General features: G+C 25.6%; 2 protein-coding genes across 5 annotated transcripts; one reads left to right on the forward strand and one right to left on the reverse strand.

Annotated features, from left to right (window-relative positions):
- Positions 1–412: 412 nt before the first annotated feature.
- LOC105359794 (transmembrane protein 230) lies at positions 413–7,653 on the reverse strand. 3 transcript variants are annotated; one of them, XM_011496485.1, is made up of 4 exons: positions 7,575–7,653; positions 1,461–1,573; positions 1,258–1,380; positions 413–685 (listed from the first exon to the last, which is right to left on the reverse strand). In XM_011496485.1, the coding sequence occupies exons 1-4, from the start codon at positions 7,579–7,581 to the stop codon at positions 548–550; spliced, it is 381 nt and encodes a 126-aa protein (XP_011494787.1). In that variant the 5' UTR covers positions 7,582–7,653; the 3' UTR covers positions 413–547. The 3 variants fall into 3 exon arrangements, with proteins under 3 accessions (XP_011494787.1, XP_011494786.1, XP_011494788.1); XM_011496484.1 differs by lacking the exon at positions 7,575–7,653 and adding an exon at positions 4,497–4,674; XM_011496486.1 differs by lacking the exon at positions 7,575–7,653 and adding an exon at positions 4,412–4,579.
- Positions 7,654–18,328: 10,675 nt separating this feature from the next.
- Positions 18,329–60,637, forward strand: LOC105359795 (uncharacterized). Of its 2 annotated transcripts, XM_011496488.1 has the most exons (6): positions 18,329–18,517; positions 33,298–33,409; positions 45,839–45,955; positions 57,670–57,939; positions 59,012–59,241; positions 59,871–60,637. In XM_011496488.1, the coding sequence occupies exons 2-6, from the start codon at positions 33,299–33,301 to the stop codon at positions 60,313–60,315; spliced, it is 1,173 nt and encodes a 390-aa protein (XP_011494790.1). In that variant the 5' UTR covers positions 18,329–18,517; position 33,298; the 3' UTR covers positions 60,316–60,637. The 2 variants fall into 2 exon arrangements, with proteins under 2 accessions (XP_011494790.1, XP_011494789.1); XM_011496487.1 differs by lacking the exons at positions 18,329–18,517; positions 33,298–33,409 and adding an exon at positions 36,154–36,264 and having other exon boundaries at positions 59,871–60,636.
- The last annotated feature ends 3,724 nt before the right edge of the window (positions 60,638–64,361 follow it).

The following is a 64,361-nucleotide window of genomic DNA, read 5'->3' on the forward strand; positions in this document are numbered from 1 at the left end:
AAAAAAAAAAAAAAAAAAAAAAAAAAAAAAGATAAGTACCGTATGTTGTAAAGTAGTGCAATGATTGTATAAATAAATATAGTGAAATTGTTATGTCAAATTTTTTGCATTATTTTGAGTTAGGTAGCAAAATTTCAGAACGCATAATTCATATATTAACGTATGTATATTTTTATTCTTAATTTTATATCATTACGTTTCTATACTAATCTATATTAATATGTAAAAACTTTTAGTTGATGATTTTAAATCTAGAAAGTTACAAGCATTCTGATTTGTTTAACGATAAATTAATATAATAATTTTTCCTAGAATTATCACACGCTAGAGGTATATCCATTGCATTGAGAAAATAAGGAAAAATTATTTTTCTATCACAGTAAATGTAAATAAAGTATTATTCCACCAAAGTAATTAATTTGTCGATAGATGGTATAATTTATGACTGAGTAATTATAATTTTTCAATATGAAATTATAATGCGATGGAATATGACATATTGGTGAAAATATAGAGTATATACACAAATTGTAGCAAACGAATTTCTTCAATCAAATTCTGGAATGTCATCAAAGGAATAACCTGGGATCTTGCGATAGGCTTGCACGGCCACTCTCACATGGTAAGCACCCGGTATAAACATTAAAATTCCTAAGATTATTATTGGCCACATGCGATCAGAATACTGCAATAAATCAGAAAACATTGTTTTATAGAAAATATTGTTTAAAAACCATATTATATCAGCAATTATATAAAGTAATATTATATAAGGCGATGGTGTAGTTGATTTTTGTTTTGTTTTTACTACTTTTCATTCCGATCTTTAATCTTTTTGATAAATAATATACGTTATAATTAAATAAAATACCATTTAAGTACAATGAATAATAGAATTTTCCTGTGATTATAAATTATTGCAAACAGTGCAGTGATTTCGTATTAAAATAAGTATTAATAAAATTAAATAAATTTTATTTGTTGTTCTAATTGAAGCAACGTAGTCGACTATTATGTAATAGTATAATAGTTCTTAGAAAATATCTAGCAGTCTGTTGATATATCGTAATTGATAAATTATTGCAATAGATAAACAGCGTTCCTTCGAGCTTAATTATTCAGAAGCCATATTCAATTTTTATTACAGACTTAATTATCAAATATCCGCTTGTTTGTTTATTCGTTCGTTCGTTTGTTTGTTTGTTTGTTTGTTTGTTCGTTCGTTCGTTCGATCGTTTTTTAAACAGCACATCTTACCTTAGTATCAATTTGACCACTCACTATTAAACTACCTATTACGAGCATTACAGTACCTCCAACAAACAATAATGTAGCTAGAGAGATTGCCTTCCATGGTATTTTTATGGGAGGTGTTGTAAACTGAGAAGAACGGTGAAATTAATTATCGTGTAGCATGAATGAAATTAGCGATGGATTATATGAGTTTGATGATGACTTACTTGTGAATCGACGAAACCATTGTCGGTTTCGGTGAGTTGAGTGTAATCCACGTTGTCGTATTGTCTTTCCCTCGCTCCCTTTCTCCTCGACATACTCAATTTATGAATGTAATCTGAAATGAAAATAATAACTTTCGTGACGAAATATCCTATTGTTTTGATTCGTATTGTAAACAATATAATGTCCACTGCGGTGGATAATTTGAGAAGTATTTTATTAATGAATTACTTTATTAATCAGGAAAATAATTTTGAATTATTTTAATATTGAAAATTTATAGAATTGCCGTAATTATAAGTGATGATATGATAAAAAAAAATTTGAAAAGTAAATTGAATTGAAATTTCAAATAATTATCAGCATAAGTTTATGCTTATAAGTCTTATGGATATTGTAAAATTTTTATACATTAATTCTTGAAAATATATAAAGTCAACTATTTTATTTCCATCAATAATATGATTTCATATAAAATAATATAATATATCATTAACCATCAATAAGATAATACGACGTCGATAGTATCATACTCATGTTATATTTATTTCCATTCAAAAGAAAAAGAAAAAGAAAGAAAAAATAAACCAATTTTATTATAAATTATACATTAGAATTATAGGAGCTTTAATTATAAATTATGTCAATTCAATGAATAAAGCTTATATACTCGTTAGAAAATTCTGCTATCAATGAATTTTTTTTTAAATAAGTTTTTCAAATTATTTTATTCTCGCGTACGTATTATTAAATAATTATTTAGTTTTCCTTCTAATACAATGCAACAGATAAACGAACAAAGCCTACCACAACGTTAGCTTTCGTCAACTAATTTATTTTGAGAAGAAAATATAAATTATTAATGATCTTGATTCTGCTTATGAATTTTTAATGACTGGACGATGTATTAATTTATGGGAAAAGTCCAAATTATTAGATAAAATGGCACATAATTAAAAGATAATGTGCAAAAGAAAAAAAAGGAACGTTAATTTCACGAATTCTTTATATGCCAGTAAAACTTTCCGTAATTTTTTCTTACGTACTATAAAAAGTAAGTTAAATTATTAAAAAATATATTGTATTTGCGCAATATAATTAATATATAATTTAACATAATTTGAAATAAGCAAGATTATTTAAGAAATTTTATGTTAATTAATTTATCAAATGTTTGGTCGACAGGCAAACATAACACATACATAAAGTAGAAAATAAAATTTTCATTAATGAAATATTAACAAAATCTAATATCCAATCTAAAATCCACGTTATTTTACACATTTTTAAAATAAATTGTCGTTTAATATAAACTTCTTTTAATTACATACGTTTATATATATATATATATATATTATGTGTACAATTATTTTAGTATAAGTATGTGATATATATTTGCAATAAAAGATAATATCAATTTACAATGTCAAATGACAATTAATTAAATTGTAATTTTTTACGGAATAAATTAGGAAAAAAAAATAAAATACCCGTAATGGCATATTTATTGTATGCAGAGGTATTAAGCACATCTTAAATAAAAATCAATGTTTTTCAACAGTATAGTATATATAACACTTTATGAACGTTGAGTAGCTATTTTCAAAAGAAATTTACATTGTTTTTCCATAATTTTCTATTTATTAGAATCGTTCTCTTTTTCATTGTTTAATTTTGAAAAAAAAAAAAAAAAAAAAAAAAAAAAAAAAAAAAAAAGGAATAGAAAAGAAAAGTAATGATAGTTTGCAATTACGATTATAAATATAAAATAATGGCAATCATAATATAATAGTCTTATCGTGATGCTAAAGCTAGAATTTCAATCAAATCGATAAAAGTTTGTTGCATCTTAGTTTACTAGTCAGCATTTAAATCTTCCCTCCAATATGAAATTTCTAAGTAAAAAAACTTACTTTCCATTAATTCGGTTTTACACCATATACCCTAGAGATTTTTAAACATTTTCTAAATTAAGTATGTTCTTCTATTAATGAATGTTTCATGAATTCATTTAAACTGTTTCCGACTTTTCCACGAAAGCTATAATGATAAATATTCTGTTTATATAGATAATATTTTTTCAGTATATGGTTATGAAGGAAGATATGGCAATTGGAATCAGAGTACTCGTATCAACATTCGCGTATCTAATGATTTTATTCGAAAGCGGGAAATTACGAATATATTTAAATGAAAATTCCATCCACCCGCGCTCTATAAATGTCATTATCGGCATGATTTATCAAGTGCATAATAATTAAAGTTTATAAGCCAAGATAAGGACATGTTTTGATTTAGATAAGCATCATAATTTTCTCTAGGCACTTTCTTACAGGTAAATGATAATTAAATCGCTCGCAATAACAACAACGACAATAATGATAATGATAATGATAATGATAATCATAATGATAATGATAATGATAATGATAATGATAATGATAATGATAATGATAATGATAATGATAATGATAATGATAGTGGTAATGGTAATAATAATGATAATGATAATAATGAGGAAGAGGAGGATGAAGAGCGACAACGACAATAATCCAATGCATAATAGTGGAGTACGTGATTTTTTAGTTTTTTAGTGGAATTGCCGAGGAGAGTAAGGAATATGCATTTGCATGGAAATGTAATAATTGCTGATTGACGTTGTCGTTCATAAACAAGCCCGTAAAGACTTTTAAGCCAAAGCCGACGAGATAGTAAGGTAGTAAGTAAGGGCAGCATTCGAGCCGGATTAAGTTCATTCTGATGATAGGGACGATGGTCAAGCCTAGCGATAAACAGAGTCCAGGCGAACGAAAAGCGAGAGAAGCTAAATGGAAATCGGGCGAGTACCAATTGAGCAAATGGATCGAAGGGATCGGGGATGGCGATGGCGATGGCGGCGCCGTGCATTGGAATGGCGAGCACCGTCCCCGTGCAGCGGCGACTCGCCTTGTACCTTGAGCTTAGCTTCGGCCGGCATTCGGCGGTGCTGCGGAGGCTCGGTTATGGTCGGGACCGTATTCTCGCGACTCAGGACGTACCGAGCTCCTCGCAAGCGCTATTATCGAGGCCGTCGTCGGCGGTGAGGCTCCCCTCGAGGCCGATCAGCATGTCCATCGGCCCTGGCGCGGCCTCCCCGTTTTCCTCGATCGATCCTCGGACTCTTGCCGCGGACACGGCTCTACTGCTGCTGCCTCGCGACTCCTCCTCCACACGACTCCACACCACTCGACCGACCGACTCTCCTACTCGACCGTAGAGCGACTGCGCGACAGCTGACGACGGGTCGGGCGGCGTTGCCGGATCGCGTGTGACGAGCCCGTGGGGCACGCACGTGCGCGGCCACGTGGATGGGGATTTCGACGGGGCGGCAATTTCGACTTGGGCGCTGCGTCACCGATCGCCCCTTCGTCTTCGAACCTCGTCGACTCGTGTCTGTCCAACGGGTGTGACGATCGAGTGCAGGAGTCCCGACTCAATCCGACACTTTGCGGTTGCCACTTGGGCTTATTGTTTAGCCGGATTTTTAAGGGCGCGCAGCGCGGCCGACGAGGGCGACACATGAAATTTCAATGACAAAGTAACAGCAGTGGAGATGGGTGTCGAACGCTCGAACGCGCCTCTTCCACAATCGGTACAATACACATTGTACATTGTACATTGTCGGACATGTGCCAAGGAAAACAAAACGCACCCCGCACGCACAGACCTATACGTGTTGATCTCATTGTTTTTATATTGACATTTCATATAAACGATTCAGTTCTCTTCCGTATTTAATCTTTACCTCGATAAATATATTTTTGATAAATTAATTTGACGGTGCTTTGGTATAAAACCCATTAACAACGTACCGTCTAATGGCCATAATAATAATGCCATAATATAATACAGTACTGATATATATTATAAATCATTGATTTTTAATTGATAATTATCATTCTATATAACCATTCTCGTTCACCTTTACGAATTATCATACAAAGTCATAAATTTTATAAATCAAGAAAATAATTATGTTAATTGGCTGAAATTTCACGTATCCGCGAACTTATTAAGCTGTTAATTTACCATTTAACTGCCTGTATGTTTGTCAGAAATAAAAATAAATCAAAGTAACTCGAGCATTACGTTGAATGCCGTAGTAAATTATAATAAGTCATTTGTTCGATTAAACAAAATCCCATAAATATACGATATTTTCAGCTGATTATCCAAAATATAGATAACATGGAGATCCTATAAGAGAATAATAGCGAATGAGAATAACATGTATTGTTATATATATATATATATATATATATATATATAAATTCTAGCCAGTGATTCAATTTTAATTATACGAGGATATTTTGATAGACCAATAGCCAATTCGTCAGAGTGGCGTTACCTATACTTGATTATTGTTACTACTAATAAGATTACATTTTGATTTGTGCATCTAATTCCTGAATTTCGTAATTCTGATAATATACGGATTAAATGAAACGACATTAATGAAACGCAGTACATTTAGGTAAAAAAAAAAAAATTTGAAAATACTATTTCTGTGAAATAACCAAATTTATTGATTTCGCTTGATTATTTTTTAAGACGAGTAATTGGCATTCAAATCAATTATAAGAATGAGAAATATTTCGTTGTCATGATTGAGGGAAAAAAGTCGAGATTTTACATTCCAAAAATGAAGTAATAACTCTTTTAAAAATCTCAATGATATAATGTCGTTAGTTAATTATAATAATAGATTCATTCATTGTTTCAACAAATTGCATATAATGACATGAAAATATTGCAACACAGTACATTTTTTGTTACAATAAACAAATAAAAAATGTATTATTCAATTATTTTAATATTCTTTGAGGAAAATTTTTTATGAAAATTATTATAATTATCAAGCCCATCGAATGTGCCTATATAAGCTTATACCAGAGCACTAATTTACGAACAACGTTATATAATAGTTATATTTAAAAATAAATAATTGATTAGGATATAAAGAATTATAAAGGCATCGACTAACAAATGCAGAGAATTTAAATAAAAATACAAAGACAATTAGAGTATGGCTATGTTGCGTGGTGAGAATAACGAGTTTCCCCTCCCACGTATCCTGTCACATTAAAAGAGGATCTCTGTATAATTAGAGGGCCAGTTGTAAAATACAATTCCTGGAATTTTCCTAGTATATTTAGTTACTTGGCCAGTTACCCAGACGAATTAGACTAATAAATCACGATGTAACTCGATGACGCAACTCGAACGCTTCACCTATTTTAATTAATTTAATTAATCTTCTAATTAAACTTTAATATTAATTAATTCATGTTTTGGAAATCGCTCGTTTTGTCTTCGTAAAATAAATGGAACTTTTCACGAAAATACGTGTATTATATTTTCGATAATTCCATATTTCTTTAACAATATGTCTTGTTTTATTTTTAATATTTCTAAAGAATTGATCACAAAAAATTTAATAGAACCGTGCGTTTGAAGTGAATAATAAGACCATTAATTTTGACAATCTTAATAATTAATAAGGCAATAAATTTTAGAGATAAATGAACATTAACGATGGAATATTATTATGGAATTATGATAATTACGAAATGTCTGAGAATCATTACCTTTTGGTTGATACTTCACTATTGGTGCTTTGATTGATAAAAAATAATTATATATTATTTGGATTATTTTTTAACGCATATGTAGGCTTTAATGAGATAATGAGCGAAGCTATGCAGCTAATCTGAATGTAGAAAAATTAAAATATTTAAGTTTTTGAAACGATATTGCTTAGAAATTATTTTTATGACGTTAATTCTTATATTAAGAACATTGAATTAATTTAAAGTTTCATTAATAGAATTTATTGTACAGCTTTAACACTCGACTGCAAATCTTAAGTTAATTTTCTTCTTTATTATCTAATAACAAAAGTCATTATAACATGTTGGATAAAAATCCCTTATTATTAAGGCTATAATTATTATATTAGATTAATAATTTAATGAAGTGTCACACGATTTGTCTTCAATTTGCCTTCAAAACATAAGAGGATTTTCATACTGCTTATGCAGGAAATAATAATTTTTTTTTATTTGTTGCATACTCACTCCACATGTTGTCTCCCGTATCGGCTGCATCGGGACGTCTTCAGTTTAATCACTTTTAAACATCAGATTGCTGCATTATTATGTTACAAATATGTATAACTGCCCTCCTCGCAAACACTCTTAGATAGATTACTTTTCTGTTAATTTTAACAAAACAATATTATGAAAAGTATAATAATGATAAATAATCATAATAATAATAATGTTCTTTTCAAATACCGAAATATTTGTATTAAAAATTCTATCTTGAGCAATAATGAATTATTCGTTGATTCATAAGATATCAATAAATAACGAATCTACAGATACGTGATACACTTATATTAATGTTTATATCTTACATAAATACATAATTATATAAGACTAGTTGAGTTAAATAGTGATATTTAAATTAAATACTTTGCAGTGAAATATTCAAAAGAAAAGAAAATGAAAACAGATCAAATTAAATATTGATATGAATCTAATTTTTATAATAAATTAATTATCAGTATTAACAGAACTGTTGTAAGCTGAATAGTTATTTAAAGAACATCAATCGGTCACGGTCATTGATTCTAATATTATTTTGAAGGCCAAGAAGTGTGAAATTCAAAAGATTTAGAGTAAAGTGAAAATATGGGAAAGATAAAAATATGTAATCACAAATTACAAATATAAATATCATTCTTAATGTACTCATTTCCACTAATTTCAAATTATATATATATATATATATATATATATACACACATATACATAACTTTTTAAATTGTTTATTTATTATTAATTATTGTTTTTAAAAAATTTACATGTCGAAAACTGTCTATTTCAATTATTATTCTCAAACAAAAGAAAAGATAAAATTTTACTTTTTAAGAATTCTATTCAGAATTTATAATTATAAAAGATAATTTTATATATAATTATATATTTTTTTTCATTGTATTTATCGTTAACTATAAAATTTTTATTACCCAATTTTTTTTATTCTATAAGAATAAAATTTTCATCCTTTTCATTATTTTAGGTGATTGACAGTGTTAGCCGATACCATCAATCTTTTCATTCATATCATATAAATTATGTCTAAAAATAGAGACGAAAAATTGAATTTTTACCCGATTGTGTAAATTTAAAGGGTAACTTTTCTTATATTCAAACAATTTTATGATTACTTTAAATTATAATAAATGTATTTGATATTGATAAAACAATCAATATATGGATATATGACATTATTTTTATTTTTGTATTTTAAAGAGAACATATAGAAAATATAATTGTAAAAACCTTTAAATAAATTTTAACTTATTAAAATTTCAAAAAAAAAAAAAAAAAAAAAAATAAAAAAAAAAAATAAAAAAAATTCATTTGCAACAGATTTATATGTATATTTTCAGACGTAAAGATTTAGTGAAATTGTTTATTTGTATTGTATTTAAACATTCGCTAATATTCTGATATAAATCATACGTTGTCTGGTCTGCTTGTTCGTTCATTTTCATAAAATTTTCGTTATCGTTGCTCCACGATAATCTGGGTGCGAATGTGCAAATCTATCAACTTTATTTAAATCATATGAATTCTTTTTTTGTGTTGTTACTTTTAACCGAACGTATTATCTTGATTCCTTCGATCATTATTAATGACATGTACCAGGACAATTTAGCTTATTTATAAATTATTTAATTGCTCTTTTATTCTTTCACATATTCTTTATTGTGTATAATAATGAATTATTATGTAAATTAATATTTAATATTTAATTTTCAAATATAAATCTATTGTCAATGATTTTTATTATAGAAATATAATATATATATATATATATATATATATATATATATATATATATAAAATATATAGTTTAATTTGCATTATCTCTATATACGTACACAATTTGTCTTTTTTTTTTAATACAAATATTTGTGCTTTTTAAATCGAATTTCATTAAAAATGTAAAAAAAACCAATTATGAAAATACTTGAAATGCACCATCCCAATTACTCTCAATTGTTAATAATTTATAAATTACGATAGACATTACGATTTGTTTTCTTGCGAAATTTGTTTAATATAATTATCAATAATTGTTAAGATAATATATTAGTTCTTAACTCGAGTCAGAAAGTACTTATTATTTTTCTTTTCTCTATTTCAATGCTCAAAATATCAAAAGTAGTTGAAATATAATAACTGCAAAAGAGAATAAATATCGTCTGTTTTATTATAACATTGTTACGTTAATTAAAAGCTCTTTTGAATTGCCTTGTTATTACAATACTCAGACTATTATTTTTATAAAGTCGCAAAATAAATTATTCTTAATTTAATATTTTTCCACATAAATGCCTAAATATGTACAGTTGTATAAGTGATTACTGTCCAACATATACCTATCATATAATTAATTCTAAACAACTAATAGTTAATGGATAAATTCTCAATCTTATTACAATTTTTTATATTTGATGTGAATCGTTAACCATTGGCTTTTGCTTCACTGTAAATTTGTCAACGCAAAAAACTTCAATATACGATTACGTATATTATTGTCTCACACTGTAAATCATTGAACAACATCTGCTCGATCCATCTCGCTTCGTACTCCAGCCTTCTTTCTCTACTAATTTGTAACCTTTTTTTATGCTCCTCTCGTTGTGCTCTATCACACACGTGCATATGTACCATGCATTGTTCAATATTGCATATGTTCAGTATGCGTATTCCACGAATTTGAATCATCATTTCCCCAAACATTATCTAATGAACTTTTTGAAATTCTATGTATTTAGAATTTTTTACAAAATTTAAATTCTAAGTAATCGATTTACATTTTAAATGGATGGATGGACTTGGACATATACAAAATAAATATACCTATACGTGCATTAAATTACATAGATTAAGTAGTTTGTTAAAAATATCTGAATATTTTCTATATACTCAACAACTATTCAATAACTATACATAGAATATTCAAATTTCATTTTATATTTTCAGGTAAAGTTATCATTTTAAGCAAGTAAATGTAATATTTTTAATTATAATTAAGAGATGCTTGTTGCCTTACATTAAATAATTATTTTATTATTTCTTTTTGTTAGATCGAATAAGTCAGAGAATTAAAAATAGTATATTTTTAGAAACGATGCATTTATATAATCAATTGAGAATATTATAAAGGTGGTAAAGAGCGTTGAATTGCAAAGAATATATTAATATATAATATATTATAGAACATACGATATTTAAATGTATAAAGTTTAAACTTTACATAATATTTGAAAAGCATATTTGATCATAAATAAAAAAAAAATTTTGTCCATGAATATCTAATCAAATAAACTAAATATATACAAAAATTTTGTTCTAATTATATAAAAATATGCAATATTGAAGAAAATATTATCAAAAAACGACGTAACAACCGAATAATTTTATATAAAATACACGAATCAATTCTGTCATCCCAAATATGTATATATATATATATATATATATATATATATATATATATATACGTGTGTGTATGTATGTGTGTGTAAAATATGCAAGCAGCACATAAACCACAATACTCAAGAACTGTAATAGCAACGTAGCTTAGTAAATGTTTGAAATTAATGTATTACTAATGAACAAAAACAGAATATAGAGTAGGAACTTTTTGTAATTATGAATTATGTATCTTCATAACTTTAGCAAATGTTGAGTTGTTATATATTAACAAATTTATTAAGATTTATTAGAAAGATAAATTAGTGTACAGTGTAGTGTATTAGCGTAAAGAATGTACATTCTGTTACATAAAATACTCGAAAAAACGATTTTCGTTATTATAATAAATTGTACATGTACTGAAAAGTTTGTACTTTTCGTTATAGATATCTGTAAATCCTATTTATTTAAAGATTATTAAATACTAAAAATTCAAATTTATAGATTCATACGTAGTTAACGATATTTTGCCTTAATTAAAAATGCATAAATATATAATTTTAAATATATGTAAATAAATATAATTTCAATTGATATTAATCAAAATATTTAGAAAATATAAAACAGGCTGGTCGTATAGGGCAATGGTATTTTAATAGATGAAGATTTATCTAATGTTGATTTATAATCTTTAATATATTTAAATTTTATTGTAATATATTTAAAAAATATATTAATAATAATAACAGAAACACAATAATACATATAATACGCGGCAAGATTAATAATTTTAACATAAAAATTATTAAATAAGTAAAATAATTCATAATGAAGTTTTTATTTATAATTACGTTGGCCCGACATTTATTTATAATTTATTTATGGTATGTATTTTTATATCACTTGTAACGAAGATCGATGTTCTGTATGACAATACATTACAATATAAAACTTGATATTATAATATTAATTAAAGAGAAAAAAGAAAAGAAAACATTTTTAATTTATTCCTTTAATGTATTATAACCTCAAACTTCAAACATTTCGATAGCATTATAATAATAAGTATTATAATGTAATATATATATATATATATATATATATATATATATATATATATAATCTAATTGAAAATTTGTATCTATACTTATAAGAATGTTCCTAGTACCGTAAAAATACTTTATCCCCAATCTACTCGCTATTAACCACAATTCCAAAATTCAGTCTAACTAATCATTTCGTTCAGTAAAAGATAAATTCCTTAATTTCATTAAATTAAAAGAGGGAATAAACAAGTACCAATCAAACGACGACAGTTTCACATTCCAAAACAACCAGTAGGCAGTCATTTTCGAATCGTGATTGCCATTATTCCATTTAATGAAAAGAGGCATTTCACTTAACGCCACTATCCAATTACCGCGATATTCACAATTACTTAAACAACACGCACTCTCTTGCTCTAATGAATCAAATCTAATCTCCTTTTCAAACTGAAGTATATGACCGACGAATTACCGAGGAAATTTGCAAGTTAAAAATACACGGGAGAAGAATTACTCACCGAAAGCTGCACCCACGCGTGAGCTTCCTGCCGAATTTACACGCCTCGCAACTGCAACGCGATAACACAAACACGTTAACCGGGATGGTACGAAGGTGTGGAAGCTAGTGCTCGTTAAAAAGCGTACTCCTGGCCGGTGCTTGATACTCGGAATATTCCTGGGCAAGCGAAGGACGCGTGAGGATCCAACATTAGGTGCCGCCAGAGTCCAGACACACGCACTCGAGTCCGATCGATTCCGGGACGCGACGCCGACGCCGCCTAGGCGTTGCGGGGGCGGGAAAATTAGAGGCGCGAGCCTGTCCTTGAAAATTACACCCCATAGCCGTACCTCTTTTCTTAGTCGTCTTTTTGCCCTTACGAGATGGCGAATGGGCGCGAGCCCTACAGCTCTCTCGTTATGCGATATTTTATAACGCAGCTTTAATCGTCGAAACTTTAACTGTAATTATGATTATTCATCATAGTATGTTATGTATGATCTATTCTAGTAGTTGTGAGTATGATCTATTCTACTGGACTTACTATAATATAATTAATGTGTTTGGTATTTGGGCCCTTACTCGATTAACCTACCCAGGTTTTTCATTATAATAACGATTATGCGTAAATGCAAATCGGTTTTATTAGCGAGGATATTTATATAATTCCCATTCACTATTTCATAATTATTTATCTGTCAACTATTAATTATTATCTTTTAAAATATTTTGCTACCTTTTTTTTTTAATTGCACTAGCGGGCGCGAGCTCACGCACACGCGCACACCCCCGCGCACGTGCACACGGACATAGGCACGCACGCACCCATCCATGTAAATAATACGTACATAAACGGGATTTAAACGTGGATCGAGAAGCAATTAATAACGAAATATATAAAACTACAATAGATCAGCAAATGCATAAGTGTTAAAAAAAATATGAGAGAATATCATTGTACTTTGATGAATTCGACAATAATATACTTTTTTTCGTCTTAATTCAATTAATAATATAATAAAACTATCGATTATCGGTCAAAAATTTTCCACTTTTGCCATTTAAAAGATGATTCGACAGTTTATAAAGTAATGATTAAGCAATTAACTTCGTCCTTCCTTCACAATATCATTCCTATACCATTTATTAAAAACTTGATAAAATTAAATTATAATATACAAACTTAAGAGAATCTAGCTTGTTAAATAATAATTTTTGTATTTATACTTAATATAAATAAATATTCTTTATTTTTTTTTTTGTAGTAGCTTGATGCATATAAAACGTCGGAATATCGTAATTAAGGGTGATCATCAATATTTATATGCAAATAATATATTAATAGAATGTCAAATTAATATCGCGAGAAAAATTTACGAGCAAGGTCATTCGCTACAATCACTCTTGTAAGATTTCAGAAGCTTTAAACGACAGAATAGCAATTACGCTAACCCTTTCTTCGTTGATTGTAGTAAAAGTTATCCTTAATTACTTTAATCGATATTACTAATCTTTGTACAAAGGAGTAATATTCATTAATTTCTTGAAAACTCGTTTAATATAAAAGAAAAAAAGACTAAATATACGAACAATTAAATAAAGCGAAGATCATCGACAATAATGAACTTCCATATAACAATTTAATTTTTTAAACAAGATAATCGTGTAAACATTTCCGTTTTATTTATCAGCGACGAATTGGTTGTTGTTTTTTTTTTTTTTTTTTGCACAAAATCAATTGAAAAAAATAACAAAGAAAAATTTGTAAATTCAAATTAATATATAATGGCCTAATTTATGTTTTTATACGATTATTTATTAACACATACGACACATTCTATATAACCAAGAAAAACCAAACGATTAGATAAAAATGCAAAGAATAATGCTTTTAATCCACATCCTTCTTCTTATTATTATTTGCCCATCAAATATTCATCTAAATAAATAAATATCATTTAAAAACTGACATAAAAATCTTTGGGGCATATATTAATAAAATGATTTTTACGGTTTTTACGTTTTTTTTTTTTTTTTTTTTTTTTTTAAAAGAAAAATTAAAATTAAAATGTGTTAGGTATTTTATTAAAAATATTTGTTTAATATTTAAGTTGCCTTAAAACGAACAAATTTCTAGTTTTACTCTGATCATTTTGGTATTTATAGACTCACAATAATATTTCACTAAAGAAACTCGTACTAAATAAAATTTACTTTATTTGTTTATTTGTTTCTAATCCGCGACAAACCATTAATATACCATCAATACATATAAGTCCTAGATCAATTATTTTAACACTATAAATACTAATTTAATTATTTTCATTATTAATTTAAATAAAATTATTTTTGTTCCATAAGGAAATGAATAGTTACATATAAAAGTTTATTCGATATACGATTACATATTTCACGGGTTAACAATATTTACTGTGTAGATAAATAAGCACACACATTAATTATAAACATCGTGTTATATTTAATTCGAATTCGACACATTTATAATTATGACAAAAGATTAGTCAAACGATTAATTACTACAAAGCATCTTATTGTTACTTATAATTACTTATAATAACTACGAACATCATACAAAACATCCGAAGAATATGAAAATTTGCTTCTTTTCTGTTCGTGGCAACAGATTCTCAGATTTAAAATTATTTACTTGCATAATTGTTCAGTTGGTCATTCGATATGATAACATATATATCACGTAGTGCAATTTACAATTTAAAATTCACTTTGGATTACGTTTTTAAAGTTTTAATTGAAAAAATCACAATTAAGAATTATAAAAAAAAAATCTATCAAACTTACGTTAAATTACATGAAAATATACTAGTGTTTCAAAATTTCATACTTACAGTTCGAATAATTGTGAAAGTTCATATTTTTTTCTATTTTATGCATTGAGATATAAAATATACTTTATATGTGTTTTTAATTATTTACTTTATAAAAATTAATTATCAAAACATTCCTTTCATAATTATTCCTTAATTTATTAAGCTTACCTTAAATTTTATAATTGCGAAAGTCATATTAATTAATGCTCGATACTAAAAATATCGATAATGAGAAAGAAAAATACACTTTTACTATAAATTTCATTTATAGATCTCTAATAATTATATAACTTTTAATCATTGTAAAAGTACATTTAATATTAAATTTTTTAATTTTATGCTGTAAATAAAATTACTATTAACAAAAATTAATAAAAATCTTCTATTATTTGACATACTGTATAATGTGAGAAAACCAATTTTATTAATGGAAATAAAATTTTTAACTTTACGGGCTTTCGAATGAATTTAGCAATAGAATAATATAATGGAGTGTAGTCAGAAAGTAAGACTATTGAAAATAAAATAATTTAAAGTTTCAGAAATCTTTTTCAATACAAATCATGTTAAGTGATTTGTTTGTAGAGGGAAAATATAAAACGACTGTATTTATCACCATTTTACCATGTTAAAATGAAAAAGAATGATCAATAGTTATTATATAAAATGTACTGTTAAATTGAAAATATTGCTCTCTTATTATAATCATTTATTTATAATATTTTCTTTCAATATATATATATATATATATATATATATATATATATATACAATCACCATTTGAATAAATTTAAAATTATTGTATATAAATTGTAAAGTAAAATTTTATTACAATAACAATAATAATTAATAGTTATTTTTCTATTATTGTATTATTTTATTAATACATATAGACATAAATTTAAGTGCTATCTAAATTTATAATAAAAATTTTTAATACATAATACACATATAAAAGCATTCAAATGAGATTTCACGTTCACGTTTTATTTCAACTTATTTGAATAAATATTCATGAAATATTCATTTAACAGGACTATTCCAAAGACAGAAGTTCAATAAATAAATAAATCATAATTTAGCATTAATTATTCGTGAGAAGACATTTTTTTTATAATAAAGCAATAAATAGCGGACAGAAACATTATCATTCGATAGATGCAAACAAAATAAATAATTTTAACTCAACTCCATATACTTCTTCTCCTTAAATATGATCCTGCTAATGCGTAAATTTCTATCCGATGATTCACAATCTATAACATCGGTTCAGCTAATCATTTTACTTATTATTAATTTTATTTCGAAAAAATTCAAATGCATCTAAGACTGCGATTTGTTAAATAATTTCACATCCTCGACAAGAATTACAACATAGACTTTAACGCTACAATTTTACATCTTACATATAATAAGTATACTACTTAAGTAGAGCTTAAAATATACAAAATCATCACGTGGCGAGAATGATAACAATTACCTGAATTTACGAATAAAAGTTGCCGACAACGTATAAACCCTTCATTCCACGTCACTTCTCACCTGCGTTTCGAATCTTTCTGCACTTTGCAAATTCGCCAACTACACAGTCATTCCGCGAGTTTCAGTCCCGCGACACACAGATCCTTAGCTTCTCGATCTACCAATCCGCTATTACGATGGCTCACCTTCCATACCTCCACCCTCGTCTGTCCGTAGCACCCACTCCAAGGAGCCCTCCTTTGCTCCTCGTCACTCACCCATCGTCGCGTTTTTCTTGCCTCCTACACTCGACCCTCGTCATCTCAATACCTTCTAAACTACATTTGCAGCTGCATCTGTCCGTAATAACAACGCGACTCTACCTCTTTACTCAAACTACTCTCTCTCTCTCTCTCTCTCTCTCTCTCTCTCTCTCTCTCTCTCTCTAATTTCTGACAAAATCTAGAACGCTCGTGTGCAGTTAGTTACTTTATATTGCTCGCGTTTCTAAACATTAGCATCATTAAGCTCATGCTCTCTCAAAATAGAAACAATTAGGGCTCTCGTATTATTCAGGCACGCGTGCGCCAATTTCTCTGAGAGTCGAAAAAGTCGAAAATTTAACGGCTTTGATGGTTGTTGCATATCGACGCGAGTCTTTACTTTCCCTCAAGATCGGTAGGGACATCGCGCTTCCTTGGAAAACCTCGATCAGCGTATCCTGGATCTGGCTTTAGAGGCTGCCGCGTGGGAAACGAGCGGAACGCCGTCCGTGGCTTTGAATCGGACTGGGTGAGACGTGGGTGGCGGCCGATAATGCAGGTACCCCGAGGGTTCCAGGTGTCGCTGGTCCTCGCGCATCCCCTGTGCGCATGCACCACGGGTAGGAATAACGGTGGTGACGACGGTGGCGGCGCCCCGGTGGCCCCGAGCGACCGAGGAAGGAGCGCGCGAGGAAGCCGTGACCGCGAGCGCGGTGCAGTGCGCGTTTTGGGGGCGGCGAGGGCAGCTGGCTGTCTCTCTCTCGTCTCGTCCGTGTGCGCGCGGAAGGAAGCAGCCCCTTGGCGAGGGCCGCCGCCGCCACCGCCACCGCCACCGCCACCGCCACCGCCACCGCCACCGCCATCGCCGCCGCCGCCACCGCTACCGCCACCGCCACCACCACCTCCACCTCCATCGTCACCAACTTCGCCACTAGCATTTCGACAGGGACGACGACGACGACGACGACGACGACGACTACGACGACGACGACGACGACGACGGCGACAACAACGACACCGACGACGACGACGACGACGACGGCGACAACAACGACACCGACGACGACGACGACGACGACGGCGACAACAACGACACCGACGACGACGACGACGACGACGGCGACAACAACGACACCGACGACGACGACGACACCGACGACGAAGACGACGACGACGACGACGACGACGACAACGACAACGACGTCGACGACGACGACGACGACACCGACGATAACGACGACATCCACGACACCGACGACAACATCAACCACGAAAATAAAAGCCAAGACAGAGTGGACAACAACGACGGCCAAAACGACATCCAACACGATAACGACGACGAAGCGAGGGCGGCCCCGCGGATCGCCATCCCCGGGAGAAGACGCTGCTAAAGGCCTCGTGGCAGGTATGTTCTCATCGCTCGATCGATATCCTAATATAATCCTTAAATTCAGTATCGAGCGTCCAATGGGGCGAGTGACCCTCTTATACGAGAGGCGCATGCCGGCGATGCTCTTACGCTCCGGTCGCTCCCGGTCGGCTGGGGTCAGCTTCGAGCCAGTAGCAATGGCAGTTAATTTTATCGTGGACCGGTGCACGTACGTCCAAGTCCGCGCTACTCTCAAGTTCAATTTACACTCCTTTTAGCCCCCATCGCTTACGATAATTAGGGCGCTCTCGGGGATGTTTCGCTTCTGCTTCGTACGACTTGATCGCTTGAGTCCATTCGTAAAGAGCGCATACGGAAAAACATTCGAGCCCATTGCATCGACAATTTATTAGTCTAGTGTAACAATTTTGCTAATGAGTGTCAAGAGTGTCAACAGCATTGCGAAGTCACAAACAAATTAGCTCTTCGCTTAACTTAATCCTACCCCTAACCCTATTCCAAGCTCTTGGAATTTTAAAAAATACGAACGACATTTACCACGAGGTAATAACGCATTTATGCGAATACTTGGACTTGCACTGAAATACGAGACAGCCGCATAAAATAGCGAGATTACTCTGTTTATTACTTTCTTTTTTTTCTCTTTTTTTTCTTTCTTTTTCTTTCTTTTTCTTTCTTTTTCTTTCTTTTTTGCTCCTATAAAGTATGGCGTGTCGCTTTTGACAGAATCGAGCTTGCGCTTACAAAACTCCGAGACCCGTTGAGACTCGTGGAGAATATTATTTACGATGATCGACCATGTGAGAAGATCCAATTATTGACATACGCTAAAGTTGTAAAGTACAATCCTTCACATTATCTTACAACTATGGGCAAAATTAAAAGAATTCGAGGGACGCTGTATTTGTCAATATACTTTAAAAGTAAATCTATTACATATGCGTAATTTTATTATATATATATATATATATATTGAGATGTGACAAATAAAAAAGAGTTTCCATTCCTAGTTGATGAAAAAAAAAAAAAATATATATATATATATATATATATATATATATAAATTAGAATTAAAGGGAAAATAAAGAGAAACTAATACATGTTTTCTATTAATTTTTTTGTACTATAACAATAAAATATATATGGCAAAATTATAATTATCAAAATGATCAATACATTTTTTAAATAGATTTCTATTGCATAGTACTGCCTCAAACATATTAATAGCGACGATTCTAATTTAACCAATTATTTATATTAATAATACGCTACGAGGTAATTCAAAATAATAAGTAAGTTTTTTCACGATTTTCAAATGTAATCCAAAAATATTAGAAGCGTTGGCGAAACATTTACATATTTGTCAATAAACTAATCTAAGCCCCAATTACTTTACTCTACCAATTATTATGGTTCTCACAAAAATTAATAATGGATCAATAAGGAATAAAATTACTCTTTCTTAATCTTGAAACGCGCTATTTTTTTATAAGGTATCAAACAAGCAATTATTCTGAATTTCTGCATGCAATCAAAAATAATAATTTTTAAATTTCATTTCTATATACGTAGACGTAGACGTTAACTACATACTTAGACATTAAGTATTATACTATTATAAAGTGATTTTATTTTATAATGCATTCTGCCACTCATATATTGAAAATAATTTATCCAAATAATCGTGATTGCACTTTCACATATAAATTTAATAAAATTAGCAATTAAGTAAAACTAGCTACAATCTCAGATACGACAAACTTCTTTCAGTTAATATGATTGTTTTTAGCCGTAATAGTAATTACTAACTGCTAGAATGTTATATTTTATCTAACAAGTTTCTAATATAAATAAGCCTAATCACATTTTAATTCTTAACGTCAACAATTTTAACCCTGCATTGATTAAAAGACAAAATCAAATGCAAAAACAAATCTATTCGTCATAATTATGCATTAAACGTTAGTAAAATTTTACATTCGCGTGATACTGACAAACATATCAAAGAGTCAAAGAGGTAGTATAAAAATAAAATATTTACATTAATCATTATATTATAATAACCGGAGGATAATAACATTTAATTTAAATGTTTGATACATATTAAAAATAATGTATTAAAAAAGGAAGAAAAAAGCTCTTGCTTATTAAATATTAATTTAATAATAAATTATAAAATATTGATAATAGTGTCAGCTAAGTTATAAATAGTAAAAGAAAATATTGCGCACCCCGTCCGTTAATACAATTTCGAATTACTTTATTTTTAATCTTTACTCTTTGTCGTTTATTTATTTATTCAAAGCCGTTAAAAAAAATCTTATTAATCAACTTAATATTATGTGTCTTATGTATAACTTATGATTTTAGCAATGATGGTTATATTGAATTATAATAAAATAATTATGATAATAATTGTACAATAATAATTATGCTTGCGAGCAACTAGATTTTAATTGAGAGTTAAATTTACACTTCGTTAATATAATTTTACGTATATTGTACTATAAATATCATAATGTTCTTAATAATATATAAAATATATAAAACCTCACACGTTTCGTATCTCATCATAAGTTTTATTAATTTTTTAATATAGAGTTGATCCTAATTCTTACACTCGTACAATTTATAATTTATTTATTAATACATTATTCATACGATTCTACGTTTCCATTTATCTGCATAAATGAATTTTCTCTAATGCAATTGCTTTGTTGACGCAAATTCTTGCCATCATAAAGTAGAACATAAAGTATTTTTTAAACTCAATTAAGTTTATATAGCATATTATGTATATTATAGACATACAAATATTTTGTTCGGTGAAGTAGAAGGAATTGTTTGTTCAAGAGGAAACTACATATACATACATACATACACACATACGTACACACATACGTACACACACACACACACACACACACACACACACACATATATATATTTTTGTTTGTTAAATTATTGGTTAAATCATATGAAAATTATCATATATACATCAGTTATATTGGATAGATAAATATAAATTAATTTAATGCCAAACTATTCTAAAGATTTCCAACAAAATAACTTCACATAATTATTCTCAATTAGGAAAATATTTATATCTATATAAATGTAATAACAAATTAACTTGATATTAATGAGGAAGATTGCAAATTTAAAATCATTTCAATTTTATCATTCGATTCCTCTCCATTGAAATGGGGTTTGCAATTTTTTCTAGCAGAAATTTTGTATTGTTATACAGAGTTCAAATATAATTATCTTGTATTACATTTAATTGAAAGTAAATATTGCAATAAAATTAATTAAAAGTTTTCATAGAACAATTTACTATTAAATTATTATAAATAATAAATAGATTTGCATTATTTTTGTTAGCGACGAATATTCCAAATACGTTACTGCGCTGAAAAATATGAATTTTTTTTTTTTTTGTACTATTGCAATCAATAATTTAATAGCATATACGTATTTTTCTATAGTATGAAATAACTCCATTGAAAATCATAAAACACACTTTCAATTTAATCTCCATAAGATTTCAATGCGTTATGAGTGAATAAGGGGATATATGTTAGGGTCTGGAATATATTGGGGGAAAAAATAATAAAGATAATTGAAAGAAATGATAAAAAGAATGACAATACATTCACATATCTGGCCTAATGGAGATAAGTTATTTCTAATTATCCAAATAGTAAATAAATATTTCAAAGAAAGGTAAAGATAGATTGCCTTTAATAATTTAAATTCGATAAACCATAACTACTACTTCAATAACCATAAATGATGAAGAGTTTTGAGTAAAATAATTTGCTTCTACGATCATATAAATATTCAATTCTACCACATGAAAGAAAAAAAGAATGAAAAATCCAATTTCATGAAAAGCTTTGTAACATTCGATAGCATTTTTACCTTAATATATAATAATCTTATATGCAATAATTATAAATTACATTTCCACAAATATCACGATAAATGGGATATGCATTACCTACTGATTAATTTAATTTAAAAATATGCTCATTGGGTTGTAAATATTGTGGTAAAGTACGAAATATTTTTTCACCCCTATGTAAAATAATGATATATTGAAAATGTTTCATAAAATAATTATAATTATAATACATTTTGAAAATGCAGAATTGATTTACCTTATTTAACAAATATAGATTATTTAAACAATATGTTATAAACTATTAATTTTTAATATCGAATGTATTATTATGTATTTAAAATAAATATTATTTTAACTATATTTAAAAATGAATAAATTTCCATTCAATCTGCTCGATCAATTTAATAAATATCATTGGTACTCGAGGTAATTCTATTCACTTTGATCTAGATATTTAAAAATATCACACCTTCTTTTTAATTAATAATAATAATCAAAATGTCAGTTTGAGATTATAAGTATAAATCGCAGATAATAATTTCATTAATCTTAAATAATTCGTTCACATATATTGAATCAATTTTGTTACAATCTCATGAATGTAATTAACATATCTTTAGATGTCAGGGTGAATAAAAGTTTTCATAAAAATATAAGTTTAAATTTTACTTACTTAAATATCTATAACATGAGAATTAGCATTAATACCTTATTGAAAATATTTATTTACGCTCTATTAACAAGTATTTCTCTATATTATTAGTTATTATAGTAACTAATAATATAAGTAAGTATACTAATAATAAGTATAATATTACGTATTATAGTATTACTCTATATAACAAGTGAATAAACTAATAATCCGTCGCAGTAATAAAATTATTTAAATCTATTTCAAATAAATACCGAGAGAGAGAGAGAGAGAGAGAGAGAGAGAGAGTGAGAGAGTGAGAGGGGGGGGGGGGAGAGGAAGGAAGAAAAAAAGAAAGAGAGGGAGGGTGGTAGAATGGAAGGGACAGTGGGAGGGACTACAAATTTTATGTTAAATGTACTAATTTTGTTTTGCGAATTGAATTTTTAATTATCATGCTCCCAGTGTTCCTTAATTATTAGATAATATAAGCAATTGATGATATATTCTAATATATATTCAAACTTTTGTCTAATTGTATAAAAATTTGTTTATACTAATTTTGTTTGCTACCACTCCTTGCCTAATAAACTATAAATTATATTAATAAGCAGCTATTTAATAAGCAGACATAATTAGCAATTCCTAATATCTTTACGTTAGATGAACAAAAGATTTGAAAATTACATTTATAAAAACAACAAAGATTTTTTTGTTTATATTAAAATATATCATAACTTCTCAAATAAATCATAAATTCTATAGTTAATTCAAACAAGCATATTGACATTTAATCATCTAAAAAGTCATTAATAGCTCAAATTATAAAAATATATTAATACAAAAATCCATCTTTAATGTAGTAAATAATTTTTTTCGTTTCATGCATAATTTAAAAACTTCTAAAACTTTAAATATCCTAATGATTTAATATGCTTAAAGTTTAAAGAGAACGTCAATCGATGTTTCTCAAACTTCTACATTTAATACTTACACGAGAAATAAAATTATTACGAAGCTTCGATCAAAATCCATCATTATCTATAAAACTAATTTTAAAGGTACCGAGAAGAATAATGTAAGTCTTTAATATAATGATATAACTCTAGAAATACTTATTTTACGTAACATTTATAAAAGTGTTAAATTAGTTTTATGAAATTATACGTATAAAATTTAAAATTATAATTCTCGTCAATATCACTGAAAAATGTGTATGCTTATATAGATTAATTCAATGTATTTATAATTTATTAGTCACTTTATAAATTCAAATCGTGTTAAACATCATAATTCAACTGCACTTATTGCATGAATAAAGCGGCAACGATCTGGCCAATAAGTGCATATAAGCGTATTTTAAGAATGTGTCGCATAAAATGGGACCGACACCAGTTTTATTAATAAACAAGAATAGTATTATGTAATATTATTTATTAATTTTACAAACTTGTTAGGATTACATTAATTTTTCTTACAAAAATTATTAAAATTTTATGAATATTGATATTTAACTTTGATATATATACATATATATATATATATATATTTGAAATAGAAAAAGCTTTCAATGTAAAAATAAGTGTTGAAACTCAATTAACTATTAATTTAATACGTTTATGGATAATATGTTTTTCCTAATTTATAAAATATGTTATCACTTATTGTATTACAATAATCATTAAAAAAAAGTTTTATTATATAATCTCAAAAGAAAGATTTTATTGAAGTAAGAGATATTAATTAATTTCGAAAATTCTAATTTCAATAGGAATTTTCATCTTCAAATAAAATCAAATCAATTTTCTGCTGCAAATTTTTCAACCACGTACGAATGAAAATATTCAATTTTTCTTAGCATAAATGTATCATTAACTTTTGCTTTTCCATTTTCTTGTTGATTTCTTTATACGATTTTACGTTCTATTTAATAACTACACGAGTTTCTAAATATTGCAGTTTTATAAAATTCAATTTTTTTATTTAATACAATTCTCGTGATATTTACCATCGAGTTTTTACAGATTCATATATATATATATATAAATTTAATCAATTAAAGTGTAAATTATCTATTTTTGAGTTAAAACTTTGTTAAACAATGAATTGTATGGAACTATTTAAATATTAAATCAAAAGAGAAAATACCTCATACAAAATATTCAGTCTATCAATAGCTCAGTAATTACAATAACTATTTACCAACACTGATAAAATATATCGAGACAATACCTGTAAAATACTAGGATAATAATAACAAATTATCATTGTACTTTGATATTATGAAATTGAGAATAGATATTATATTAGTATTGGATTAAAATTTTTGTCAGTTAACGAATCCAACATAATGTTGGCAAATTCATCAAATAAATACAGTTTGTTTGTTGTCGTAATAATTACATTAATATCATGCAAAGGCGCGTTGCTATCGAAGCTGTAATCAGTTGTTGACAATATCGCTCTATTAAGATTAACATAAATATTGATAATTCATAACTTACATATATGAAGCATATATACGAACGAGTTATAATAATAATTATTACAAGTAGATTAAAATTCTTAAAAATAATTTCTAATATTGCAAAGATAGGCTAATGGAAGGGAGACTCTTTATCAAATTTTCAAAACTTTTATTACATAAAAAGTTGCATCGGCCTCCATACGAATGTTTCCTTAAATTTTTGTATTTCGCATTTCCAGATATTTTCCGAATATCATTTCATTTCATTCTTTTATATTAATTTCTTTTTAATTTGCCCCAATATCGTACAATTCATATTTGTAAGTGTAAAACTTATTTCGCCAATATCCCAAAAATATATTTACATCTTCTTACAGTTAATAATATAAATGATTAAATATCGATAATTACATTATATTTACCGTTACTTGACATATATTATCGTACCTTTTTATTTAATGACATTTTATGAAAATTGAATGAGCTGCGACTTTTTTTATGGATTTATAAAGCGTTTAAAAAATAATTAAATACGAAAATGAGGGTTAAATTTTATTTAAAAAAAATTATTTATTTTCAATCTGTATACATAGATTTTTTTTAACGCAATCAATTTAATCGTCTCTATTTTTTATTCGCTTAAAGTAATTTGCATATTAATTTCATAATTTAAAATATAGATCGAGACTGAATGGATTTTATAAATTCCAATAGAATTTACTTCGTAATAGATTATATTACAATTATTAAGGATAATTGATTAATTGAGAATTAGAAATAGTAATTGCGATGGAATGATAATCGACGAATAGTGTTTCAAAGTATAATTTATTAAACTCGGCATAGAGATAATAAACGCCAGTAGTAATTAGTAATCATTAGAACAATATTATTTATACAAATTTTATATCCATGCATTTTGATCATATTTATATATAATTGAATAATAATTCTCTCTAATAAATGAAAATGTATCATAACCTATGTAAATGGTAAAACCTTGTAAATGAGTTTTGAATTTTTAAAAGATAGAGTAAATAATAAGACTTACACTTTTATTCAGTAAGGATGAAATAATTTAAAGAATTTTTTCGGCTTCTTAAAATGTACAACAAGAATTTCAAAACATACACGTTGTTACATGTGCATTTCATTGTTAATTCTGGCTAATTCGACCATTTTCTGCACAATCTGTAAAATATTACATTTAAAAATGCACGTGAGTCGGCAATCGACGTGGGATGTCAAGCCTAGACAAGGACGGGAATACGATTTACAACTTTTGAACTCGCTGTAGTACGATACTAGTGTACTCAATGGTTCCCCCGCCCCCCACCGCCCGAGCCCGTCCCGTCGTAAACCCCAACCCCCTCCACTGCACCGCTTCGCCATTCCGATCTCTCGTACCCAGTCTACTCACCAACGGTAGGTAGGTACACGATCAATAATTGCTGCGTAATTGTGGTCGAAACGTTCGACCGTACTATCGCACGCACCCCGTTGTTTCGTCTCTTGCACGAATCTCAACATTTATTTGATTATCGAGGAAAGTAGGAAAGCCCTAGATAACATCGAATGACATTTGCTTTTTGTCAAGTTATTTATTTATTTCACATAAACTACAATACGAGCGATATATTTAGTTGCTACCTTACCAGCTTCACCAGCTTTGAATAAAACATATGTTCGGTTATTGTAAAATTTCTATAGCAAAATTAATTACAATCTATAATTGGCTTTTACTACCATATGCATATGAATATTGCGCAATCGACTCTCATTATTTTACATACGTTTTATTTCAGTTATTTAAAATATTACAATTATTACAGGTAAGGCATGACAAGATATATATATATATATGCGAAGGAAACAATATTTTTTTAATAAAATTATCAAATACGTGTAAAACTTGGAAAAATCAGTTTAAAATGTTTAATTGTTGAAAGTGATATTATAAGTAATAAAAAAACGTATGCACTCTTCCATATTGTTCTCTTCTAGGTGTTTAAATTCGAGAAGTATCTGACGTAATTCAGATACTCTGATCTGATACTATGACTGGTATTATATTGAAAAATTTACTAATAATCCAATATTGTTTAATAATCTTAAAACCACTAATTCAACGTGATAATTTTTAAAAGAAAAGGTTCGGATAAATATAAAAATATCAACATTAAATGAGAATAGCGAAGCATGCATACAATAGTGACATTAAAATATTTTTAATTAAATTGCAAATTTAAATTAAAACATTGCAAATGTATAAAACATATTTTTCTTCAAAAGAAAATTGATGTTCTAATGAAAATCAACAAAGAAGTATTTCAATTAAGTAAGCTTATACTTACTAAGTATATATAAATAAATAATATAGAATACCTAGCCAGATGAAAAATATAAATAGAACAAAAAGATAAGAAGAATTCTCAATGATATTATTCGTTAATAAAAATAATCATAATAGAAAATATTCTATTATGATGTAAATGAGAAACAATTTCATCGAATGCTGATTAAAAGGACAAGAAAATGACGTTGTCACGTACTAATAAGAAATAAACATTGTTATATAAGTTATATAAGACAAAATTAAAGATAAATAATGTCTAAAGTTACAAGAACAAAAAAAAAAAAAAAAAAAAAAAAAATTAAATAAGTAGCTTTGATTATCGATATTGTGCATTTGTTGAAACTGATGTTGATATAATGTTAATGCGATATTCAAGAATTAACCAGCGAATACGTACTGATAACAGACATACATTCATTATAAAAGTAAGCCTTCACTATTGATAATTTCATTACATAAATTTTCATTGATAATCATAACAAGCAAATATAAATTATTTTTTAATGTTAAATGTTACTTATTATTTCTATTATATTTATGTGGAATATGAAAAATATGGGCAAATATAATTTCAAATACCCTCGTTTCGTAAGAACAATTGGACTAAAATAGTAAATACACATTTACAGAAGAAATGGAAAACATTTGTAATAAAAAGTTTGCTTTTAAAAATTTCTCAATTATAGTATAATTAAATTTTTAAATTTTTTTTTTTTTTTTTTTTTTTTTTTTTTTTATCATTAATTTATGTATAATATTAATGTTTGAACTAAAAAAATTATTTATTTATTCATTCATCAAGAAATATATTTATTCATTGGAAAAAATAATATTCAGCAGATTTGATCGAAAGTGAAAAAAATTATTTATTATTAGAAGAATTATTTTAGAAGAGCAGCTATGTATTAGTTACAAAATTCAACTGGAAGAATTAAATTTACGGACAGTGTTATAAAATTATATGTAAGTTCAATAAATTTAATGTCATTTAGTAATGTAATAAAATGAAATTGAATTCATGAAATAATTTATGTAATATGTTGTAGCTGTAGTAAATTAAAATATGTAAATAATTTTTAACATAATTACGATATAATGTTTGAGGCATAAGTATTAAAAAAAAAAATAAATAAAAATAAGTCAACAAATTTTGTCTGCCATGTTAAAATTATGATACGAAAAGATGTTAAAAATATTATTGATGATAAATATTAATAGAATATGTTTATAGAATATTAAATCAGTAAAATACGAGCAGTAAAATAAGAAAGTCGACCTACTTAATCGTATGTCTATTCGATTAAGTTATATCAATTTTTTTAATTGAAGCGATATCTTTGTGTTAATCGTTATATTGATGAATATAAATAATAACGAATGATTTTCTCTAATTCTATCGAAAATGAAAATGTCACTATTTCAAAATTTTGTCAAACTTTATATTCATTAGAAATTGCTATTAATTGAAATAATTAATATTTGTAATTCGTGTTATTGATATGCTTGACGATATTTTCATTAATTCTTAAAAATATACTTATTTACTTACTTATTCTATTTATTCAATATTTTATTTATTAATGATTTTTTAATTAAAATTAAAACAAATATATATTAATAATAAATACCTATTGGGCACGTCAGAATTTAATATTATAAGTGATTCTTTATGTATAATATCACTTGAATAAAAATTAATTAAAAAGAAACATTTTAGTGAACGAGACATCAATAGATGCTCGAGATACTTTTGATTTCTAACGTTCCTAGAGAAATTGGTAAGTTAGTTTTTTTCATGGTGCTGAGGAACTAAAATTAATACGAAGGAGCATTAACTTTAAGGAAAGTAGCTTAAAATTTTTTTTAAACAAATTCGAGAGACCAAAACTACTAATAAATAGCACTTTTAAATTAACATTCAAGCTAACTCTGTAACTAGGATAATTAATCCTCCTATTGCGCTTATCATATTGCCACGACATTTTATTTAAAGTTACATGATAAATGCTTCGATCAATCAAATAAATTATTATCAATAGCTTTTTGAATAATCATGCTTTATATATAAGACTTTTATTTTTAACCCTACATAGATAAACAGCACACGCAACATCAAAGAATATCGGCACTACAAATTCTGCTTATATTCAATGAAGGCTTCACATAAATAAATACTATATTCGTAAGATTATTGCTCTAAAAGCAAATTAAACGGCCAACTAAGTTTTATTTAAAGTTACTTTATTTATATTATAAGATATAGTATAAGATACTTTATTTAATGTTTAAGCATGTTTAAAAATATGTATAATTTATGTAGAATTTAATGAACTTTTACATACAATTATTCAATCGTTACTACGTATAAACACGGAAGAAAGATTTAAAGATGTATACCAAAATATATAACACCAATAACACCAAAATATATAAGGGAAAAGGAAATAAAATGATAGAGAGAGAGAGAGAGAGAGAGAGAGAGAGAGAGAGAGAGAGAAGTTTTGAAAACAAAAAACCAATGATAAGCTCTAATTTGTTTCTTAAAGAATAAAGAGGAACACCTCGAATCCATCAAGGCACAGAGAAGAAATTTCAATTTAATTTAAGCGATAGTCGAGCATTATGTCGCCTCACCTATACTTTCTACGAAAAAATTCTCCTTAATTCAAACTAAATTATAAACATAAAAATAAACCTATTGCACAATTATCCCTTCCGAAAGTCAATTTAATATCCCTCAGAATTAGTACTGCGAAAAGGAAATGCAATCATTTGCTTCGGTTTATCTCCCCTTAATACTAGTTCTCTTTAAGGACATTATGATAGTCGGTATTGATATAAATGAAAAAAAAAAAAAAAAAAAAATTAAATAAATATAACAATGATTCGTATAAAGAAATATCAACTATTAAATAAAAGTCCAAATTCAAATAAAAAAGATATACATGTACGATTTCTTTATTACATCTGAAAGAAAAAAAATCGATAATAAATGAAGAACTATTAAAGTATCAATCGTCTGTAACATCTGGAATTTTCAATATAAGCTCACGTAATTAGATGTGTGGGATTATTAAAAATAAATCAAAACAAAAATAATAAAAAAAAAAAAAACAGATTTAATGCTATTATCGGCAGCACATATTATGTATTGATGTATAGATAATAGAAAAGTATTTATGGAGTATTAATATGAAATCAATAAAAAAATATTATGTTACATAATATTTTAAGTAATTGAGTATTTAAATGTGATGTAACCATCCTACCGGATAAATGCAGGAAATATTTATATAAATTTGAATAAATTTAAATATATGTACAAAATTCTAATATTAAATTAATTTCTACAATAAGAAACTATAAGAAAGAAATTATTAATATTTTAATGTAATAATAAAGATTTTAAACATAACATCGATCTAGATAATATTCGCTACGTAATAAATTTAAATATTCTAATAAATCTTGGAAATTTAAGTGTATGATTAGCATTGTCATCTTCATTAAAATTTTATAAGCGACCCAGCATTAAATGAAATTTTATGGCATATATTGATAAACATGTAGAACGTTATTTAATAATGAATAAATAAAAATCTCTAATTATACCTAAAATATTATTAAAATAATATAATGAATATTAATACTACTGAACCGGCAATTTTAAATTGTAATTATATAGAGAATTGGGACTAACGTACAAGAAATTAACTTGATAACATTTCATAAAAAAATTAAATGGATTTGTTCATTAATACTATTTTTAAATTCATGGTTAAGCATTTCATGATATACTCTATATAGAAATAATTTAATCAATATTATAAGTAGTTTGAACAGATTATATGAAAAATTTTTATTCTAAATGATAAAACGATTGTAAAGCGTCTTAATTAATAAGATTGATTAGGCAATATTATAATTTAATTCCTACCATAAATATAAAAAAAAAAAATGCTGCTGTGTATAACGGAAATAATAAGTGTACAAAAACAACGAAGCACGTAAATAAAACAAAGAAGAGCGCAATACTATGTAATTGAAAGTATATTTTTTAATTTGTCATACTATTTTTAAAAGCTTTTTAAATGAAAATAAATTGTTACTTTACCAAATTCAATTATGACTAATAGTAAGATATTGTGCTCATTTATTACAGATTATTTTCACTAATAATAATTAATACTTATAATGACATTAAAATACAGGAAGAATAACGATATTGTATATATAAATTTAAATGAGTAATGTCACCTTGGCGGTTCAACATCCTAAACAATAAATTATATTTTGATTTATATGAATAACTTTTCTAATTTGCATATTATATAATCAATGACAATAATCAAATTTCGTCTAAACTGATATATAATATGGGAAATTAACATTTGTATTAACAAATATAACCTTATTAAATTAATACTGGGAATATTATGTTTTTTTTTATACCATTAATATAAATGACAAAATATACATAAATTAAAAAAATTAAATTTGTATTTGTAGTTATTATAGTTTTGATTGTCAAAATTAAATCACATTTTCTTATTATTTTTTTAAATATTAGTTTAATAACATTAATTTTATTTAATTAATCTTAAATTAATATGCCTTTATAATATTCATCAATTTACATTCAATTATTTTTTCATTTTAATTCTAAAACATATGCAATCATCATTTATGTTATGATACAAAATGTTATAAAATTAAAAAAATATACTTTGAAAACTATATGTTAAAAGTAAAACTTTCAAAAATTTTTCAAGTTTTCTAAAAAGAATTATAAAAACTGCCCATTACATTTCTTATTAGAAATTTTTATTCATTTAGTTTTTACTTATTTATTAATTATTACTTATCATAATGTAATATTGTTATCGTTTAATACTTATTTGTACAAAAATCTCTATTTTTCAAGGAAGTTTCCGCAGCGTGAGCCATGTCTACTGACTACTAACATATTTACTAAAAGAATAGACATTTGTATTAGTATCTCATATGTGTTAATATAAATTGAAATATCAAAATTTTCCATCATTCAACCTACGAAACAATAGTTTTCCTAAAAATAATATATATTTGTATCTTTTTAACTTGTACTTAAAAAATTGCTTGGAGCCTTGCTTGGAACCTTACTTTATCTTCTGGAATTACAGTAATTGTTATTTAATTGATTTATATATGATTTCATTAGATACGAATTAATTAGAATACCTAGAATGTAATAGATACGATTAACTTATGTAACACATATATTTCAATCCATGTTATATAATTATTCAGTAATCCCTAAACATATTTATAACCAGTTAACTGAAATAATTAAACTGTAGAAAATACATCGAACCTCAATTTGATTTTAAAGAATTTTTAGAATATTTTAATATAAAGAATTTTAAAATTAATCAACATTTTCTATTAATTTTAGTATGGAGTGTTCCGACGCACTAGAACGGGGCCGAAACTTTCGACTACTTGCAGCTGATGAATTACCTCAACTCTTAGACTTCCTTGCTACTTATCTACCTGTTTCACTTAAAGTAAGTGCATCAATACTAAAACAACCTTCTGAAAATCTTTCAGTTAATACAATTAGTCAGTATTTATTAGTATATCACGACTTAATTAATAAATTTAAAAATTTCAAAAATTTATTCCTATAATTTTTTAACATAAATTAATTTTATTAGTACCTAATGCGTCTGTAATTTGAATAACGAGAATTTTGAATTTCCAATAAATTAAGGTAAAGTTTTATTTTATATTATAATCTGTTATGAAATATTTTATAATTTATATGACTCTAATTTATATTATAAATATTCGTATATATAATACTAACATTTCACATTATTGCTGTTGAAATTAAAATGTTTATTTACATTTAGAAATATAAAATTTGAACAGTTTAATATAAAAATTAATTACAATTTTTTACTCAATCAACTGTGTTTCAGAACGCATACCCACTTTTCTTAAAATTTTATTTAACGATCATTTCTGAAAGATCATTTAATATAAATATAAAAAATACAATATAATATATAACTAAATTCGTAATCTATTTTTTTATTTTATATATTATTGATTTACTCTATTATTAACTCTCGATCGTTTTTTCCTTAGAAAATAGAAAAAAAATCAAACTTTATATCATTAAGGAATTATTTCTCTTTTGCTAAATAATAATCAAATTGATAAGTTAGTATTAAGATTGATTTTTTAAATATACAACATAAATATAATATTTTAATGGAATTTGGTGATAATTATTTCTAAATCATATATTAGAAATGTTAATAAAAAAATTATATATATATATATATATATATATATATATATATTAAACATAATTCAATAAAAATGACTATTTGTTACAGATTACTTGACTCTGAGAATATTAAATTATTTAAATTATAACGAGATGTTTGAAAGCAGCTCATCTGGATAAATCTAAAATAAATAAAGTTTTATATAAAAGCTTTTTTTTTTACTCTACGTTCAAACTCTACTCTACTCCACTCTTTGTTAACAAAAAGAAAATTATAATTTAGCGATGGAGAAATACTATCGACACTTTTCTGCAATCTGCCTCTAACTAATGTCGATGTCTTAAATTAGTTTTTAGATCCATTTTACTTCAGTTCTCATCTTTTAAATAATGTCGATGCCTTTCGTGCGAAACGTTTTCTCTCTACTTTCTTCCCACCAACAGTTAACTGACTATTTCATAAAAATTCAGAAAAAAAAAAAAAATAATATATTCTCAGCTTGTATTCTCAAGTGAAATCGTTTATGCGTGAGCTTAGAGAGGTGAAAGAAAAAAATATTTTACATTAAACAATAAACATCGAAAATAAACTAAAGTTTCAAAACAAATCCGATGTTTTTATGAAATATAATAGAGAAAAAAAAATAGATATAATAAGTTAAATAAAGCATTTAAAAAATAGTTCTTACCGATTACAGATATATGTTTATCATTAGAAAGAAAATATATAATTCTTCAAGTCTATAAAAGTACATCAAGTCATAATACAAAAATAATAATGTATCTGCGAAATCTATTATCTACAATAATTAAGTACGTAAAAGTAAATTTTAAATAAAATAAAGTGGAAATAATAATAAATTATAATTTTCTACGGTAAACGAATAACTTTTCTAATTTGCATATTATATAATCAATGACAATAATCAAATTTCGTCTAAACTGATATATAATATGGGAAACTAACATTTGTATTAACAAATATAACCTTATTAAATTAATACTGGGAATATTATGTTTTTTTTTATACCATTAATATAAATGACAAAATATACATAAATTAAAAAAATTAAATTTGTATTTGTAGTTATTATAGTTTTGATTGTCAAAATTAAATCACATTTTCTTATTATTTTTTTAAATATTAGTTTAATAACATTAATTTTATTTAATTAATCTTAAATTAATATGCCTTTATAATATTCATCAATTTACATTCAATTATTTTTTCATTTTAATTCTAAAACATATGCAATCATCATTTATGTTATGATACAAAATGTTATAAAATTAAAAAAATATACTTTGAAAACTATATGTTAAAAGTAAAACTTTCAAAAATTTTTCAAGTTTTCTAAAAAGAATTATAAAAACTGCCCATTACATTTCTTATTAGAAATTTTTATTCATTTAGTTTTTACTTATTTATTAATTATTACTTATCATAATGTAATATTGTTATCGTTTAATACTTATTTGTACAAAAATCTCTATTTTTCAAGGAAGTTTCCGCAGCGTGAGCCATGTCTACTGACTACTAACATATTTACTAAAAGAATAGACATTTGTATTAGTATCTCATATGTGTTAATATAAATTGAAATATCAAAATTTTCCATCATTCAACCTACGAAACAATAGTTTTCCTAAAAATAATATATATTTGTATCTTTTTAACTTGTACTTAAAAAATTGCTTGGAGCCTTGCTTGGAACCTTACTTTATCTTCTGGAATTACAGTAATTGTTATTTAATTGATTTATATATGATTTCATTAGATACGAATTAATTAGAATACCTAGAATGTAATAGATACGATTAACTTATGTAACACATATATTTCAATCCATGTTATATAATTATTCAGTAATCCCTAAACATATTTATAACCAGTTAACTGAAATAATTAAACTGTAGAAAATACATCGAACCTCAATTTGATTTTAAAGAATTTTTAGAATATTTTAATATAAAGAATTTTAAAATTAATCAACATTTTCTATTAATTTTAGTATGGAGTGTTCCGACGCACTAGAACGGGGCCGAAACTTTCGACTACTTGCAGCTGATGAATTACCTCAACTCTTAGACTTCCTTGCTACTTATCTACCTGTTTCACTTAAAGTAAGTGCATCAATACTAAAACAACCTTCTGAAAATCTTTCAGTTAATACAATTAGTCAGTATTTATTAGTATATCACGACTTAATTAATAAATTTAAAAATTTCAAAAATTTATTCCTATAATTTTTTAACATAAATTAATTTTATTAGTACCTAATGCGTCTGTAATTTGAATAACGAGAATTTTGAATTTCCAATAAATTAAGGTAAAGTTTTATTTTATATTATAATCTGTTATGAAATATTTTATAATTTATATGACTCTAATTTATATTATAAATATTCGTATATATAATACTAACATTTCACATTATTGCTGTTGAAATTAAAATGTTTATTTACATTTAGAAATATAAAATTTGAACAGTTTAATATAAAAATTAATTACAATTTTTTACTCAATCAACTGTGTTTCAGAACGCATACCCACTTTTCTTAAAATTTTATTTAACGATCATTTCTGAAAGATCATTTAATATAAATATAAAAAATACAATATAATATATAACTAAATTCGTAATCTATTTTTTTATTTTATATATTATTGATTTACTCTATTATTAACTCTCGATCGTTTTTTCCTTAGAAAATAGAAAAAAAATCAAACTTTATATCATTAAGGAATTATTTCTCTTTTGCTAAATAATAATCAAATTGATAAGTTAGTATTAAGATTGATTTTTTAAATATACAACATAAATATAATATTTTAATGGAATTTGGTGATAATTATTTCTAAATCATATATTAGAAATGTTAATAAAAAAATTATATATATATATATATATATATATATATATATATATATATATATAGTCCATTTATTTTTTTTACATTTAAAGGATGAAGGATCATTAAATGTATGAATTAAAATTATATCATTTGAAATTTCTTGTATGAAAATATCAAAACAACTTTCGCTTCTCGCCTTTAGATGTATATTTATCGAAATGCATACTTAATTCATATTTACATTAAACAATATAGCTTGTGAAACTTTATATATTTTTAATGTAATAAATGTATTTACAATCTAAATCTCGTAATCATGTTATATGCTAATGTGATAGAGAAACATTAAAACAATAAAATATGGTTCATTGTATTTTAAATATAAGCCTGACTTACATTCTATTTACATTACATTACATTACATAATTAATTACATTCCAAATTGATCGAAATATTTAATTGAGTATTTCATTGTAATATAAATATGTTTAATACAAAATATTAATTAAAATTTAATATAATATTAAATTTAATTCAACACATGTAATTTAGATATAAGAATTTATGTGAAATTAAAATTTTGAATTTTTATATGTAAAAGCTTTTAAATATAATAGCAATGAATATTCTTTCTAGCAAATTTTATAATAAAAATATTTTAAAAACATTCTTTAATATATTCAAACTATTCAATAAGTTTATAAAATTTGCAATACTGTAATAGAACTGTAGGTGTTTTAAATATTAATGTAGGATATTTAATTGAATTTATAAGATGATAAATATATATTTAAAAATTAATCGCTTAAATAATACAATTATCAATTCAATATATCATATGCATTTTTTATGTGTTTTGTAAAAAGTAACTAAAATTCAATAAAAACAGGCTATTGTATATATAACAAGAATTCATTATACTCGAATATCATATGCAATGTTATAATTAAATAAATTCAAAAGAATATTTATAGTAATCACTTTCGAATACAAATATTTAATTAATTTATAAAATAAAATCAAATGATAAATAAAATAACTGAACTAAAGTACAGGCTATTGGCCGACTAAATGTACATGTTACTACTTGGAATAAATAATTCGGAAATAGCATTCCATATTTTAATATTTGTGAATAATGATAAAATACAATATTCTTACATTTTGAAAAGAAAAACTTAATTTTTAAATATTATAGTACTTAAGAAACTATCGAGATTTAAACTAATGTATATTTATAACTTTAACATGTTTTGAGAAAAAACGTAATTTCATTTTTTTTTTTTTTTCCCCCCATTGAATTCCACTTGTTTATTACATATTATATTTATTAATATGAATGTGTCCAAATGTATTATAATTTATACGAATATCTTTAAAAACGAAATTTTATTTTGCAATTGGTGTGTTGACTTTTTCATCACATATTTTTACTTCATATACTATTAATTAATGTATTTTTATCATTCCATTCCTTCTTTTTTGTGTTCAATAATTTTACAGACAAATTCATCATTTTAAAATAATATTTATTACATTAAATTTATAGTATTTATATATATATATAATTTTTTTTCAAATTTTTTTCAATTTTTTTTAATAAAATTCATTTTCATTTACATTAATTTTAAAATTAATATTTTCCCTTGCTTAATTATAATTTAATTAATAACTTAGATGTTATTAGTAAAAAATTTTTTATAACATCTAGTTTACATATGAATGTTGCATTCACGTTTTATAAAATTATGTATAAAATTACAAATAAGATGTAATATAATAATTAGTTTTGAAATTAGCATTCAGTGCAGTAGAAAAAGTAATTTGCATTTTTTATTTACTGTATTCATTATCATCGTTAACGTAATTTTGTTGCAAACAAAACTATTTACAAATAAATATTGCATTAAAAAAATTATTATGTTCACCTTATGTTGTGCTTTAAAATACAATAAAAGTACAATATAAAATAAATAAATTTCATTAATTGTAAAGAGCTGCATTTATCAAGATTATGACGTAAGCTCTTAATAATAAATGTATATAGTATGGGTGTGAAATGTGATAATTAGCATAATTTTTATCTACAAGTATAGTATATTTAATATATAGAATGTATATTTATTTTAAAACGGGCAATATTATTATTCTCGTTATTTATGTTTCCTGAAATGTTGGAGATTTTAAATCTAATATAAATCATAGTTATCTAAATCTTTATAACGATAAGTCGTCATAAAACTTAGATTTGAAATATCATGAATGCATTTTACATATTTTTAAAAATATCTTGTAGTATTCGATATCGTAAATTATCATAATATGTAATAGTAATTAGCTATGAAAGTTATGTTTAGCTAGTTAAAAAATAAAATTTTATACTGTAATTAGTGATTTCTTCATAATTACTAAAATAATATTTATATTATTATTTAATCGCTACAAATTTTAAACCACCAATTCAGAAAATAAAAAGTATCCAATCTATTTTTAATGATGCAAAGTTATTCCATGAGATTATACAACATCTACATTTTTACATTATTTTTTTAAATATTATACTCGTATCTTTCGTAACTGGCTTTCACGACATAATAAGTGAAAATTTATAAAAATTGGGCAACTAATAGTATTTAGATGAAAAAAATCGATTAAATTAATATAATAACGTGAACGTAATTGTACTTTCAGATTTTTTTGGTCAAATGTATGATATCAACTATTTATGAATTAAATAAATATATTCTACAGCACAACTGTGGTAAGGTGCAAGAATTATTTACATTATTCATTCATTCGTGTTTAATCAACCATTTTTATGACTTAAATAACAAAAAAAAAAAAAAATCTCACACACACACACACACACACACACAGAGATATTGATTTAAATATATTATTTTAGTTAAAGAAAATTAGGTATATTTAAGCTTTAAATATTTGCTTCAATTTAATAACTCCTTTATTATTAAACAAAGTAGATATTAATTTCAATTAAAAGATTATGGCAATAGTTAAACTGATTTAAATTAACAAAAAATACTTTAACGCATATATAAAGAATACTCTACTAATGTAAGTAAATGAATATAATAATATTACATCAACATTTTCATAATAATTACATTAAAAAATTTATATTTAAAACTGTAAAAGTATTTTACATTTGCATTTATATGTATTTATATTATAAAAATTCTAATTTCCTGAAATGGATCGATTTATCTGCGCCGTTAAGAGAACTAATTTCAAATAATAAGAATCATATTTTCTGATAAAAATTATTTTAAAAAATGCTAATTACTACTTAAAATTACAGAAATTATTTCTAATTTTAATATTATTTTATTATTAAAAAGACAAAATATAAGCGGGCCTTTAATTATAATAATTCGATAATGCAATGTAAAGTTTAGAAGTAAGCTATTGAAATTTTTAATGCTTGCCATGAAAAAAGAAATATGATATTTTGAAAGGTTCTAAAGAAAAAAATTTTAAATCCTATGCAAAACGATACGAGCATACATCAATAACTATTAAACACGTTGCAGTTTAAATTTTAAATTTCGTATATGAAACTGATGACCATGATTAACAAAATATATAATTTATTGAAAATTATACTCAGTTGTATTTACTTATTTTCTAATAAACTTACATAAAAAATACAGACGATTAATATACAATAAACAGTTAATATACACACAATTAATGAGTTTTTACGTTAAAATAAGGTACTTGGAAAATCATATATAAGCTTTATTTATTCTAGATTTACCATAAAAGTTATATGAAGGAGGATACAAAGAGTTGGAACTCGATGAATTAAAATATAACGCCTGTGTTGACTGCTTCTCTCTCTCTCTCTCTCTCTCTCTCCCTCCTTCTCTGCTTCAACGCCCATTGCTCGTACATTCAATGGGCCGCAAAAGCCAATGCGTCAAAAAGAAAATTAACTACGCGACGCTCGGCTTCATTAATCTGGGAGCTTCGCAAGGTCGGGCTACGTGCGACGCATCTCCAAAGAGTCGGCGCCCTTCCTCTGCAGTAACTCCACCTCCGCGCTGCGACACTCGCGATCGTGAACTTCGCTCGCGCTACCACCGTATTCCTGCAGCAGACTGAGGGTCAAGGTCGCACAGCAGCCTCATCGGCCTAAGCGTGTGTCGCGCCTCATGGCCTCATAACCCATGCCGCGGTGACATTAGGCGTAACATTCACAATCCTTGAGCGTCCTTGGCCCCTGTCACCGCTTTTTTCCTCATGAGGCTTATTTTATGGACAACATATTCATTACTTGCCTCGTATCTTCAGCTTTTACTCTATTATATTAGTGATTTTAGAAACAATCCGAGGAGAGATTTAAATCTTTTTATCAGCCCAATTTCTGAAATTTTAAGCAAATTTAGAGAGCCACTTCCTCATAATCTTAGGTATAAGAAATTAGAGAATGTATTATATTGCCTTTTTACGACTACCATTCTATTAATAATATCCATAAGCATGAAATAGCTTATGATTTTAAAGAGAATATTCAATGCATTTTGTTTATTTAATTTTTGAACTAATTTCCTAAAGTGCGGAAACATTTTTTAATAAAATTTTCAGACTCGAAAATTTCGGAAACTTTCAACTATTAAAAAAGTTTCCGATACTTCTAGTTTTTCTGCATATGATATAAATTATCATTTATCTGATAAATGATTACTTACGTCAGCATCGAGACTTGATTTATATTTTATTTCTACTATATTTAATCATTTTCTAATAAAAATACTAATTACTTAAGTAAGATCTTTCTTTTATAATACAGTGTAATAACGTAAAATGAAATACTAAAAAACTAATATATAATTTAGCATAAGATAAAAATAATTATGATCATTATTAATAAAATGAATTAACATTTATTATTAATTCAAATTTATACAAATAGCAAATAATGGTGTATTTAAATTATAATGAATGGATGGATATCCATTTTTTATAACAATTTAAAGTTTAAATCTCCAACAGAGATTTTTCTAGATAAAAGTTATCTTTACACTGCAATATATTTTTCATATCTATTTTGTATTATTTAAATATATTATTTATAATGTTGAAAGATCTTAGGTAGTAGAAGATAAATTATACTCGCTCTTAGTCATGTGACATATAAACCCTTAATGTTTACGACTAGCATTGCAAATATATTATTAAATTCAGAAAAATATAAGTAAGAAACCGACGAAATAAATTTTGTAACGAAGAATAGAAAAGTATAACGTCTATATGTAAAACATTTTTTATTATTATAATGTTTAAGAAAAAAAGATGTGCAAGTATATAGACTGTGAGATATACGTTAAAAAGATTCGAGAAATATTTAGAATTGAACGAGATAGCTTTGAAAATATCAAAATAAAATTGAAAAATATCATATACTCGTAAAGAAAAGTTACTTACAGAAAATTATTTAAATATTAGAAATAAATTTTGTTGATAATGAAAACAATATTATGTAAAAAATAAATGAGAAAAATAGAAAACTAGAAGATAAATAAAGACCAAAATATAATAACATTTAATATGAAGATTAAAAAAATTAATGAAAGCACGTACGAAAGATTAAAAAAAAATTTATAAATTAGCTAAATAAAGAATATAAAGAAAGAAAGAAAGAAAAAATTATATAAATTACCGATTAAATTGAAGAAAATTAGATCGTAAATTTAAAAAAGCAAAAAAAAATAAAAAAAATGAATAATAATATATGAGAGAATAGTAAAAATGTCTTCATTTGTACGTATAAATGACGAGACGCAATAAAGAGGGGAAAAAGAATAAAAATTATAGTATAATATGTGAACAAGAATAAATAGCAATAATTGTTGTATTTGTAATAAAGTAATGAAGGGCATAATAATAATATGATTTTCAAAAATAGCAAAAACTAATGAAACTAAATTAAGGTATTAAATATTAATATATTAATATATTCATTTTTCAGCTCTAATCCTTCTATTCTCATTGCATTAAATGTAACATGCAAATACGCAATTTATCAAATTAATTTTTATAACTAAACGCGTAATAAATTATTTTTCTATTAATTAGTTATTGTAATATAAACACACAGAATTAAATGTTTAATAAGAAAATCAAAAGTACGAAATTGTACATAATTGTGCGGTGTTTAGTAAGAAATAGTTAAATATAATCAATTATGAGATGCTATTCGTGCCATCTTAAACTAAAAATATATCGATTGTACATATATATTAAATAACATTGAAAAATAATGAGAAGTATAAAAACATTCATTATAACTATGCTGAAATACCTTAAATAATTTAATGACATCGTATAGCCGAAACGACCGAGGAAAATAGTAATGAGTAAATAAGTTATAATTAAGAAGATTCGTCGCGTACTCTGCTAGTACATATTTTTCCACATTCTGCCACGTAACTTTTTACACGATCGTTAAACCGTTAATTACCAAGAAGAAAGCAAGCACCGAGGAAAGTCGGGAAGTCAAAAAGTCGTTAAAAGCGTTGGGAAGTCTGGCGAAGGAAAAAAAAATCATTGCACGATACACGAATCCGCAGCTGGGCAATACGAAACACGCAAAGTCCATCGACACCCAGCCATTTCACGAGATGCCTTTCCTCGTCACCCGGATAATTCGCGACCTTGACCCTTGGCTGCACGCGCGACCCTCGTTTGCGAGTTATTTCGTTATGCAGGGATTTATTTTTTCCATCTAAGCGCAGTGGCCTAGACTTTCTGTACTCGTGGCTTCTTCCTCCATAGCTATAATAATACTGTCAAAAACATTGGTTCTTTTTGTTTATGCGACGGAATCATCCGTATCTATGCTCTTTATTATCGGTAACAACTTTAGATTAGCACCAAAAGCTCATCTTATAAAATTTTTTCATCCAACTTCAATGCGAAGATGGCACGAGGGTCCATTACTACGTCCTCTTTAAAGATCTATAAATCACGTTACATTAAGTAGTTACACTTATTTCGTGCATTACAAGCATTCGGATATTTAATGGCTATTTTCATCGTCAACGTCATGACATTCACAAGTTCAAAATAATTATACAAAGCATTTCTTATAACGTTAGTATAGGAATAGTTATAAAATTTTATTTCTTCAAATCATTGTTGGGAAATGAATGCATTATTTTGCAAAAAAATTAAGCTCGCTTAATTACCGCGGCGCATTAAATTGATTATTTTTAGATATCTAACATATTTACTTGTAGCTTTATTTGTAAATTATATAATAAGAAATAGGGAAATGAAGATATTGACGCATTACTACTGCAATACGAGCAATTCTCTTCAATTTCTATCTTAATCTTCATAAGCCCGTGCTTTATTTACTAAACATCTTTGCATTTATTTATATTACATTACTCACAAATACCCACACACACACACACACACACACGCGCGCGCGCGCGCGCGCGCGCACACACGCACACACACACATATTGATTATTTTATTACTCTATTAGACAAAAAGAAATTAAAAATTAACCGCATCTTCAAATCTGATCGTTGAAAATGAGAAATCTTAAATACAAATTTACAATCACTATTCAATTTTGTTATACCAAATCACTTCTAGCGATTAATTCAATCTTTATAAAGTGCTTAGATAGTAAAGTAATGTGTAAAAATATCATTAATAAGCTATTATTCTACTTTCTTACAATTTCATAATCTAATAATATATTTCAGTCAAAATAATGAATTATATTATCGTAAATTATAAACTATCTCTTACAGAAATTCAGTAAAATCTATTTAATATTCTAAATTACTTTAACCACTATGATATAGTAAGAAAAAAAAGGATACCGATTAAAAAATTATGACGGCTAATGTAATTATTATTTTAAAAAAGTATAAAATAAATATGAGGGTTACAATATTTAATGGTCGTTCGGATCAATTTTCCTATTTTCCTTATTTTGAATGTGTATTATAAAATATGGATGTATTATTCTCTCTATCTATAAATGACAATAAGTCGATATAATTTTAAACAATTAAAAAATCTTTAAAGATAATTGGAGAAATATTATTTATAGAAAGGCTATTCATTTTTTATAAGAAATTTTAAATAAACATAACTAGCGAAATTTTATTGCTCCTTAATATACATATGTAATTGATATTTTCGCTAACTTTGACGTTCATAAAAATTTTCTATGAAATTTGATATGCATACATACATATATATATATATATATATATTTAAGAAATAGTAAAATAATACTACAAATTCTTTTTATATAAAATATGAAACAATTATATAAGCATTAAGAAGACGATTAAAAAGAAGAAGAAAAAAGCAAGTAAAATTTCATATATTTAAGAAAATGTAATATATGTAAAAATATATAAATTCATTTTTAATTATTAGGTCATGAGATTTCCATGTTTTACAAAAACATTATTCAAATTATTCGTAAAATAATTGGTAGCAATGATAATTATGCAATATAAAAAAATATCATTAAAAGCATTTAAAAAATATTCTTTTGTTAATAAAAATCAATTTCATTATTAAAAAGAAAATGTTAAAGTACAATTTCAGAATTAATATTACGATAAAATTAATCGATAATTAAAATACCAAATCCAGAAAAATATATTATAGATTACAAATAGGATAAATAATAAATACACAGTTGATCGTAAATAAATTTTATGCTCACTTTGAGCTTACAAAATAGTTGTGGGAAAAACCGCAAAATGAGTTATTTTCTTTTACTCTCATAGCCCTTTCAACTATCAAGGAAACTGCCATTTACCTCTTTTTTTTCTTTTACAGTTCCACCAAACCCTTCTGACCTACATGCGGAAAAACGTGTGGGAGTTTCACTTTTACGTAGCTAATAACTGGCCCGAGGTTCCTGTATCTCTGCATTTTCCTGGGATGACACTCTCGGTAAATAATCATAATTACTCTAAGTTTATAATATATTTCTTCAGCTTCCTCGGGCTAGCAATTAAGATGTTTAATTATTTAAAAATATACAATATGTGCGCATCGATAATGCCGTATATTTTTCAAAAACAATTACATTTCTCATGATCAAATACGCAATTATTAGTAAAATTTATTCAACAAAAAACATTTAAATTGAAAATAAAAAGAATTATGAATCACTATAATGTAAATTTATTATTCAAATAAGTTAAAATTATTTCTATACGGTTTATTTCGTTTTAAAATTTCTATAAGCATATTATTACTATATTATTATGTTATTTATTAAAACCTATCTTGAAAATATAAAAAAGCAAAGCATTATTATTCTTTAACTCTCATGGATCATTGCTGCTCAACCGTATTATACGTTTTTATATGAAAAACTACATTATAATATTCATTCATCAAGAATTACCTAATTGTTTATGAATCAATGTTGATTTAATATCAGCACAATGTAAATTGAATATCTATAATTACATAAGTTAATGTAAATTTTCATCACATTAATTATAGAAGAAAATGAGAATTTGAAAATGGATTTGAATATTATAAACAAAAATGTTATATTATGCATTAAATCGTTAAAAAATATGAAAGTAATTTGATATTTAAAATTAAACATATGATAAATGGTTAATACAGAGTTATTTTAACACAGATTTAACACAGATAGATGACCTTGTATAGAATTACAGAATTACAGTTGAAGAAAGGATTTACTAAGAAATCAGTAAATCGTAAATATTATTAACTGAAATAAAGCAATAAATTAATATTTTATAAGAATAATAGTAGGCCTTCATAATTTGATAACACAGTAGTTTGACATGAATTTCATATTTGGTGCTCGAATGAGGACGTGGAAGGAAGTTGAAGAAATACTCTTGAATTATTCCGACGACAATTATGGATTTCATTTTATGGATGACGTATTAATATTTAGTGTATGTTGTTTAAATTTCTTACTCAAATTTATGATGCCATATTATATTATCTTTTTGCTTTATCTAAAATCGACTATTTGATTCAAATTTTTACTGATTAAAGGTAACGAAACTGTTAAAAATCTATTAATATAATCTGATTAATATAGCAGGATACGTATAAAATCTTGAATAAAGCATATAAAAGTACATTATTTTACTTATTGATCATTATTCAATGACTGATTGATTACATCTGAACATATGCAATGAAATAATAATGCTCATAATATAATATATAGTGTAATATGCCTCAGAGTCTGTATATTCCAACAGTAATATACTGCAGGAACCGCGAGCCGCTTCGTTTCTCTGACTATTTTTCTTTACCTATTCTGTGATAGTTACTCTTCGATATCGGTATATCGGTATCGCATATCGCTAATTAAACTCAACAAAGTCTTCGCCCTTCGTTTAAATTCTCCATTCGCTTGTTACTTTTATAACAATTTTACCAGGTAGTCGACAATGATAATTATTGTACGTTACCCTTGGCTTTTATGACATTTACCTTTTCATTATCTCGCCTTTTTAGACAATTTTAGATATATATATATATATATATATATATATATATATATATATATAGTTATAGATAGAGCTTAAGATATCATCCGAGTAGGATTATAAATTTAATGTATAATTTATTATAAAATTTTCATTCTTTTCCTCTAATCCTCGGTTAGATTTTCATCCAATTATATGGAATTTTGACAATCAGCATCCCCTCGAATCCAAACAAATTAATTTTCGAGTCAAGTTATAAGGGAATGATTTAATAATATTTGGGCCTTTTTATTTCTAATATATTCTTATTAATCCATCGACGAATCCCTTGAACGTAGGTAGACTTAGTTCGAATATAGTATCACTCGTTATAATATAGAAACAAAAAATTCATTTCTTCTCATCTTCCATGACGTGAAAACGAGCACAATTGTAAATGACTAGAATAATAAAAATTGTATAAAGGGCTATCCAAACTACAAACTGATATTATATGAATTACAATTCATAATGCTTTCTCTTTTGCTAAGCATTATCTCACTTATTAAAAATCACATTCATTTACCGTTAAAGCACAATCAATCAAGTTTATGATTATGTATACGACATAGTTGAAAAGGGGCGTTAAATAAAAACAAAAAACTTTACGGCATTTATCTCTTTAGAGATCGCTGAAGTAAATAATTAAGGCATTCATATTCTCCAATAATATTACCGTGTTCCAATAATATAAAACGACTTAGTAGTGACTGCAGTTGGAACCGACCATATTGATTAAGCCCTATTAATTCGAACAAAATTAATCGGCAAAAACTCTCCCGGTTCAATATTTTTCATCTAAAGGTAAAAATAAGAATAGACTGTAATAATAAGAGTATTCTTTATTATATTGTTTATTATATTATTATAAATCTATGTGCTTAACTTATGAATGAGACATCATTCTACCAAACTGTCAAATTCGAGTTTTACTTTGTCAGTGCACAGTACATATTTGAAATTCAATAATATTGATACAAAGGTAGAAGATGTGTATTATAATAAGCAAGAAAAAAATAAGTCAATGGAAGCTGCTTTTTTATTTCTATCATCGATATAAAATTCCGTCCATATTGTTTTTAACATGATACAACTTCATTACATTATACATTACTCCAATCAACTGTACCACGTTCCATTCATAACAGAATCAATCGTCAATGTCAAGAATTTGACATCTGGGAACGTTAAAATTAGATTAGATGAATTATGCTTGCAAGTAACTTGGTGATAATTCAATAGAATTATTTTATTATAATCTTATAATTTATCTCATTCTGCAAATGTTAAATAAACAATGCTGAATTTATATATGCGTCAATTTACAACTACGAATAAAGAAAATACTGCAATCAAAATGAGTGTTAAAATGCGAATTAAAATAGTCGAACAGTGAATATTGATTAAATTGAAACTGCTTGATTACATATCATATTCATATATATAATTAAACAATTATACAATTGAAATTAAGTTTCAATGTTCGTTCTGTGTCGTGTAGCCATAAGAATACAATTATCTTTTACATTCTTTTTACATATTTCAAAATTATTAAAAAATTTTAATTCATACGTGAATGTAACTTATATAACAAAAACTAATAGAATTAAAAGTGCCTTGGTCATCCAAAAAATTTTATAGATGCAAAATGAACTTCAAAGATACAGATTCATTATTTTATTATATACTAAATCTGCAATTTTAGATTCAATTAATATATGAAATATTTATAAAAAATTCTAAATACCAATATTAATACAATTCAAATCTAAACCTAAAAAAATATAAAACTTACGTTCTCTCTGTGGTACATAAAACATTAAACAATCAACTATTATTCCTCTAATGTTAGAAATAATAGCAAGTTTATATACCATAAAGCATATGAAATTCAGGAAAATGTAACTTTTTTAAGGCAAATTGCCAATTTTAGAACGAACCGAAAGAAAAGAGAAGAAAACAATGTAGAAAAACGTGAAAAGAAAACCAATTCGATATTTGTCCACTGCAACTCATTCATACCGTTCTTTAAACATTATTCTCAAATTTTTATTTGCATAAGTTTATGTGAATAATCGATAACTACTTGTAATAAAAGGAAAACGCAAACTCATATATGAAAAACAAAAATCTATGTTTAAATGTTGCACCACTTTTTATACATTTATATGAATAAAATTTATATGACTGTAATTACTAAATCTTTCATTCGTTAATATAGATAATTTTTTTTTTTTTTTTTTTTTTTTTTTTTTTTTTTTTTTTTTGTTTACTTCATTAATAAATAGAGTCGAATATATTATAGTCGAGCCAATTAAATGATAAATGTAAAAATCATTATTCACTCTCTTGATGAAATTCTGTAAACAGTTTTATATTTTAAAATAGAAAAAGTTATGATTAATAGTTGCATTAATATAACAAAGGATTATAATTAACTATATAAAATTAAAATATAAATAATTATTGAAATATACATGTCAACCTCTACTAAGATAACATAATATATAATAACTGATTGTGAATTGTTTCTATTATAAAATGATTTATATGCAAAAACTGCAAAAGTTATATAGTATTTTAATATATCATATGTTTTCTTAATGAATGATTAAATTAACTTAAAATCAATACTTATAAAATTCTTATAAAACAGTAAGATTTTAATTATTTAATGTAATTATTTAATTTTAATTATTTACCTTTCTTTCTAATTTATTCATGTGATTTCACACATTATAGCATGCAGAATATTTATGCATGATGGCAAATTTATACCTGATATCATTTTTTAAACATTTTGTTTGATTAATTCTTGCGTAATTAGAGAAAATAATTTGTGTAAAATTATTAAAACATCGTATTAAAAGAATTAAATTAAAAAATTTCTTTTAAATTAAAACTAAAATAACATTAGAAAATTTTATTTTAGAGAAAAGGAAAGAAATAAAATTAGAAAACTAAAAACATTAGAAATCATCGCTAAATTTCGGCAATAATTAAAATAATTTGTATAAAGAATGTAATTTTGTGTCAATATTCAAAATCATGAATAAGAATTAAAATTCTTTTACTCCGTAAGTTTATTACCTAATAATTTTAACCACGATCATTTAACAAAAATGTCTGAAAGAAATAAATGATTTGAATTTGTTTTTTAAATTGTTGATGAAAAATATAATATATTTCATATATTATTTTAGTATTATTTGCAAATATATTTCATTTTAAAATAATTCTATACTTTTATAAAAATCAAATATCCTATTAAGGATAATAATAAATCCTAGAGGATCCTATTAAGGAAAATAATAAACACTGCTTACTCGTAATTATTATTATGGCATTTTCACTCTACTTGCATAATTGGTAATGAAAGAGCTTTTGAGAAATGAAAAATATTATTGGAAGATAAAATTTTTTACGAAATAATTATTAAAGATAATTAATTGATTGTGTCTAAGTAAAAATTTTGTTTTTATGGTAAATTAACGAGTGAAGCAAATTTAAAACAAAATTTTATCTAAAATAAAATTCACTTATCATTGCACTAAAAATAGACTGATTAAAAAATTAAAAAGTTTAAACAAAACATATCAAATAACAAAATTATGTTTAGAGATAAAATTATTTCTTATAAACAATTCTATGAATTAAATGTATTGATATTTTAATAACATTATTATTGATATATATATATATATATATTACGTATAGAGAAATAATAGTTTTTATAATATTAAATCGAAATTGCTTGTTATTTTGCAGCTATACTTATTGTTTTTAATATTTTTAAATGCCTATATTTTAATAAGAATTATTTAGTGTTTATTTGACATGTGTTAAAGTGAAAATTTTTAATTAAAAATTACAATTGTATAAAGGAAATTAAAAGCATTGGAAGCATTTTTAGGTTAAAGTTCAAATAAAGTAAATACTTTTCAAATAAAGTAAATATATTTTCTGTCTTAAATTTAAATCATTTTGGTCAGAATTAAATGAAAAAGTGAAATTGTGGATATTTCGAAATAATTACCGTAATGGCTAAATTAAAAATATTAAATCTTTTCAAATAATTACAATTTTAAACCACTTCTAAATACTTCATTTAATGAATTTCTCTGAATTTCTCTGAATTTCTCTGAATTTATTTCTAATTGATTTCTAAGAAATTTTTAAAATAATCGTTGTATAAAGTAATTTTTAGAAAGGACAGTATTAATAATAATGAAGAAAAAAATTTAAAAGAATTTTTATTATATACTTATATATAAATAACTCTCGTACATCTATAAAGAATAATTCAATATTTTATGAAATAATGAAAAAATAATTATTATTATCACTAATGTAATTTACAATATATTAGTATTTTATTATAATTCATTAAAAGCTATTAATATGTAATGATCTGATATTTAGGCAAAAATATTTATAAATAAATTAAGAAAATAAATAGAAAACTTATTGAAAAATTATTCATAGATTATAAAATAATTAAGCATGACATTGCAAATTAATATTAATTCAATTCCCTATGGATTCATCAAACCAATATTTATCGAAATTAAAAAATTTTAGAATATGATAAAACATTTCCTTATGTATTTGTATATATTATTATTTATATATGTATGTACAAATGAATTAGTATTAAAGTTATAAAAATCATACAAATAGAAATGATCGTTACGATAAATGGATTTTTAATTATTTTTGTACTATATAATAATAACATTGTAAATTGTTTGTACGCTATTCACACTAAATTGCCAATAATAAAAAGAAATATCTAAAAAAATTTATTTCTCTTCATTGCGACAGAATCGGACTGTAGAGCTGAAAATACATGTGTCCTCGGTATATCGAAAACATTGCAAATTAAAATTGTTGTAATTATCGTGGAATCATTGATTTCAATAAAATTGTATTTTATTCAATAAATAATCATTTTCAGCTAGCATATATGCCGAAAATGTTAAGAAATGTAAAAAAAAAGAAAAAAATAATGAACATGACATTTAATATTAAAGGAAAATCTAAATTTCCAAGTAAAAAAAAAAATATCTAGGCTTTGAAACGTAAACGTAGCAGCAACTTTTATTTATAGTAATAAGTAAATTGCCTTCGATCCGTAGGCTCTGTGGCTTCATGCAGCAAACGTAGAGAAAGGGAGGAAGAAAGGCCTGTATGAAAAAGGACATAAGCGCGAGCAGGAAACAAGCTTTTTGGCACTGAGCCAAGGTTTTGCGCGAACACTTTCTCTTCACTTCCCCTTCTTCCCATCTTCGTTTACTGAATATACATCTATCTTTATCTCTATCCTGTCTTTCATGCTCACTTAGTTTCTCCCTCTATTAACACGAATGAACTCTCGATTTCTTTGCCGCTATTATCGCCCGTTTCTTTCACTTACATCGCGCAATTTACCGTTAAAATATATTTTCATTTTCAATTTTTTAACATTTAATCTTCGGCTTTTTCGATCATTTATCATTACCTTGTTATAACTCGAAACATCTTGACTTAACTATTATTATAGCACAATTTATAAATTCAATAGCAAACAAATAATTTTTAATTATTTAGATTATACTTTATGTAATTAAAATGAAAATGTGTTCCAACTAATGTGTATTTTTATTGAAGGCCGTAAAAATTCATATTATATTTAAATTCAACTTCTGGTATGATTTTTGTCATTTTTGTCTTTGTATTATTACATAATGCGTCAATACCGACTTACATAACATTAATAAATTTATTATTTAATGATTATCCAGCACAATTTGTTTTAGATTTATCATTATTTGCCTCGGATCTTTATCTAATAATTTCCATACATACTGAAAATTAAATTGTATTAGAATTAATTTTCAAATTTATAGTTCAAATATATACTTAAATTACTACAGAAAATACATGCAATTAGTAATATACTAAGATAAGGATATTTTACATCGATTATGAATGCCCGATCATTTATATAATAATAATGCACATGCGAAAATTGTGCATTTTATTTAAAAAAAAAAAACTTTATACAAATTACATCATTTTAATATCTATTTATTTATTAGATAAATTCACATATTTTGTGAAAATAAATATTTAGCCTCATAGCACTGGTAATCATCGTTAAAATCATAAGCATAATTAAATATATATATATATATATATATATATATATATATATATATATAAATATATATTTTACTTTAATGAATTTCAATAGAAATTCTATGTAATTGAAAGTATTAAGCATAATAAGAATACGTCTTAAGTATCAAATTATTATTTAAAATTATTGCTTTGAAAGGAAAACAATAATTACTAATAAATCAGAAATTAATTACTGAATGTACATGTAATTATATTATAAACGTTATAGGATTACAAGGTATTAGATATTTATCTTTTGTTTTCATTAAATTAATCTTTCTGAATTTTTAATGAATTTAAACATCATGTTGAATCGAAAAAACTGTTTATATTATCATTAAATTAATAAGCTAATAAATTATTTTAGTACAAATAATTAAAAAAAAAAAAAAAAATTATATACTATTTTTCGTTAAGAATTTAATAATTTACTCATTGAATCAAATAAAAGTATCATTCATATTATTATCGTACGCCTATAAAATATTTTTAAATAATAAGGTTTCAATTTTCGCTAAAAACGATAAAAAAGAAAATTTACTGTTTTTTTTTTTTTTTTTTTGTTTGATAATTTTTGCAAAATACTTTTCACTATTTGTGAAAATAATTTAATGAATATGTAATTGTATAATTTTCTTAATTTTATACACCCATTATAACAATATAACTATAAAATAAAACTGTTAAAACTTTTGTAACTAAATTATTTAAATTTTTATAAAATTTTTAAAATTTTTATAAAATTTTTAAAATTTTTCTAAAATTTTAATACTCCTCTATAATACTCAAAAATAAGAGCTGTAAAACTTTTTTAAAACTTTAATATTTATGGGCAAAATTAAATTCGTACAATAAATTGGAGCGAGTGCCGTGTCAGGTATAGCGGAGCTATACAACATGTAATATTTCTTATAAGATTAGAAAACTGTATACAATGGCTTAGTTCAAATAACATAATATAAATAACCTACAAAACTTTTAAGAATTGCAATCAATTTAGTGGGAATTGATGTATTTGTAATAATATTATAGAATAAATGCTAGTGAACTATGTAGATGAAAAAGAAAAAGAAATAAATAAATAAGTAAATAACAAAGAAAATGGTACTCATATATTGATACTTAATTTTAAAATAATTATATCAATGTAAGAATAGAACTAATTTTTTTTTTCTTTTTTTTTTTCTTTTAATATAACAGAAACCAATATTTATATAACCTTGAATCGCTTACTCTTTATATTTTCTAACAAGACCTGACATGCTTTTTATTTCTTCATCTATTCTACATCTGTGCGTACTTATAATTTCAAGTTTCACAACAATTCTCTACATTTGTCCTTAAAATGATTCTATCCTTCATTAGAATACATGCATAAATAATTAATCAATATCAATTAAATAATATTTATTAGATTAGAAATAACTAATTATTAGACCAATGTATTTTTGTATTTTTGTAAAGTTGATTTTCGATTTATAAGATACGGGCTGCTGCAGTTCTATAATTTTCACTTATTTACTTATCTCTTCTGATCAATTCTCTATCATCGAATATATTCTATTTTTAATCTCTAACAATTAATTATTATTTTAATTATAGTAATTTTTATAAATTAATAATTAATAATTTTACGATGTATTTTACATCTTTGTCTGTTTCCCATAAAACAATCTAATATCAATGTAATTGCTATTGTACAAATTTCTTACTTCTATTTTTAAAATTCTCTTTATACTAAGTAAATCTTGCATTATTCATCTTACCGTTAACTAATACCAATATATCTGTATCTATATTATATCAGACGTAATTCTGTTCGTTTTTTTACTTTTTAAATAGATTGTTTAGTATTATAATTTAATTGATAAATAATTTTATTCCACTACGATCTGATATGCCATTTAAATAATAATTTTTTCTTTTGAATATTTCCGTATTATAAAGATTTAGTAGTCCACGCTCCAATGCACTCTCCCTCAATACCACGTAAAGTGTATCATTCATTTTTCACTATAATTTGTATAATTTTTTGCTATATTAATGTATAAATTAACATAAATTTTGTGTGTATTCATATAGACATTCTAAATAAGCTTGTGTAGTTAAAGTAAAAAGATCCAATCTACTTAAATATGCATATTTAAAACTTCAAAAAAGTTAAAACTTTAAATAAGTTAAAATTGTAAATTGTAAATAATTGTACAGCGTAAAATAGAAAAAACTTGAATAAACTAATCGGTTTCATTTAAATTACAGATTCAGATTTGTTTTTTATTATTGGATTTATTAAGGATATTTTTTATGAATTTTCACTGAAGGTATAAAAGAGAAGTTAAAACTGCATTAAGTGATTAAAATTATTAATAATAATTTTTATAATAAAAATATATTTGGCATCAACATTGCGGCCATTATATTTTTATAATAGACATAAAAGTTATCTTTGTAATTATTAAGATTATCAGTACTTGGGCTCAAAATCTTTGCTACTAAGAAAGTAGCGTACAAGTGTTGAAAAGATAACGGAAGTATTTCGTAACTTAATTATTAATTTAAATTATTTATATACATAAGATTAAAAATAATAATAAAATAATAATTAGGTTCTTTGCCAATGTAATGTTAAGAAACATTCAATTTTTTTTTCCCACTTTTAAAGGTTAAAATTTACTGTCTAATAATTTCAACTATTATATTTGTAATTGAAATAGTTTTCGAATAACATTATACTTTCATACTATTTGTTCAGATTCCTTGTCATTATTAATACAATAACAGAAATGGGGAGGGTGGGGAGAAAGAAAACAAGTTCATGATAAAGCTTGTCTACTCTTCATTTTCATTATTTATTTTTCTTTTAATATGTATATACAAGTTCATGTTACTTAAACTATGAATGTATAAATAATTATGACATAATTTTTTGCTGACACAGCATATTATTTGGTCTACGTGCTAGAATAGTTTTATTCAATGAATTCTCGTTGCTTCTTAACGTTTCTCAAAAATATCAAATGATCATAATATATATATATATATATATATATATATATATATATAGTCGCTGTTCGTATATTAGTTATAAAATTTATGCAAACATAACAACAATTTTTATGCAATTAATAAATACATTGCTTAAAATTAATAATTATAATTTACAACTAATTATCCTTTACCAAAAGTAGAATGCTGACTAAAATATAAAAATACAATTCATTCATTTGAAATAACAATTTATAAATATAATTTTATAAATGCAAAAACTTATAATCTAATTACCATTCTTTTGCTATTAATAAATCATAAGTTTGGATGTAAATTCATCGACAATGTCATTAAAATCAATAGTTTATCTTTTGTTCGAGAAGACAGGAGCGCTAACAGGGATAAAGTAGCGCTTAATCTCAAAATGATTACAAGGTTAAAATAGTATTAGCTGCCTTTATTTCTAAGAAACTAAGGTGAGAATGGGAAATCAAAATACATCGAGTGTAACGATCCGAGGTCAATTTATGTCTTATATCATCTTTCATTAAATATGTATCATTCACTGATCAATCTTGATAATTACGAACTATTAATCGCAGCATAATAAAATATTTATAATTATTTTGACAGTATCCCTACATCGTTAATTTACTTACAAATTGTACAAACATTTTATAAGAGAGCTTTTCGCTTTCATAGGAAAAAATTCATAATAAATTAATAAATCATAAGCAATAATTTATGCAACCTATTACAAAAGTATAAGCATTTTTTTTACATAAGGCAGTAAAAATGTCAAATATATTAAATCAAGTCTCGTTGTCTTGGCTTTATATATGTTCACTTTGCCTTAAGAATCTGTCGGGAAGTAACATTTTCTCAACGTAATCTACATTCATAATTGCCGATCTTATATTAAACAAATCTTCAAAGCTGGCAAACATACAAACCCTAGTTTTAAATAATAACAATAACAACTTTCAGTCTCATGGGCTTCTGTATGAGAGTGTCGGGGTATTTTGCCCCAACGACCGGCTCGAATGTCTACAGCTGCTTCTTGATGAAGATGCCCTCATCAGTTGGGATAAACCGTTATACATAAACTTCGTCCACTCGGAAATCGCCGACGAGCTGACACGGCTCTACGAGGGCCACGGCACCGTCGAGCGGGTTCTCGGCGACGTATGGGCCTGTGACGAGCCAGAGAAAACAGAACTACGCGACGACGAAGTCACTGACGACGTTGACGTGAAGGTAACAAACGCCCGGCTCGAGCGCTCTTCCGAAACTTAAATCTAACACGAATAACTGGAATAACAAACAACCTACTCCTGCCCAGCTGATCCGATCTATTAAAACTGTCGCGCTTTCAGATTTGCTCATGCGCATAACTGTTTGAGGGCCGTCCTAAAACGATGATAAGAATTTATTAACGAACTACTAGGGGCAAAGCCGTTCTCCTAGTAAATTTTAATAAATCGAAAATACGATTACTCAACTCGATCTCGCGCAAATTTCCACACGGAAACTATGAAGAAAGCATCATTGATTTGTAAACACTTTTTATTAAAAAAAAATAAATAAATAAATAAAAAACAAAAACAAAAACAAAAAACTAGGTAAATTGTGTAGGTGTAAATTTAAAGGTTGAAAGAAAAAAAAGAGTAAAAACTAATTATGGCTAATAAACTTTAATTGGAAACGTGCGTGTTTCTATTATTTTTATAAAATGAAGAAGAAATTGCCAAATTCATCGAAAGTGGGTTAGATAAGATGGTTGTAAAAAAGAAAATAGGGTGCTATTTTGTAATAAATTTGAGGACACGTAAGACAGAACCTTCACCGTATAACCCACTTTTGACAAACATGAATAATCTAATAACAATTATCGAAACGTTGAACTATTTTACTCGAATCCTGTAAAAATTATAATAGCATTGACATTAGATAAAAAAAAAAAAAAAAAAAAAAAAAAAAAAAAAAATCATAAAATCCCCTTGTTAAGAGCCGTTTATTAATAATACATGAGTCTGGGAGATTGACATTGAAAAATCTTCTTGGCCCAACACTTACGACAAATATCTTGTAAAGTAATCGCTACTTCCCACCTATTTCAATCCTTAATCTAACTCTATTATCCCACTTTGCTCGAATGAATTCTCGAACGAATGAACTCACCAAATATATTACACATTTCTTTCTCAAAAGATTTGCCAATATTATTCCTAACTTATACTCATCCCTCATATGATAATACACATTATCATAAATATAATCATCTTCCTAATGAATAAGATATTAATGTAAATTCCATTGTCGCCCGAAGGTATTACCACTAAGGGCTGAGCATGCAGAGGGCATCCATGAATTATATCCAGCCAATGATATGGAGTGCCACGAGCTCTTCCTACGCCTTATTAAGAACCTTTCAGCGGCTGGAGTTTTCGCGAATGGTAGCTTAGCTGCTTGGATGGTTCAGTCCTATTACGGTGCCATGTTCTCCATGCAAACTAAACCGGAATTTAGAAGAAAAGGTTATGGTACGAAATTAGCGAGGTTGGTAAATTGAATCTTACGTATACGTTAAATCACTCTTGCAAATTCCATTATATAAACATCAATTTCATCTTTATTCTTTACCGCAATATCTGATTTTCTATACACATACGAACATTAAATCTTACAAGAATGTCGAACGTTGAATCTTAAAATGAGAAATATATAATCCTATTCACATTGTATATATATATATATATATATACATATATATATATATATATGAATTAACCGTCTAAATTTCCTGAAACTATGTATAGAAAAAAAAAAAATCTAAAAAAACCACAATTATTTTAACATTAGCAATTTAAAATACATGGATTATAGTTTATATTGTCATAGATTAATTATCTTTGTACACACTTGAAAATTCAATAATTTCAAATATTTTTTATAACCAAGTAGTTGAAAAAATTGCATAACTAACGGCGCTTCAAAAGCTTATAAAACATTTTAATTTCACATCAATAATAAAATGAATATGTTATAAAATAAAAACTTTTACAATTAATGGCTTTGATTATTATCGTAGCGATAATAAATTTAAACTCTATCTTTTGCCAATAAAAATATTTTACAAAACACAATTGCAACTATATCTCTTTTACCGTGCATAATTATATTTTCAGATTTCTGACTAAAAGAGTCGCCGAAAATGGCTACAAACCATTCGTGGTAATTCGACCGGAGAACGAGGCAAGCCAAAGCTTATATAAGAAGCTTGGATTTAGAAAACTTTACACGATTGTCCGCATGACTTTCGTGCCCGAAGTGTGGCAGGAACCCGTCGACAACGTTGCAAATTCGATATTAAGGGATAATCTTGTTAACGCCGTAAGACAGCTCAATATTCAACAAAATGTCCTTGAAGCTTTACAGATTGATTCGGTTAAAAAGGACGAAACTGATGTTCGTGATGAAGAAATCGATGGTGTTTATACCAGAGTCGAAGAGGCGTTGGAGCCCATTGACGAGCGACCAGAAGAAAATATAAGATATAACGATGAGAAAGAAAGTATCGTAAATGACGAACAAACAATAATAATCGAAGATAATAACAAAGATTGTTCATAAGATGAAATTTAGTAATTTGTGAACAAAGACAACGTTTGAACATTTATAAAACGATACATCTATGAAATATTGATCGTCCAGTTTTGTTTGGTCAACATCGTTAACTAACTAACATCGCTTAGCAATGTTCGAAGTTACCTAAATCTATATCAATGACAAATTATTATTAACGACAACCGTTAAACTTTATCTTATGCAATTGATGAGGTATTTAAATACTGCAACCGTTCAGTTTGAATACTACGAAGTCATCAAAAAATTACTTCAGCGTTTAAATTATTGCTTGATTGTTATTGGCTATTAATAAAATTATCATTATATATTTCATTACGAAATAGTAAAAATTAAAATACTCAATATATTATGTAAACATAACTTTTTATCTCAATGAGAATTCATTTTCCAGTCTTGAGATGTACGTTGCTTCTAATTTTTTTTTATTAAACCATAAATGAAAAAGAAAAAGAAAAAAAGTTCTTAAAAATTGAGTCTTCAGCTAAGTCAATGCAATACACGTAGTTGAGCCAATTATGCTTCAAAAAAAAAAAAAAAAAAAAAAAAAAAAAAAAAAAATAAATAAAAATAAATCAAATAAATAATTACATATAAACAGCCATTACGTAATTTATTATTATTGCTCAGTGGCTGGAATTTTGGGATGAATTCGATCGAATTAATTTTAGGCGGGGAGGGGAAGCGATGATAAAACTCAAAAGTTTAAATTAAGTAAAATATAAATATTCGAGTATTCAAACTTCAATTGAATTAAAATATGCAAATCGAATTTACAATTTTTTATCGAACTTAGGTGAAATTTTTGAAAAATCATTATGCCAATAGTTCGTGCATTTGCGATGAAAAACATAAAAAGAAGCATATATATAAATAATTTTTAAACTATACATTTCAATATATAAAAGTTTGTTATAATAAAGAGTAATGATTATTAGAATCGTATGCACTGTGCTTATTCGTATACATTCGGCACACCAATAACTTTATTTTTAAACGTTGCTTAACCTCGATATATATATATATATATATATATATATATATATAAGGAACGAAATCCCTTCCATTTTATTCAATTTGACATAGTGCAATAAATAATGCTAATAACTAATGTATGCATTTTCACACTTCGTTTAATTGATAAGAATATACTTCATTATTACAAATGTTATTTACGAAGAATTAATGAATATTTTATAATTAATAGAATACAATTAACAATACAATATCCCTTGAATGCCCATAATTGATGGTAAAAGTATTATAAGGAAACACGAATAGATATTGCACTTTGTCTTTGATAAGGTATTTACAGGATATGCAGACAGTTTGTTTTATATACTTTTTAAAAGTGTATAATTAGACGATTAATCGTTAACTAATATTATAAAATATGAACATAAATCACTTGTAACGTACTATATTTTTATTAAAAGTCAATTAAAAGTCGATCCAAAGCTATTCTTCATTGACTATGAAATTAAAAATTTGCAATAATTTTACAAATATTTTTAGACATTATTATAAAACAAATGATTAACATTTTTACTTGTGTAAAGTATTTTTTAATATCTAGTGTAATTATTTAGCTAACAATGTTTTGTTTTTTTCTTTTTATTTTTTTTTTTTTTTTTAATTTGACTGTATAATTTATTATATTCATTTAGTTTTTCTTTTAACAATTTTAATTATGAAACTTGCAAAAAGTAAGCGAATCGAAACTTGCGCATAGTCTTAAAATACGTAAATCTTCTTCTGTGAAGAGTCTATAAATAATGAAATAATTTCGTGTAATATCAAGACTAAAAGAAAATAAAAAGAAAATAGTAAAAAAAAAAAAAACGATTCGAATGTTTAAAAAAAAAATGTCCAAAACTACATTCGATACCTAGAAAAAGGTTAGCGCGAGGTTTTTAATACCTTCCCTACAAAATAGCATTATTGACTTCTCCTCAAATAGTTCTATAAATTATTCTCTCATATTATAACATTTACGAAAAGTAGATTTAGTCGATTATCAATCCTCTTTGAAAAATTATAAAAGGAACTTATTTACGTCAGACCGCAATGTTTGGATCTTTATCCAAAAAAAAATCTTATATAAACTTTTTCTCCGAAATGCGAAAGTTTCTATGTAAAATTGTAAAATTTTTAATATCTCCTTTAATTACATTTGATTGTTATCATTTAATTATAATTAATGTTTGAGACTAACGATATTTATTTTTAAAAGCCAATCTTCTATAAATATTAAAGCGAGAGCAGAATTTTTAATAATTATCTTTACGTCAAAACAAAACTTTAATAGTTAATGTATAATAAATAGCATGGCAAATTTATATAAAATTATATTCACAAATTTAGCTATAAATTTTCATAACTTGTAAAACAGTGTATTATCATTTTTTATGTAAAACTGTTCTCGAACGATACAATAAAATATTAAATGATTTAAATTAATACGATATTTGCACCGATTAATATTATGAAAATTTATATAAAAAAATCTCCGATCAATTCCACGGTTTTTTTTTTTTTATTTTCTATTAATAAGTAAATAAATAATAAATTAATAAAATAATCTTATTACCTTATAATATTACTGACAGCATACTAATTAAGTAAAATTTATAATAATACGTATGAAGTATATTATTAATTGATATTCTATTTGAATCTTATCTGAATTATACATTTTCTATATTAAATTATATTTTCTATATAATTAATAATGAAATAAATAGAAAGCAATTTTATTATATTACGTAATTACGTAAGACAAAATATTCATAATTAAAAAATTTTTATTTAATTGAAAAACAACTTCTAACGGAGGATAATTTTCAAAGGAGACGACTTATGCAAAAATATCAAAAATAATTAGTATTTAGTATAAATAAAAATAAACAATTTTGTATTAAAAAATATGTTTCCATTGATTTAATTGAAGCGTTGTGGGGGATAAATAAAAGGTTTCGATTTACAATTGTAACTTGTTCGATCAAACATTTCTGCGAATTAAAAAAAAAAAAAAAAAAAAAAAAAAAAAAAAAAAATATGAAAAGAGCTTCTGATAAAAAAATATGATCCAACCTCGCGCGACCTATTTCTGTATGTAATAAAAATAATAAAAATATTACTGAACCGATAATGTCATTGACTAATATAACAGAAATTATTGGCAATAATGGTCATGTTCCATTCAACGAAGTCTTTTTCCTGAAACACTTTGTAAGAGCAGGGAGCAACCGATAATATTCAGATATTTAGCAACGAAAGTTTGTATTACTGTATTATTCTTCAAAACGAACTACTTAATCGGCGCAGTGATTTAATTGTATATGCTATTTAACTAATAATATTAATAAGGCAAGTAGCGTTTAATGATCATAATAATCTACATGGTTGTAAAAACAAAAATTATCGAAATATCGCGCAAAGAAAGCCGAGTCTTTTCACTTCAATCATGAGACTTATTCACAGAGTTATTCCATAATGCTGAAAAATATATATCCTTACCAATTATTAAATTTTTACATTCTTAAATATAATCTTTACATTACAATATAATCTCTTTTTAAAGTATTTTCCTAATTATTAGATATTCTACTTTTAAGAAAACAATTATAAATTATATATGTAATTACTATTGATAGATGTTTTTTATCATCATGTTATATTAATATTGCAAACCTAATCAAGAATGGAGTATTTATTTTTAAATAAAGTATGCGTTTGTTTTTTACTCACTTTTTTATAGATGCTTGTATAAATCGGAAATAAAAAAATAGGAAAATAATTCTATATAAAGGCTTACGAGTCCTTTGCTCGATGACTTAACTAAAAGTCTCATTATAAATAAAATTAAAATAACTAATTGCACACAATTGAGTGACAAATACTTATTAATCATTAATTTAAATTCAAATAATCAAATCATTACGTTAATAATGTGTTAATTTTGATAAACTGAAAATAAAAATACTAATTGCATTTCTAAATATGCAACGAAAATTTTAACTTAAAATTAAATC

This window comes from Ceratosolen solmsi, unplaced genomic scaffold (genome assembly GCF_000503995.2).
Source record: "Ceratosolen solmsi marchali unplaced genomic scaffold, CerSol_1.0 scaffold29, whole genome shotgun sequence".
NCBI lineage: Eukaryota > Metazoa > Arthropoda > Insecta > Hymenoptera > Agaonidae > Ceratosolen > Ceratosolen solmsi.

What these genes read in the sequence shown, in the direction of transcription:
- LOC105359794 (XM_011496484.1), bottom strand. Translation starts at nt 4,572, where the DNA reads ATGGACATGCTGATCGGCCTCGAGGGGAGCCTCACCGCCGACGACGGC. An exon ending in ATGGTTTCGTCGATTCACAA is followed by an intron (nt 1,381 to 1,460) that starts GTAAGTCATCAT and finishes CGTTCTTCTCAG; the next exon opens with TTTACAACACCTCCCATAAA. An exon ending in GTGGTCAAATTGATACTAAG is followed by an intron (nt 686 to 1,257) that starts GTAAGATGTGCT and finishes GATTTATTGCAG; the next exon opens with TATTCTGATCGCATGTGGCC.
- LOC105359795 (XM_011496488.1), top strand. Translation starts at nt 33,299, where the DNA reads ATGGAGTGTTCCGACGCACTAGAACGGGGCCGAAACTTTCGACTACTT. An exon ending in ATCTACCTGTTTCACTTAAA is followed by an intron (nt 33,410 to 45,838) that starts GTAAGTGCATCA and finishes TTTCTTTTACAG; the next exon opens with TTCCACCAAACCCTTCTGAC. An exon ending in TTCCTGGGATGACACTCTCG is followed by an intron (nt 45,956 to 57,669) that starts GTAAATAATCAT and finishes AACAACTTTCAG; the next exon opens with TCTCATGGGCTTCTGTATGA.